The sequence below is a fragment of the Cricetulus griseus genome, chromosome 2, assembly GCF_003668045.3.
Source record: "Cricetulus griseus strain 17A/GY chromosome 2, alternate assembly CriGri-PICRH-1.0, whole genome shotgun sequence".
Taxonomy (NCBI): Eukaryota; Metazoa; Chordata; class Mammalia; order Rodentia; family Cricetidae; genus Cricetulus; species Cricetulus griseus.
In genome coordinates, this window is record NC_048595.1 from 12,532,804 (window position 1) to 12,603,800 (window position 70,997).

Consider the following 70,997-nt stretch of genomic DNA (forward strand, 5'->3'; position numbering starts at 1 on the left):
GCAAAAACATCTTAAGATAAACATCTAAGTGAGCATAGTGGCAAACACGTTTACTCCCAGCACCTGCAAAGTAGAGACAGGTAGATCTGAGTTCAAGGCCAACCTAGTGTACACAGCAAATTTCAGGCCCAAGATGGCTATGTAGCAAGACCTTATAACCCACATTTAATACACCTGACCCCAGGAACATCAACGGCTAGCCACCTTCACGCTCAGCATGAGTCCCTTAACCAAGGCCTGGGCAAGATTTACTTGAGGGCTGACACCTCACATATGCTGGGAACCCAAAAGGTGGAAGGAGGCGGCCAGCCTGAGCTATATGAGACCTTACCCCATGCACAAAACAGCTCTTGACCTGGGACCACATGTGTTCTGGAGCTCCTCTGTGGCCCCTTGGCCATCATCCCTTAGGGCCAGGCAGGGCACTCTGCACCTCTCTAGCCCAGGATGGCCCAGAAGCTCCCTAAAGGATACTTTTATCCTCTTCGGACACTTTATAAAGACTTATTATGTTGAGTGTTCTGCCTACATGTAACCCTGAAGGCCACAAGAGGGCACTATATCTCATTACAGATGGTTGGTGAGTGACCATGTGGTTACGGGGAATTAAACTCTAGAAGAGCAACCAGTGCTCTAACCATCTCTCCAGCCCTCTTTGGACACACTTATGGCGCACTTGCACAGGGCTGAGGACACAGTCCATGCTACTTAAGAGGAAACACGAGAGCCAAGGCAGAGTAAACAATGATGCCATTTATTTAAAATGTTTACTCCAAGAAATATATATATAAAAAAAAAATAAGACAATTAACAGCACTAAACCAGGCACCTTCAACCAAATCACATCCTCGCTGTTCCCTTCATGCTACCCTCTTGTTGATGAACGGAAGACTTCAGGAGCCCACGGGCATCCCGAGTAGTTCCCACCCAGGGCTACCCACCACCCCCATTCTAAAGGCGTTTCGGAGTGGAAAAGCTCAGTGGACATTTTAGCCTAAGGAAGGGGTTGTGGCCGAGCCCAAGGATCTCTCCCCAGAAAATACTTTCTGCGTACCCCCCCACCACATCCTCCATCCAGGGGGGCTGACTGCTGGCTTTAATTTGCTCCCTGGAAGATGAGCCCAGCTCAGCTCAGGGCTATTGCGTCCTTGGCCCTCTTGGTGACCACACAACTTCAGGAGACCTCCAGGACAGCAGAAGCAGACACTGTGCAGCACTAGCCAGAGAGAGACCAGGAAGGCTCAGGCGGCAAGTGGAAGCGAGAGGTGGTGTCTGGGGGAAACCGGACAAAGCAGGTTAGTTTTGCAGAAGCTTGTCCCGACGGACTATAGTCGGACACATGATGGGAGACAGTGGGAACCCAGATCTGTTCCTGCCAGGTCATGGCACTGGCTGAGACAAACACCTCACAAAGCCAGAAGCTGCTGTGGAGTGCTGGAGCAGGAGGAAAGCGACAACTAGATCATTTTTGGCATTTTAACATAGAGACAGCAACAAGCGCTACGACAGCAAAAATGAAACCAGAGATGTGAAGACCAAAACTAATTTTCCCATCCACCCAGCCTCACACTTCAACCCTTCTCCCGGTCTCCTCCAGAGCACCACTGAACTAAATCTAGTTACAGCAGCCGAAACAGCCCAGACCCTCTGGAAACCAGGGGCCCCAGCCCGAGCTGCCACCACACTCGGGTCCAGTGAGGAGGGATCCAGGAAAGGCACCTCGGAACTCAGCTGCAAAGTCAATACCAGGACGGGCTTGGGCAGAGGGCACTTGTGGGGACGTGGGTGGCAGTCACAGCATCTGCACTGACACGCGGGGCAGGGGATTTCATCAGGAATCCCAACTATTTGGTACCAGAGCCAAGCAAATGCAAGCGGCCAAAGAGCATTGGGACCAGCAGAAGAATGGCTAAGTCTCAGTGAACAGGATAGCCATCCCAGGCAGAGAGACAGCAGGAGCGGACAGGAGAAGCACGCAGCCGACAACAGTGGGTCACAGAGGACTGAGAACACACTTGCTGGCTTATCTCTAACTGGTAAGCACAGCCTGGGCTCCACAGGGAGCCATAAAACCAGGCCCTTCAACAACACAAAGGTTCCCCACCTCGCCCACCCCCATATCCCATGGTCCCCAATTCTCATTTGGACTTGAGAGCTAAAGTAGATATAAATGGCTAAACACAGACTCCAGAGCCCCCACTAGGGGGTGGGGGGAATGGCTGGTACTACAAAAGCTTCAGCCAAAAGGCAGTGGGCCTTGCGAACAGCAAGTCAGCCAACAGCTATTGGGAAGATGTGAGGGGCAGGCGGGAGGGCCTGCAAGCAAGTAAGTCACCGGGTCTCCCAAAGCGGGCAAGCGGGATTCTGGGTGGAGACCGACCACCGGGGATTTCTTGGCCTAGAGGCTGCTGGTTCCTGGAAGGGCCGTTTCTGTCTGGGAAAGTGGCGATTCCTCTCCCACGTGGCACCCACTCGGATCACGATGCTAATTATGGCTGGAATGGGAGGGGCTGGACAAGGATACTCAGGAGGGGGTGAAGAGTACAACTTAAAAAAAAAAAAAAAACCTAAATTGCTCAGAGTTCCTGCCTGTCTCGTAGAAAGGCAAGCTGGCTATGAGCAAATGTTTAATCAAACATTGAGGGAAAAACACTTTGGAAAGCATACAGAAAAAGGTAGTTAACGTTGAATTGCTTGGAAACGGAACCGCGGGGAGGCTGACCCAATGCACCTTCGGTCAACTTTTGCTTCTTAAATTCCTTGTCTGACTTCTGGTCCCAGTGCACGTGAAAATGACAGCTGCCACGAGGGGAGTGCCACCCTGCCTCAGAGGGTGCGTGGGGTGTACTCGGGCAGCTTCTTGAGCTTCTCTTTCTCAGCCTCACTCTCATCTCGTGCTATCACCAAGGAGTGTGAATAGCCCATGGCCACCTGGAGGAACAAGTCAGTGTCAGCACTGCACAGGCATCCGGATCATAGATGGTGAACACTCAATGGGGGTCAGAAACTGGGTGGGGCCCTGGGAAATAAATGAAATCCTTCCCTCCTCCCTAAACACCTGGTGTCACAAGACTGGGACCATCCAAGCCCCATCCTTCCCAGGACTGCAGGCCCAGACGGAACTGTGGGCAGGGACTGGGGTACAACTCCACATTGCACCTGCACATACCACCACCCCCGCCCATCTCAGGTCAAAATGTATTATCTGCTCAGGGAACTAGTCCCTGACCCTGGCCTGTGCCAAGGATCCCAGTGTGACGGGATTAGGGGGGATGATGACCATAGAACCAGGAACTTGTCCCTCTCCTGCTGAGAGCCGCACCCTTCAAACACAAGGACAGGAAAGCCAGTCAAGAGATGTCACACAGCTCAGCAGGCTGTGAACAGCTATGACACCATAGGCCCCATGCTCACCTGTTCTGAGAAAATGCCATCCAGGGTCTTCACCTCTTGAGCTGCAGTGGAAGATTTGGGCTTGTGGTCCCCATACCCCTGGAAAGACAAAAACAAGACTATGGCAAGGTCTAACAAGAGGGAAATGTATGTTTCCAGGCATCTCTCACTGAGTAAGAGAGGATCCTGTGTTCCATAATCACTGCAAAGCACTGAGATGACAGTGGCTGACACAACCTACATACATAACCAACCACAACCTTTGACACACCTGCCAGCCGTGACACCTGACAAGGAGAAAGGGGCCGATTGTCAGTGGTAACGTCAGATACCAGCAGTTAAAAGAAGTGGCCAACGGCTGCTGGGAGCACTGGGCCAAGGCCAACCCGGTCTACCAAACAAGTTTCAGGGCAGCTAGGACTGTCACACAGAAAAATCTTGTCTCGAAAAACCAAAATAAGAAAACATCAATTTGCGTTTGGGTATTTTGCCTACATTCTCTGCAAGAGCAGGCAGTGCTCTTCTCCAATGAGCCGTCTCTCCAGCCCCAGAAGATCAAGGGTTTTTTTGACAGAGGGTCTTGATAATGTAGCTTATGAGGTCCTGTAAGTCACTAGGCTACTGACACTCTAATATGCAGTCCAGGCTGCCAAAGACTATATTTGATGGGCCCTAAAAGCTATCCAATAAACAGCCAGGTAAGGTATAGTGGCAAACACCTTTAATCCCAGCACTCGGGAGGCAGATCTATGAGTTGAGGCCAGCCTGGTCTATGTAGCAAATTCCAAGACAGCCAGAGCTACATGGTGAGTTGCTGGCTTAAAAAATCCAACAGAAGCTGGGCATTGGTGGCACACGCCTTTAATCCCAGCACTCAGGAGGCAATAGAGGCAGGCAGATCTCCGTTGAGTTCCAAACCAGCCTGGTCTATAGAGTTGAGTTCTGGAGGAGTCAGGACTACACAGAGACAAACCATCCCTCTCTGACACACAGAAATGGAGGAAGGTCCTCACTCTCTCTACTGCCTCAGGAGGGGCTCCCATGGGTATGAGAGCCCAGAAGAGCAGCTAGTTGAGTAACAAGGACAGCCCTGCCTCTGACTCCACCAATGAGGAAACTTCTACTCCTAAGAGCATGATGGAATAAGAAACCATAAAGACAAGACAGTCAAAGGCCAGCCCCAGGAGATATACAAACTCCCAGCCAGCCTTCGCCTCCTCACAAAGAGACGACTCACTGAGCTAGGACTTGAGATTCCTGTTCTGAGGATGGACAGAGTGAGGTGAGAGCCAAGGGCAGCTGCTTCTGACCTCACTCCAATTACTGGGGCTGAAAACCAACTGTAACTCAAGTTGGAGAAACGAAGAACAAAGCCATCTGTATGGCTGGCCCTACGACACTGATCCAGAGCACAGACCAACAGCCCCTGCTGCCTACTAAGCAGAGTGCCTGGAGGCCACAGGAGACGGATGACACTGCTTCCTGTGAATGTGGACAGTGGGTCGCAACAGCAGAAAAATGCCCCGATTCATTCTATAGCACAGACTGCAAGCAGGCTTACTACCAACCAATCAGGACAGTGTTAGAACTTAAAAACCAAATGTGACCCAATGTTACACAGAAGGATGTCCTTAATGGACAAGGACATACCACCCATCCTCCTCATGCCCATTTTCAGGCCTGTCTTGGCTAGTCCAGCTCTGCCCAGACCCCAGTGAGGACTCACCAGTTCTCCGAAGGTTGGTGATGGACCCCAGCTGATGGTACTCTCATCAGCCGCCACAATGATGCTGCTCTTCCTGCAAATAGGCACAAGTTGTCACCACCCACCCAAGGCCAGGACACCTTGCAGGGCCACCTGTGTCAAGGACACCCCTTAACACACCCACCTCCATACTGCAAAGTCAGTAAGGGGTGAGAGGCTCCCCCTGGCCAGAGATGGTCCACATTCATTTGAAGGTCAAACCAAAGCCAGGGCCTCACTGCCCATATCTCTGTCCTGGGGCTCTCAGGGACAGAGGGAGAGAGAGCCCTTTGGGAGAAACACTAAGGTGGGGAGGAGGAGGCCACTAAGGACAAAAGACAGTCCATCCTCAAGAGACCTGGGGCAGGGGTGGAGGATAGACACATACAGGGGACGAGGGAACAGCAGTTCAGAGCCAAGCTAACCCAGACACCCCCGCATTTGTCACCTGTAAGGACTGGGTAATCCAGCCAAGTGCCCTTCAATGGGGACACCAAATTAAAAGTCACCCCACATACTCCTGCTGTGTTGAGAAATTAAAACCCTATAGTTTCCAGAAAACTGCCAAACAAAAACTTTCAAAATTACTTTCCACGAAGGACAGAGCCACCTGTCCTAGCCAACCAGGCCCTTGCTCTCCCCTTTCCCAAACCCATTTTTGGGGTTTGGTGTCTCTGTTCAGCCAGGAAGACCCCAAGTCAGCAGGCACAGCAGCCTTCCCAAGGACATAGGCACACAGGGTACCTACCATTCCCAGGAAGGAACCAACACCACGAGCCCTGCCTGGGCACAGCCACTTACCCACAGGCAAGGCTCCGGATCCGCCAGCCACAGAGGTCCTGTACTGCTTTCGGGTACATGGTAGACTCACGCGATGTATTGGTAGCGCCCCAGAAAAACAGGCCACCTAGAAGGAAGCAAAGCACATTAGTGACACAAGCAAGCATCTCAGGACACCAGTGTGATGGACATCTGCTTAAAAGGACACTGCAGAGAGAGCCATGGACAGACATGGCATGGCTGTGGGACCCGTGAGAATAGCCATCCCCAGAGAGGGGAAACCTTGTACTTGGCTCCAGCCATGGGGACCCAGGAAGTTGGGCAGGGGAAATGGACACTGACCCACTTCACTGACAGCAAAGGAGCAGGTGTAGCCGGCGTAGATCTGGGTTGCGCCGCGCCCTGGGAAGTCAAACAGCTTCACCAGGCGAGGCACCATCTCATCCTTCTGCTCGGCATGGCCCAGCCGGCCATAGCCACCAAAGCCCCAGGAGAAGACTCGCTTCTGTGAGTCCAGGACCAGCTGCAGGGAGAGGAGACACAGGCTAGGACACATGGGTCACACATGGTTTCTGTCCAGGAGCTGGGACAACAGCAGATGGCAAAGGAGCAGCAGAGAAACTTCACAGCATTTAAGGCAGGAAGGAAGCTGGCCACATAAACAGCCAGCGGGGGCCAGCGTGCACTTCCGTTATGGGGGTGTGATTTTCCTTTTTCTCTCTTTAAATCTCCCCTTTTCTCGGCAGAAGCCAACACTTTCAAGTTCCTATTACAACACTGTCTAAACTGCAGAACCAGGAGGGAAAGGCTGCGACACCCCCTCTGCACTCGCCTGTCACAGGTGCACAGTCGAGGCAGGCACAGATGTGCCAGCTGTTTAAAACTGGCTTTGAGGTTCCACATCTACACCTCATGAAAAGTGCATCTCAGCCTGGAACAGAGGGTGTTAGTTCAGGCCCACAGCACCTGCCCACCATGGACAAAGCCTCAGGCTCCATACCCAGCAAAGCAAAGCATGTAACATGGGTTGCCCCAACCAAGATCGAAAACAGCATCCTGGTTTAAGGACTCACAGGTTCAAGAAACCTACACTCACTGAGTACCACCAAGCAGGCAGAGAGCGGCCCTGGGACTCAATTCCTGTCTGCTGCCAAAACAAGACCCAGACCAGATGCCCCCATTCTCAGCAAAGAGATCAGAAGGGCTAGTGACAGGTGCACACCTTTCATCCCAGCACTGAGGAGGCAGAGGCAGGTGCATCTCTGAATTTGAGACCAACCTGGTCACAGAGCCAGTTCCAGGCCAGTCAGGGCTACAGAGTCAAATCCTATCTTAAAAAGAGGGCCAGCAAGATGGCTCAGTAGGTGAGAGCACTTGCCATGAAAGGCTCATGACCAGAGTCAAACTCCGCACTCAGACTTCCACAAACTCCCATTAGTGCCTGTGGACTCACAAATACAAAGTCCTCAAGCAGAGCTCATAGAGATTGTCCTCCCATGGTTATTTTGCTAAGATGACTTTTAAGGAGACACCCTCAATAGTTAACCATTCGCACCCTAGCAAAAGGTAGCTATCATATCGACACCATGATGTGAGGGGGGAGCGCGCGCTGCAGACACACACAAATGTTCATGTTTGGATGTGTCCGAAGTGGTCTGGAGATCACAATGGGAAACCCACCCAGCCCAATGACATAGCCTGTGTAAGGCAGACGCCCACCCCAGAACCAGTCCATACCAGCGTGGCTCTCGGACAGTGAGGAAGGAAAAGGCTTACTGTGTGGTTAGCGCCACAGGCTACATCTCGAACCACCACATTCGGGACAGGTAAGATCTGCCCATCCTTGGTCTTCTCGATGAAGATGGCCACCCGCCGGGGTACCAGCTCACAGTCATATTCTATCCGCTGTGCTCGGGCGATGAACTTCCCATCTGAGTTGTGTCCTGCAGTGAGCAGAGCAGAAGGCACTGGGATGGAGGCACCACACTGCTGCACTGGTATTGCCACAGGCCCAGGGAACAGCCCACCCATTTGGTCATGAGCTTGTGGGTAACACAAGTCACTCTTCTAAATTTCACATAAAACAAGGGCATCCTATGCAAAAGGACTGTAACTTGGTAGAGACCCCACATAGACTCTGGGTGGCAAAGGGAAGTGTGTCTCTTCCTGTGGCTGAGGTCTCAACAGCCACCTCACAGCAGCTCTCATCCTTAAGACAATCTCTGAGGACCTCCAGAAGGGAAAGAGTAGACATGCTTGTTTAGCACAAAAGTCTCCATTTCTATCTACATTTAAACATGTTGCAAAGGACACAAGATCCTGGGATTCACAAACCACCTGCAAAAAGTCATGAGGGACTGACAGGGTGAGTGAGTACTAGCTTCATTGGTGAACTTCATTGGTGAGTACTGGACATTGGTTCACTGCCCGAGAACCACGCTGGTTCTTCATTGGCACCGAATTCAAGTGTCTGTGGCCCTAGGACCCCGCATTTTCTGGCTTCTTGCATTGGTGGTATATCCCAGCACTTAGGAGGCAGATACAGGAAGATCAAGAGGTAAAAGCCATCCTCAGCTATACAGGGAATTTCAAGCCACCCTGGGCTACACTGAGTCTGTCTCAAAAACAAACAAACAGGTGGCCCACATCTTTAATCCCAGCACTCAGAAGCAATTGGAACTGAGACTGATGCCAGTCTGGTATATTCTAGGCTAGCCAGAGACACAGTGAGACTGTCTCCCCCCCCCCCAAAATGTAAATAAATGAAATCACCAAACAAAATCAAGCCACAAGGGCCTGTCTGGACTCACTAGCCAAGATCCTGGTTGTTTATAACCCAGGATGTCCTTAGTTCCTGCCCACTCCCCCGAGGAAGCAGTGCTGTAACAGGGAGCAGTGTCACTGGGTCATGGCAGGACACTGGCTGGTCCCTGGTGGGCGCTGTTCTGCTCATCAGACCTTTGCAGGCACACCGGTTGCCAGCTTCTAGCAGGCGTGGCTTACACTGCCCCCTACAGGTGGTGCTGTGCCACAGAAACACTTGGACCACAGGCTAACTGAGCACGGCAGGAAGTGGGCTAAGCAGTTCAGATCGCACGCCACTGGGAGGTGCCAGGCAGCTGGAAAGCCTGAGGCCACCAGGGACCGCACCATCTTTCCAACCTTCTCTCTACTGACCAGGGTGCCAGTGTCTTTGTCCATGTGTTGACTACTGAACCACACTGTCCCCAGAGAGCAGCAGGCAGATTCTGCCATTTTTCCCTCTCCCACCTCCTTTAAAGGTGTTGCACTCAGCACCTGGCTTTGGTCACAGTGCAGGCAACACTCTCCCCAGGGAGGTGGGGGTGGGGGCAGCTACCTTCTCCCCTGAGAGGTATTTAGTACCCTTTACCCGCCAGCCAGTCACGGCAGCAGAAAATGAGGGAGTGTAGCCCAGGAGCCCCTCTTGAAATCATGTTTGAATTCTAAAAGCAACGTCTGCACCGAGACAAGAGCAGATCTGGCGTTAAGCTGGGTTTTGTTTTTGGAGACAGCTTTCACTGTGCAGCCTGGCTAGCCTGTAACCCATGTGAACTACGCCAACCTCAAACTTGCTACAATCCTCCTGTCTGCTTCTCAGTTGCTGGGATTGATCACAGATGCGTGCCAGCACAACTGTCAGAGTAGGAACGTGCCTCAGAGTGAACTGGAGTTCGGAATGAGAGGTGGGTTCTCTAGAAGCAGGTGGAGCCAGGTTCCTAACTGTCCCTCCAAAACCCGTTCCATGTAAAGATCAAGCTGCTGAAGGCAGACAGGATGGCTCCACCAAGATGCTTTACATCCATACAAATGGATGTCTAAAGGTGGCAGGGAAGCTGCACACGTAGCAGGAAGCACAGAAACACACTTCCTGTGCTGAGCCTGGGTATGGCAGCAGGCCCGCCCGTGGTCATGGAAACCATTTATCCAACAGCCCCAAGAACTCCCTGGCAACCAGCACGGATGTGCGTGAGGGGCTGGTCCTTCTTATTCACTTCTGACTCAAGGTATATTTAGTTTCACAGAGTCACTGTTCCCTACAGTCTAAGGCCAGAGCAACGCTCTGCTTCTATTTATATTCTCCCATCTGCGCACTTGTAATGACGCTGGGACCCAGCAACCCAGATCTTAGACTGCTGCAGGCTGTTGAGACACCAGCAGGGGGCGCCCACACCTTGCCTCCTGCTCAAGACTGGAGAAGGCACCAGTCAAAAGAGCCACCTCGGAGTCAGAGGGGAAAGGAAAATGGAGACCTTGCAAGCTTCACCGGCTCTGAGGACAGCTCGCTGACCTTCTCTCTCCTGCTCTGGGCCTGTGTGACGTCCACTGTGGTGAGGGATGAGCTGTAGATGTGCTAGCTGCTCATCCAACCAGGATACCAGAACCTCTTACGTAATTCTCTCACTTCTAATATACATGAAATTGGCTGAGAGTGGCTCAGCCTTTGTCCTTTCTGTCTGAGGCTCTCATACAAATGGATGTCCTGATGTTTTCACTGAGGTAAAGCATTGTGACCCTTGCAACCTGTGAGTTAACAGCGAGCCGTTCCATGGCGGGAGACGCACTTAGCAGGAAGCAGCTACTATCTGGATCAATTACCCACACTTGTAACATGTGTGCGCAGCCCCACACTGCCTTCTGGCTCTACATTTACAGTCAGATTACAGAGCTTTTAAGAAAGAGCCGTCCATACCCAGCTGGCCATATTCAGGGCACCCAAAGGAATAGAGGTTGCCTTTGCAGTCCATCAGCATGCTGAATTCAGCCCCGCAGGCCATCTTGGTAATTGGCTGCCCGTTGTACATGATCTGAAAAGAAAGACAGCCAACTTTCAGCTCCTTCAGTCTTTCCTCATTTCGCCTTAGTAAGAAACAACATCGAGCTCACCAGGGAGGGTGACTCCACAGTTCCAAAGGCAGCCACTTGAGCACACACATCATCACAAAGCTGACTACAAGGACACTTGACTGCTGGAGACTCCCACCCTCCCAGGACAGAGGAGGCTCAGAGCATTGGCTCTTGTTCTGGGGCTTTATACTCCGGAGTCCCCCAGCAGCACCTCCCCACCACCCCTCATCAGGCTCAAGCCCAGGGACCAGGGCTGGGGGCAGCAATGCCTTGCAGTGACCCCAAAAGCTCACTTCTAGAGTTAATACTGCCATCAGCTCTGACTTGGGAAATGACAAGCAGAGCTTCCGTGCTATCACTCAGCCTCAACAAGCTGTCCTGTTGCAGACCTCAGTGTGGCCTCAATGAAGATGTGAGCCAGACAAAAAACAGCTCAAACAGGGACTGGCAAAGACAGCAAGTGACAGGCTGGTGACAGCAAGTGACAGGGACAGAAACCAAGTGCAGGACCTGGCAAAGGCCCGGACAGAAGGAACGTTTTAATCCTTGATGGTGCAGGCAAACATGGCGCCCAGACTCATTCCATTCTTACTCAACTACCCAATTGCACTCCAGAACTCAAAGCTAACCAAAGCAGGAGCCTTTCATTATCCTTCAAAGCCTACAGGCATAACCAAAAGGTCCCCACATACCCCTAAGCCACTGGCTGGCAGTCAGCACCGTTTCCCAAGGAGGAAGCCCTCCTGAGAACCTCTTGCTCCATTCTGACCACCTTCGAGGACAACTTTACACAAGGTCAAAACTTAGTATCTGCCAGGTGGTAGCCGAGCACACCTTTGATCCAGCACTTGGGAGGCAGAGGCAGAGGCAGAGGCAGGGGCAGGGGCAGGGGCAGGGGCAGGGGCAGGGGCAGGGGCAGGGGCAGATCTCTGCGAGTCTAAGGCCAGCCTGGTCTAAGAGTGAGTTCCAGGACAGCTGGGTACAATACAGAGAAACCTTGTCGGGGGAGATTGGGGGCAGGGCACGTTTGCAAACAACAACAAAAAACAGTGCCTGCACCTGAGGAGCCCCTTGTATCCCATGGCAGGGCTGACCTAACACAGGTCCTTTCCACCACTTTCCCTTGCAAAGCATCACTGTTCTCAAACCAAAGCTGCCCCAAACCCACAACTTTGCTTGTACCTGAGCAGGGCTTGGGACAGCATCTGTCTGGTTCCCAAGGCCCAGCTGTCCCATCTTATTCTCTCCAAAGGCAAACACGGAGCCAGTATCTGGAAGGACAGAAGAACATGACAGAAGGGGATGTAAGGGTGAACGTTTTCAACTGGATTTGGATCAGGGTTATTCAAACAGCTCTTTCCACCAAGAGAGCATGAGAGTCAGAGTGTGTGTTTATGTGCGTGTGTCCGTTCATCTGTCCCAAGGAAAGCAAGCATGCAGAACAGAGATGAGCCCTGCCACACACAGAACCTGGTCTGGGCTCCCAGGGGCCACCACAGAGCTCTCACTGCCTTCATGAAGACACCCATCAAACCAGGACATCATCTTCCTTTGGACACCAGTCCAGAGTTGTAACCATCTTTGCTAGAAGGAAGAGAGCCCCCCTACCTGTTAACGCCAGGGTGTGGTTGCGCCCACATGCTGCCAGCACAATTGCCTCATGGCTGAGGGCCTCAATGAGTCTGGGGGCTTCAACCCTCTTGGTATCACCATGGCCCAGCTGCCCCTTCTCGTTCCGACCTGTGGGGAAATCAAGGCTGGCTAGGTAAGCAACGCAAGGATATGCTGGGGTAGCACCCATGCTCATCCCCCAAAACAAACCTTCAACAAATCCCTGAGAGGAGCATGAGCCCAGCTTCTCTCCCTAGTGAAAAGGGCCACCCTGAATATATCCTAACAGGAAGTGGCCAACTACAGGACCATCCCAAATGTAGCCCCAGTCTGTTACCCCAGGAAATGCTTGGTGTTCCCTGAATGCTCCACAGGCATCAAGCTCCAGGAACAGAATTCCTACTCCTCATGCAGCTAGGGGACACTGTCCCCTCCTCCTCAGAGAGGGTCTGATACATCTAATTATAACCTTTACTTCTTACCCGCACCCCCACCCTGTTATAAAAGCCCAGCCCTGGGGCTGGAGAGATGGCTCCGTGATGAAGAGCCCTGGCTACTCTTCCAAAGGCCAGGGTTCAATTCCCAGCATTCACATGGCAGTTTACAACTGTAACTTCAGTTCCAAAGGATCTGACCCTCACACAGACACATACACGCAAAGGCCCAATGTACACTAAACAGATAAATCTTTAAAAGACCCCCTGGCTCAATGTAACCTCACGACAAGGGACAGACCTACTCTGAACACACCCCCTGCCTACAAGGCCACCTCCTTCTGGACAGTTGTGGTGTTGTATGAAGGCAAGCAGGGGACCAACCCCTGTGGAAGCCTTAGCAATGTACAGCTCCTCTAGGGAACTCTAATTCAGCTTAAGACAGATAGGGAGCTCTAGGACAGCTGGAAGCCCTGAAATCCTACCAGGCAACACATACCCAAAACAACCCCCCTCCCCCCAGAGAACCCCAGAACTATCCATCTCTCACAGCTAAGTCAAGGGCACTGTAAGAAGCTGGAAAGTGAGAGCCACAGGCAGGGTGAGGTTCACATTAACCTTCCCCAGTGGTGAGCGTCCCTTCTAGTTAGTTCAGTCATGAGATGGCTGAGTAAGCTGAGCCATAGTAGCCTGCAGGAGGCAGGCAGAGCAGGTGACTAGCCTCCCTCCCAGAAGATGGGCAGCAATTAAAGGGCTAGCTTGAGGGCTAGCACTGGGCAGGTGCCAACTTCAAGAGAAGCCCGCCATGCCCAAGTTCAGTGAAAGGCAGGCTGGGTGCAGCTCAGAGTTGCCCGGGATGTCTCCCAGTGTCTCTCTGTCGAGTGTCTAACAGTGGTCCCTGACCTCCTGGCAGGTCTCCACAACTCTGCTGCTCTAGGGAGCCCCCTCTCTTGCTCTGGGATGTAGAACCTTTGTATCAGTGAAACTCGGCAAGGAGATCAGAGAGCAGCTACTGAGGTTGGGGACACTGACCTACAATGCCTTGGCCAGTGTTGAGGACGAAGCACCAGGAAATGGGGGAGGGGCCCTATACCAACCCAGAGAAAACAAAAATTGGGGCAGATGTTGGTGTATCACCCAGAGCCTGGGAGGATAAATTTGGGCCACACACACTTGTTACTTTTTTTCAACAGAATTATAAAATTAGCGAGGTGCAGAGAAGACGGCAGATGTTAATATATTTGGACTCTGGTACAGAAGCTCATGGAATCATCAAAAGAAAAAAAGGGGGACTCAAACAATCCAAAATAAAAACGTCATATGGACCAGAAGCCAGCCAAAGGCTAGAAACCAACTTCCCCAGCTGCACAAATTCCGAGGCTTGGATGCCGTGAGCCTTGGGCAATACCTCCTGCACTACCTGGAAAAAGCTGAGAGCTGGGGAGTCACAAGACAGCCTGGCAGGAGGGAGGCTGAGACACAGGAGGAAAGGAAGATGTGAGCAAAGGCCCTAAATCAGACCTGAGGCCAGGAGCCACAAGGGCTCAGCCACGGGGGCCTTCTAACAAGCAGTGTTAGCTATAAAAGTCAGGGAGTGGCATTCAGAGTGGTGGGAACACAGGGCTCATGCCACATGGTGCTACAAAGCAGGACACGGGCTAGGGAGAATGGACAACAGGCCAGGAACAGATGGCTGATTGGAGGGATGGCAGCATCAGAAAGATGACACAGGTCTCAAGTTCAGGACAATACTCTCCAAGGAGAATTCAAACAGGAACTAGTGAGATGGCTCAGCAGTAAAGGAACTTGCTGCACAAGCCTGGAGACTTGGGCGCAATCTCCAGAACCTACATAAACGTGCAAGGCAAGAATTGACCAACACATGCGTGCATAGCCATGGATCCGGACAGGGCCTCTTCCAGGTGGCTTTAAGTCACACTTGAGAGAGTGTATGCGTAACCCATGTCCAATACTTACCCCAGCTCCACAGCTTCCCTTCTGTGGTGATAAGGAGGCTGTGAGCAGCACATGAACCCGAAACCACAGTCCGCACCCGGACTCCTGACAGGCATCCATACCTATGGGGCCCCCACAAATTCTGACCAAGGTTCCGGTAAGCAGCTGCAAAGGGAAAAATAAAAATCAAACCCCTTCAGAGCACAGCTGGACAGGACACCCCAATGTATCACCCAGAAGTCACACAAAACCAAACCTGCCTGGTGTCACTGGCCACCTCTACAGTGATGGCACCAACCCCTCTACTTAGACCCACACAGCTTTGTGGCCCCAACCCTACTACAGGGCAGGACTGGCCTTTCAGCACCCTGTCTGGAACAACTTTGGTTCTCCTGTCTACCCTCCTCCCTGCACCCCAGGCCTCCCGACAGCCAAAAAGCAGATCTTACTCAGCAGTCTTCAGCGTCCCCATCGTCCTCAGACCCACTTGCTTCCTTAGAGAAGGGTCTGTGGTCATCCACCCAGCTTCACCCACACCTAGGAACCTCAGCCTGTCACCTGTCTTGCTCACCAAGTCACTTCCCCATGCATATCCTCTCATGACCCCTACTAGTCGTTCTGGGAAACCCACATCTAACTGTACCTTTTTTTTTTTTTAACCTGCACCCCACCCCAAGCATCCCATCGACTCTATTGTGACAGACAGCAGGGACCAGTCAACAGTCCTGTCCTTGCTAAGCCTCACACCTGGCACAACCTCACACATGGGGCACAACCCTGGAAGCTACCACTCCCACTTCCTCGAGGCAGGGGTGTGGCTATCTTGAGAAACAAGCCACAGTTCAGGTGGCTCAGGACACAGCCCTGCTGGCAAGTAATAGATAGAAAGGCTTCCCACTGATCACCTATGAACTGCAACAGTAACAGGCAGCAAAGGGGGCCAGGGTGCAGCCAAGAATGGCCTGGTTCTTGAACTAGCTGGCCCAGGCAGACCCTGGCACCCCTGCTAACACCTTTCCCTAAAGAGAGCACTACCATCAGCCACAAGAACATTGAGGTATCTCCCTGTCCCAGGAACTATCTCCCCCATTCAGTTCAGAGGAGCCAAGTTAGAGTCACAGCTGGCAGTGGTCCCAGCTCAGAGCCAGGCTGGTAGACTTTAATCCCACCATTTCCAGACGCCCAGGACCCGGTCCTCACCACAAGCTGCATAAACAAGGGCACATTAAGGATAAGGAACTGCAAAGATCCAAGAGACAGGGTGGGTAGGCAAATGCCCCCCTTTACCTGCAGGTTGGTGGGAGGGAAAGTTTGCCTAACAACTCTAGGCAAAGTTACAGACAGCCTAGACAAACTTAAATGTCTACAATCACGAAAGTGAAACTACACAAACCTGACTTTGGAGACAGAGGGTCAGAAGGCTCCCTGGGATGGATAGGTTGGCAATACTCTCAAACCTAGCTCGATCTGCTCTGGACTTGTGGCTCAGCTTCTGGGCCACAGAGGACATGGGAGGCAGAGGTGACAGTCAGGTCAAGGCAGCCCTGCTGCTGTATCTGCAGGGCAATGGACACACTGGAGAGCAGGAACCCTGTATGCCCCAGCGTCAGTGGCCACTCTGTTCACTCATGAGGACTGGTAGGTGCCCAGGGCTGTGCTGAAGGATGTGTATATTCCACAAGAAGCAGCAGCAGCCGGTCAGTTCCATCTGTACCAGGCAGGAATCCCTGACATCTTCCTGGGTAGGATAATGGCCAAGGCCCCTGGGTTTGGGCGCTAGGGTGTGACGGTGTTCAAATATTTGTTCACAGACAAAGCAATGCTGGGAAGCACTTTGGGTGTGTTTCCAAATGAAATCAAGAGCCAAAGTATGGCGCTGAGCCAGCCTTCTCCAAGAGGTCCCTCAGGAAAGGACCCATCTTCTACAGACAGCTGGACAGAGGGAACTGGTGGGACTGTGCCTACTCTCCACAGCTTACCAGTTCCACTGAGCTGTTCTAACAAGCCACCAAGCAGCCTATACATCTCCGACCATTACATGTGACAAGTGTCTGGGACCTTTCAGCACCTCAGAACAGTGTCAGCCTCTTCCTTGTAGTGAAAAGCAATCTCTGTCTGAGGACTACATTCCCCTGAGTAATCTGAGTGTTTTAAATACAGGACTGTGAAGGCACAACTTGCATGCGACCAGGTTCAACTCAAATGCACACCCTTGCCTGAGTGGCTTTTGTTTGGCCTCTCTGAGCATGCCCACAAACACAGAGGATACCTACCTGGTGGGCGGGGACTAGCCCTCTACTGGCCACCTGGTTTACAAGAAGCAGTCAATCATCTTTCAGTTTCTCATACCTTGCTGTTTAGGCACTTCCTTCCGTCCAATCAAGTCCCAGTTGGTTGCCCCAAAAATCAAAAGCTGCCCTTTGCACTTAGACCCTTCAAGTTTCTAAAGAGAGAAAGAAGGCCAAGAATTAGCTTGTTAAGGCTACTTGCTTGCTGCTGGCACTCCACAGCTGTCCTATGAACTAGAAAAGAGATGAGGTCTCTCTCTACAGCCTACACTAACCTTGAACTCACATCTTCTGGACTTGGCCATGCACACACCATTGCACCTGGCTTGAAAGTAATTCTTTGCTGGTGTCAGAGGTCCCATCCAATCACCCCCTCGTCTACATGCTCCAAGGTGGGCGACCCCAAGCCCGTCCCCAGAAACTGCCTTAAGTTTGAGCTCAACACTGATGCTAAGCCAAAGGAGAGCTCTGTTCACCCCCCTTCTGTGTGATGAAATATGCACAAGGTCAGCCCCCAAGGTGGGGGGACCCAGGAACCACACACTCGGAGGCCAGCTACACGTTCCCCACTCCCCACTACGACCATCACATCACGCTGTACTGGCAGCCTTCATACATCAAGTCCCGTATGACTTCTGCATGGTCACCATGACATCAGCCCTGTGTGCCGACCACAGTATTACAAAGAGACTTTTAACAGGGAGGCAGGATGGGGGGAAGCACAGCTAGGCACCTAACTTCATCCAGGGAGATGGGAAGGGGCAGCAGGGTCTGATGCCGAGGGCCTTCCATGGAGCATCTGATGCTGCCCACAGTGGGGACCTTGTCACTAGGCTCCCAGCGAAGAACATGACTCCCTGCCCCTCCATGTTTAGAGACAGGAGTTTGCTCTGTAGTTCTGATTGCCTCTCAACCTCAGTGGTCCTCCTGCCTTGGCCTCCTAGCACCAGGAGTACAGGTATGCACTGTATCTGTCCGGCCATCTTAAACACAAAAACCCACCAGGGCTACAGAGCCTCCTCTACGAATATGGAGCTAGCATTTTAAAAGGCCACTACACAGTCACGGGCTGCACCCATACAAAATCCCATCAGCATCCCCTCTGTACCTTCTTAAAAGTCAAAACACATTATTCTTTCCTTTCAAAATATACTTGTCGGCTGCTGAGCTGGTTCAGTGAGGTAAAAGGACTCACAGTGCAAGCCTGATGACCCGAGTTCAAATCCCCAGGATCCATGGCCTCTGCGTGCCCATACTCACACACATACCTCACATACACACGAACAATAAAATGCGTGTTTTTAACAAAAATGCACTTTTGCTTTGTTTGAGACAAAGCCTTACTATGGGGCCCAGGCTGGCCTCCATTTATAGAATTCTCCTGCATCAGTCTTCCAAATGCTGGGATTATACCCAGTTTCCAAATGCACTCTGTAGAAATAAAATAGCTCAGTGGTTGAGTGTTTACTGCTCTTGCAGAGGACCCGGGTTCAGTTCCTAGCACCCAGGTCAGGTAGTTAGTGGCTCCACAATTCTCTAATGTCACTTCCAGAGGATCTGACACCCTCTGGCCTCTGTGCACACAGGTTTTAAAGCAGGTACACACACAGAAAGAAATTAGTATAAAAAGCAATTAAATAAAGTTGGTTGTTAGGCTTAATCTATGTACCTACCCCTCCACCCCCACCCCCAACTAAGAAAGAGACCTTTTTTGGAGCTATTTGTGAAAGCCTGGAGCAAACCAGAACTGAGCAGCAGCTGCAGTTTCAATACCTCCAAGCCCATAGCGGCCCCAGGTCAGCTGTCCTGGACAACACACTCCACATTTTATTTTTTGGGGAATCTGATTTCCCAGGTGTCCCCAGTATTATATAACACCTACTTCCAACCAGGTCCAGGAGGCAGATGGCAGGAACCGATCTTCAAGACTGGCTCCGATGGCGATGGCCTAGGCCTCACAGGGATGAAGTAGCCTCCCTTCTCAATTATTCAGGAGTGTGGGGGCAGCCTTCCAAAGCCAGACTCAAGTTACCCGATGGGAGCCTGCTTTCCCTTTCTCTCTCCTTTGTTGAAAAGCAGGTGTGGCTGGAATAGCCTACAAGCTTCAGCCCACAGCACTGGGCACTCTGCAAGCCTGTCACTTACTTGTGTGTGCTCAACCACTCTTCAGGTCAGGACTGAAGGGGCCCCAGAAATAGAGGGGAGAGGCCTCAAAACCAGCATGACTCCAGACCACACAGCACTGCACTTCTGCATGGAGAAGTTCAAGGGCTCCCAAGCTCAGCACTCACGTACTGAGAGACAGACACAGCAAAGCCTCATGGGTGCTATGGCCACCCAGAGCCCTGAGCTCCACAGACTAAGGACGGGTGGCCAGTATCAGGCCACCCAGCAGGTATATGAAAGCCCCGCCCTTTTGAAAAAGCTGTCTGTGGGCAACCGTGGCTGGCTGCCCACGAAAAACACGACCTGCTAGCCTGGTTCCAGTTTCACATCATGGACCCTGTGTTCTCACAGAAGACAAAGGATTGCATCTACTGCCAATGCCTACACAACTGTTTACCAGTGACCCAACGCTCATTTCTCTACAGCCTGACACTCCCTTCCTTCTTATGGAATTAAAAAAAAAATATATTGTTTGAAATAAAAATTTTAATTAGTGCTATTCGCAATGCCCTTTCTTTCTTTTCTTTTTTTTTTTTTTTTCTGAGACAGGGTTTCTCTGTGGCTTTGGAGGCTGTCCTGGAACTAGCTCTTGTAGACCAGGCTAGTCTCGAACTCACAGAGATCTGCCTGCCTCTGCCTCCCGAGTGCTGGGATTAAAGGCGTGTGCCACCAACGCCCGGCTCACAATGCCCTTTCAATCAAAGCCCACTTCAAAAAACCTCAGCCACAGAACTGCAACAACCTATACCATAAGCCTGTTGGCCCTATCCAGGGGATCCCAGTGAGCAAATGGATTTGAGGGCTTGGGGGGGCTCAGTGGAAGAGCATGTGCTTAGCCCTGGGTTCAGTACCACCCAAGCATCAGAGGGAGGGAGGGAAGGGAGGGAGGGAGGGAAAGACAGGAAGGAAGAAAAAAACAACATGCCAGCAGTTTCCCTGATCTCCAAAGGCTAACCCAGACTACAAAGTGGCTGTACCGTGTCTAAAGGCCTGTATGCAGACAAAGCTCAACAGTCCAGGATGGGTGAACTCCATCTCACCTGACTACCTACCTACCCATGACTGGTCACAAACATGACCTGGGCTCAGATGAGTGGCCAAGGCAGAAAATGCACTCAGTATCTTCAATCAACAAAATGGGAGTTCCAGGCCAAAGCAGTTTCTGAATTATCACCCAAGTACACTTTGCAAGGCTGAGAGTCAATCTTTTCACATTTAGGAGACTGATGCTCTGGGATGAGGAGGACCACAAAGCAAGATGCTGGCAACAACAGTCCCTGAGGGCTACCAACCCTCCTTCAGTCTTGGCCTTCGATTATGTTCACGAAGAATGAACATGTCTCAGGGTTCAGGAGCCAGGCAGTGGTGGTGCACGTCTTTAATCCAAACATTTGGGAGGCAGAGGCAGGTGGATCTCAGGGTTCAAAGCCAGCCTGTTCTATAGATGGAGTTCCAGGACAGCCAAAGCTACTACACAGAGAAACCCTGCCTCAAAAAACCAATCAAAAAACCAACCAAACCAAAACCACACAGAGCTGGACACCTGTACCACTCGCAGGTTTTTGATGACACAGGCAAGACTATGGGGATGGTCAATCCGCCTCTCCCTTGAAAGACACAAATAGCCATCCTTCACAACTACCTGTGAGGCTCTGGTCCTAAACTAACAGAGGACAAGACTAACCTTTTCTACAAATTGGCTGTTAAGGACTCTTCTGTCTTCCCTAGAACACCTGCCCCTCAACAATGTGAGCATGTGGCTTATCTTCCCCAAGCCCAACAACACTGCAAATTCAAGATAAGGGAAGGTGGAGAGGCTTGGGTCTGCTCATTGAATTAACTTCTGAAAATCAAGACACTGGTAGCCTACTACAGCAAATGGCCCATAATCTGCCTAGCAGAGACCACAATGGCCCTTGGGCTGGAGATACTGGGTGGCCTACTGGCCTAGGCCTATGGGGATGAATGCATGCTCTTGACCTTGAGCCAAACTCACCAACCCTAAGGGAAACAGAAACCCAAGGTACACTCTCCAGGTGCAAGTGCATCACTTCTGAAACCCCACAGGCCCCTGGCTTCACCCATCCTATGGCCCCGTACTGAAATAGATGCCCCCCCTAACTTTAAGGTGGCAGACACACAGCTTTTTAAGTTCCTGTTTCTACACACAGACGGGAAGTTAGCTGTACACATGAAACGAGCACAAACTGCAGGGGACTGCTTAACTCAGAGATGGCATCTCCCGGTAGGGCACAAGGTGCCAATTCCAAAACAGGGCTGGTGGAGGCAGAGGCAGGCCTTCGGATCCCTCCTACACTCCTTTCTTCCACCCTCATGTGAATCCCTCAGGGAGTTTAAGAATCTCTTCCCAGACTACAGAACTCACTGTTCTTGCAGTGGACAAGAGCAGTACAGCTGCTAGCGCAGATACAGATAATCCAATTCCACGCGGCTTTCCCAAACTCAGAAAACGAAGGTTCAACAGAGATAGGACTCCAACACGCCTAACTTCTTAGCACCTTCCTAACCCTCCTCCGAGCAGGGAGGAGGGCAACTGGCGAGTTCCTCTTTTACCACGATGGCAGAGACCATCACCCTATCTGGAAAGCCTACCTCCCGCAAGGTTCCCTGCGGCCCAGTCAGCCCCTTCCTTCCACTTCAGGGCTGTCTGTGAAATATGTTCACGGGCATGATCTACTGTCCCTTCTCGTGTGCCTGGACGACTGTGAGGCGCCCAGGTCCCTTTACCCTTGCCACCTCTCCAGAGCATCCTTCGGAACAAGGCTGACACCCCAAGAATCAAACACCATCCCTTTCTAAGGGTTAACAGAGAATGTGGTCTCCTGCCTAGGCGGAGGGGAGAGATGTACCAAAGAAAACTTCCACAAAGTTCTAGTAAGGATGCTGCGGCCCCTGGGCCCTGCTCGCACCGGCTCTGCGGGGCTTCTTCTGCAAGGCTCAAGTTAGATGGCCGAGACCAGAGCTTACGGGAGGACCGACCCACACCGGCCCCACGCCGCGGCCACCCCAGGCAAACAAAGCCGAGCGCCGCTCTGCGGGGGGTCGCGGGTGGGAGGAGAGCCCCTGGGCGGGCGGGGAGGAGGAAGGGGGGGTGCTCCGAGGAGCATGCGCGCTCACACCCGCGCGGGCCCCCACCATGCCCCGCGCGCACCGGCCGGCCGGCCGCGCAGACTACACATGGAGCATGCGCGCAGCGCGCCAGGCCCCGCCCCCCCGGGGCGCCCGAGCCGCAGCGGCGGGAACCTCAAAGCCCCGGCGCGAGCCGGCAGCTCCCGGAGGGTTGCCCTCCCCCGGGGGAAGAGACGCGTGTGGGGGGGGAACGGGGGAGGGGACGCACCCGGGGGAGAGCGGCACCCCCCCCCTCCGCGCGGCCACGCACGCCCGGCTCCCCCGGCCCGGGACCAGCTCCTCCGGGTTCCCCCGCGCGGCGTGGGGGAGGGGCGGGGCGTGACCCCGCGGCGCCCCTCCCCCCAACCGCCAACCGCCCGCCCCCCCGCCCCACTCACGACGCGCTCCTTCGTGTGCTCGGGTTCCGTGATGATCGCGGCCGCGCCGCCCGCCTTGCCCGCCGCCGCCGGCCGGGCCGCGCGCTTGCCGCCGCCGGGGGCCCCGTCCAGCTCCGGGCCATCCTCGTCGCCGCTGCTGCCGCCGCCGCTGCTGCTGCTGCAGCGCTCGGGCCGCTCGCGCTTCCTGCCCGCGGGGCCGCCGCGCCTCCGAGGCCCCGCGCGCGCCGTGCCGTTGCCCGAACTCGGCTCCTCCCAGGCCGCCCCCTTCTTCCTGGGCATGGTCGCGGGCTGCGGACACGGGCGCACAATGCACGGGCGGGAGAGCGAGCGAGCGGGCGGGCGGGCGAGCGGGCGGGCGGGGAGGGGAGCGCCGCGCGGCGTGGGCCGCCCCACCTGCTGCTCCCTCGCCCCTCCCCACGCCGCGCGCCACGCGGGGACCCCCCCCTCACCCCGGCCCGGCCCCGGGCACCTGCGAGCACGCGCGGAAAGATCAACTTCGGTGGGCCCCCGGCCCGGCCCCCGCTGCCCCGCACTCGCCCCGTCTGCTTTTTTTTTTTTTTTTATTGATTTTGAACAATGGGATCTCTGTCTGTCTCCGATTAAACCACGTGGATCCGCCTTCCTTCCCCTTCTTATTCATTCCGTTCCCCAACCCCCTCTCCCCCAGCGTTGTTTCTTTTTTCTTTCCTAACCTTTCTCGTGGGGTGGGGGGGAAGAGGAGGAAAAAACAAAAAAGAGGAAAAAAAAACTTTCCCAGACCCTGCAAACTGGTCCCTGTGGGTTTTCAGCTCCTACCTGGTTGGAGTGTTGAGAAAAGGGGAAGGGGAGCGATTGAAAGACGGGTCGACGGCTTCTTCTCTCCCCGGCCGGGACGAGGGCTCCAGCCCACTCACCAGATACACTTAAAATGTAAATACGAGCTTCCAGAACAAATGCTACAACACAAAACAGAAACACATGTGCGGCCGGGCGGCAAGCGAGCGCGCGCGCGGCGGGCGGCGAGGGGCTCCGGGCGCGCGCGCCCCCTACCGGCCGGAGGACCCCGCGGCCCGGCCACCCACCCGAGCCTGCGTCCCGGGCACCCGGCGCCACGCCGCAAGCCCCGCTGGGCCTGCCGCTGTGCGCTCCGCACGCCCTTCCACGCAGCGTGGCCTGCGCGTCACCGGCGTCTTTGGGGCTCCGGAGAGTGTCAGATTCTCTTGTTTTTTCCTCTGAGCGTCTAGACAGGTCACCTGAGGACAGTCGCTGGAAAATAGTTCCTTTGCTCACGCAGCAGCCAACGAGGGACGTGCCCTAATTGAGTGATTGGAATGAAAGATGAATACAATTTGAATAACTTTCTCCTATGCAAACAGAGGCTAGATTTTATTCACCGTGGATGTGTCCCCGGGATGCAGCCGGGTGCTGTTGCGCGTTCAAGTTACATAAAGGTTTGATATACTAAGAACTTAGTAATTAGCGGGGGGGGGGGCATAAGTGGACGTGAAACTACTTGTGGCGGAAAGTTTTTCTTCCTTTTTTTTTTTGTATATTTACTGCGCCCCCAGTAAAAGCAAAACAAGATACAAGGGTACTAGATGCAGAAAACGCAGACGTAGAGACCAAGATATCTGCCCGATTGGAAAGAGGAATAAGGAGAAAGAAATAACTGAAAGTGTGGTACTTACCCCATTCCAGGATCAAGGAAGGCGTTTCCTGGACAAGCTGGGTTGAGCAATTTAAAGAATCCGACCTTCCAGAAAAGGGGGAGAAAGCATTTTCTCAGCCCTGTGGAGTAGTGCACGGATCCCGGAAGGGAAGTGGCCAGAGGTGCTGGGGTGAGATTAAAGAGCCAAGGCTGAGTGCGGAGTTGACAGGGGCCATCTCACAGAACCGGGCTAGCAATGTGCAGGGTTGCGGACTGGGGAAAGATCGACTTGGCTGGTACTAGGGGAAGGCTTGCATCTCAGTTTAACTTTCTCTTCTACCAATTGTTTCAACCCCACCACCACCACCACCCCTTTGGGGTTTTATTTTGTCTCTCGTATCCCAGGCTGGCCTGAAACTCACCATGTAGCCCAGGCTGGCATTACACTTGCTCCTCCTTCCTCCACCTCTCAAGTGCCCGAGTTGCTCGAGTTGAAAGTTTCTTTTTTTAGCAACTTGCTTGATTGGCTAAAGAGTTCTAGGGTCTTTGAAGTTCATTCTTTATTATATCGAGAAACAAGGGGGGGGGACGACACGCAAGTATCTGAAGGCAAACAGACTCCAAGCGAACCAAATCTAAGTTATTTGACAAAGTCACAAGTCTGTGTGTCCTGAGAGTTGGATGCACTTATGTAAAACAACTCCGAAAATGAGCCTCGACTGGTGCATTTCGGAGATATTCAGGTCAAGACCACATAGGAGCACCGTTTGAAAGCCTCTTAATAGGCCAGGCATTCGAAAAGATTGAAGAGATTAAACCTTGAGGCTTTGATATAAAACATTAGAACCAACCAGAAAAGAATTCTGCCTTAAGTGTGCCGTCAGGTCCCGGTTTCAGGAAACGGCATGCTGGAGCTTGTCCGGGGGAGGTGGCTGGTTGGGCGTTTATCTTCCCGACAACACCCTGTGTGGCCAATTAGAAACGCTGAGGGCGCCTTTAAAAGGCTTTCAAGCAACGAATGTCTCTTTCTTTCTCCGGCCCCATTATACTGCTTTCTGCCGGCGTAAAAGGCACATGCGTCAGAACCGCTGATGCAACCCGACGCTAATATCACGTTGCATCATCTGACCCTAGGTGTGGTGCTTCCAAAACTGGTTTTTCCTGAGGCCGTGCTGGAGAAGAGCACTCGGGGGGGGGATAACACCCACCAACTGGCCCTCTTCGGCGGGCGATAAAAGTGTTTTCTGCCACTACATGCCTCAGTGCCACACTATTTCAGACCCAGGGAAAGCCCGAGTGACTCCCCTGGCTGAGATGGGGGTGCAGACGCACACACTCATCCGCGAGGCATGTCGGCTGCTGCTCAGCTTACTTAACGAGTGTAACAGTGAGGCGCACCTACAGGGCAAGCCGGGAGGGCTCCCTCCAACCACTACTCAAGCCTGGGAATCTGACTTCATTTTAGTTGAGCAGCTGCTCGTGGAGAGAAGAAAGGTTTAGAGCAGGGGGTGAAGAGAAGGGAGAGCAGGGACTGAGACTTCTAGGCCCTTCTCTGTGGGCACAGGTGACTGGCCTCCGTCAGTACGTGGAAGTATGGGCGATCTTAGTATAAGCCTTTTCTGCTGCTCCTCACTCAAGGTTGGACTCAGGGACAGCCGGAGCCCCCTCCCAGAGGTGTGTTTCCATCCAGCTCGACCTCAGAAAGCTCCCCGGCTAGTCAAGTCTCCAGTCCCATTTACATAAAAACGAAGCCAGCCACTAGTGGCAGAAACGGTTTCGTTTTTAGACCAGGTCGAAAGTATTCCAGGCTGGCCGTGAACTCACAGTGTAATCAACGATGCCCTTCAGCATCTGATTCACCCGCCTCGCCTCTGGAGCGCTGACACTACAGATATGGACCATCATAGTCCATTTGTGTGGTGCTGGGCTTCATATACGATAGACAAACACTCTACACACCGATCCACACAGCCAGCTCCAGACAGAAAGGAATTCTGATGGTCTGGGCAGGTCCAGTTGGACCACAATAGGATGCTATGCAATCTGCCAGTATGGTTGAACCAGGAAGCTAAAAGCTACTGGACCCTTGAATATGGCAGGTCCATTCTGCAATGATGTTATAGCATAAACACACTGGATTTGTTTGTTTCATTTGGGGTTTTTGCTATTGCTTTTTCCTTTGTTCTCAAAGCAGGGTTTCACCGTGTAGCCCAGCCTGGCCTTGAACTGGTATGTATTGCCTCACCTCCAGAATGCTGGTATCATGGGCTTGTACCACCATACCCAGCTTACACTACACTTGAAGACTCAGAGCAAACAAAACAAAGCCCCACGACAGATGTCATTAACAGTTTTATTATGTTAATGTGAGCACAATGGTGTGTAGTTATGTAGTCCCAGTTACTTGGGAAACTGAGGCAAGGGGGATCAGAAGTTTGAAACTAGGTTGGGCAAAATAGAGAGACCTCATATAAAAAGACAATAGATTTGGGGATACAGCTCAGCGGTAGAACACTTGCCTGGCATGTGAGAGGCTCTGGGTTCAATCCCAGGCAGACCCAGAACTAAAGGATAAGCTTGGTATGGCCAGCCTGGTCTATAGAGTGAATCTCAGATCAACCTGATACATACATACACCAGAGCCTGTCTCAAAAGTAAAGTGAAGCAAAATAGGGGCTGGAGAGATGACTCAGTGGTTAAGAGCACTGCCTGCTCTTCCAAAGGTCCTGCGTTCAATTGGCTCACAACCATCTGTAATGAGATTTGGTGCCTAACACTGTACACATAATAAATAAATCTTTGAAAAGAAAATAAAGAGAATGAAGCTCTAAAAAAAAAAAAAAAAAAAAAAAAAAAAAAAGACTGCCTACTGCTCTCAAATGGGTCCAGAGTTTGGTTCCCAGCACCTCACTAAGTAGCTCATGACTGCCCCTGAAAGTCTATCTCCAGGCTTAAAAATTAAAAATAAATCTATAACACTAACAAGCAAGGAACAACGACAACAACAAAAATATCGCAGGCCAGATGGCTTAGCGGGTAAAGGCTCTTACAGCATGATGACCTCATGAGTCTTGGAACCCATGCACAACCCATTTACATCCTACGTGTACACACAATCATACATTTAAAACATGTAAAGCCAGATAATACTTAAAATAACTTTCATTCCACATTGAAATAACATCTATCTAGGATTAATATACTAAAATATTCTTTTTCTTTCTTTCTTATTTATTTATTTATTTTGAAAGACAGGGTTTCTCTGTGTAGCCCTGGCTGCGCTGGAACCTGCACTGTAGACCAGGCTGGCCTTAAACTCAGAGGGCTGCCTGCCTCTGCATCCTGAGTGCTGGGATTAACGGCACAGCCACTGACTTGCATTTTCTTTTCTTTTTTGGGAGGAGTGGGGGGGGGGGGGAGACACATGCCAACAGGTTCTTGTGGAGGTCAGAGAACAACTTGCAGGATGCAGGAGTTGGGTCTCTCCTACCATGTAGTTTCCAGGAACAGACTTTAGGTCTTCAGGCCTGAAGGCAAGTGCTGTAACCCACTGAGCCTTCTCACCTGCCTAGGAAGTTCACGCCCACTGAGCTGCACTGCCTTTGCAAGCACAGCTGAAAAGCCAGTAGATTAATGAAAAAATGAAATAAAAGGAGGATGTGGCTACTCCTGAAGTATGGAGAGTTTTTATTGTAGATGTAAAGCGAAAACAGGCAGAGGGAAGAACCCCGCTGAACATGGCCCGTAGACTGAAACCAACCGTGAGAGGGGAGAGGGTCAGGGAGACCAGACAGGAGACCAGACCAAGAGACAGTGGCCAAGAGGTAAAAGGGCCAAAAAAGCTGCCACGTAGCCAAAAATGGCTGAATTATATAGAGAAGAGTAATTTGGGGTACAGCAGGTGCAGCCCAGTCTCTGGGCTGAAGAAGTTTAGGGTAGGGGGTGGGGTGCCAGCCAAGAGGAGCCTGTAACAGATAGGAATTGGGGGATGGTGGGAGAATCTGGCCACTAGGCCTGCTTTGATGTGTTAATAGGCATCTCAGCGGTTTGTCCCGGGTTTGAGACCTACACAGCCTTTGCAAGCGCCAACAACTCCAGTTGGTTGATCTGGAGTCAAGACTTTCTGCTTCCTGTCTGGCTTCCCCTGTTAGTAAAATGACAACATTGATCTGGGGGGGGGGGTTCCTTCTGAATTTACTATTTCCTCATACCCAGATCTGTAGGTATCGAATCCCTGTCCTAAGGACCTGTCCTAAGGGCTGGAGAGACGGTTCAGCATTTAGGACCACTGACAGCTCTTCTAGAAGAGCTGGTTCAATTCCCACCACTCACAGTGTGGCTCACAATTGGCTGTAACTCCAGTTCCAGGTGATCCAACACCCTCTTCCAGTCTCCTTGGGCACCAGAAGTGCATACCACATGGTGCACAGGCGTGCATACAGGCAAAACACCACACACGTAAAAATCATTTAATTAAAAAAACAAACTCTTCTATTTCTGACAGTGAGTCATGGAATTTTAGAATTCAAAAGGTCTTTAAATGTTACAGCTGGACCTCTAAGTCCCCAGCCTGGCAGCTATCCTGGGCTCAGCCTGTGGTTTTTCCTGCCGTTATCTAGTGAACGCCCAGGGCAGCTGGCATGCAGGAAGCTGTCTACATTTTCCTGCTGACCTAAATAATACCCAGAAGAAAGAATTGAAGCTCAGAGAAGCTCTTAGGGCTGCACAGCTGGCTGGTACGACAGGCAGGAGGATGGGAGCTTCTCAGCCCAGGTCAGGAAGCTGTGGTGACCCCGGGACCAGCAGCGTCAGCATCCCTTGGGAGTTTCTTAAAAGCTACCTTACTAAAACAGAAACTGCAGGGGCGGGAGAGATGGCAGGCACTTAAAAGCATGCATTGCTCTTCCCAATACCCACGTGGTGGCTGCGGCATGCACGTGGTGCACTTTCATACAAGGAGGCAAAATACCCATGCTCGAAAACTAAAGGCAATTCATAAATATTTGAAATAAAGAAAACAAGCTTCTATTTTTTGTTTGCTTCATTTTTAAATTTATCTTTATTTATTTTGAGATAGGGTCTCACTATGAATCCTTGGCTGGCCTGGGACTCACTTTGTAGACCAGGTTGGCATTGAATTCACAGAGATCTGCCTGCCTCTGCCTCCTAAATGCTAGAATTAAAGGTGGGCGCCACCATACCTGGCTGTTCATCATGATCATAATTATGATTTTCAGGGCAGGAGAAATGGCTCAGAGGTTAAGAGTACTGCTTGCTCTAGCAGAGGTTCTGAGTTCAATTCCCAGCGACCACATGGTGGCTCACAACCATCTATAATGAGGCCTGGTGCTGTCTTCTGGCATGCAGGCAGAACACTGTATACATACTAAATAAAAATAAATCTTTAAAAAATAATAATTATCATTATGATTTTAGCTGGGTGTGGTGGCACACTCCTTTACTCCCAGCACTCAGGAGACAGAGACAGGCTAATCTCTTTGATTTCCAGGTCAACCCCTGGTCTACAAAATGAGTTTTGGTATAGCCAGAGCTGTTACACAGAGAAACCCAGTCTCAAAAAAAAAAAAAAAAAAAGTAAATTCATAAATAAAAAATATTATTTAAATTAAAATATTTATTATTTTAATTTTATGTATATGAGGGGTTTTCCTGTGTTTATGTGCATGTTTGCATTACTCATAGAGGCCAGAAGAGGGTATTAGATTCCCTAGAACTGGAACTATAGACTTGTGAGCCTCCATGTGAGGTACTAGGAATCAAATCTGGGTCCTCTGGAAGATCAGTGAACTCTCTTAACTGCTGAGCCATCTCTCCAGCTCCCTCATCCTCATTGTCTTTTAAATAAATATGTACCTGTAGGCTGGCCTCCAATTCACCATGGTGGCAAGGGTGACCTTGAACTCCTGACCTTCTTGACTTTGCCCCACAACTGCTGGCATGATGGGTGTGCATCAACGTGCTTAGCTGATTTAATTCTCATGTCTGCAGTGATGGGGGTCCTGCACAGGGACTGAGACATTTTTAGCTTTTGATGTTAGCTGGACACTTGGTTAGGGAAGGAAGGAGGATCAGGGGTTCAAGGTCATCCTTGGCTGCTACATCCTGAGCTAATGAGGTCCTGTCTCAAAAATAAGAACAACAAAGAAGAAAAAAGGAAAAAGTAGGCAATGAAACAAACAAAAGGATGTACCCTATCACTGACCTACACTTCAGTCAGGAAAATGCATCTTAAACAGATATCCCAGGAGACTTTTCTGCTTCCAAAAGTCTGAGGAGTGTCACCTGCTTGTCCACTTCCCTCAAGGAAGATCCCACTGTCTATTTTCACCCTTGGGATGTCTCCCCCCAGTTCATGGAGAGGAGCTTTCAGCTAAAGGACACAGGACCCACGAAGCTGGCACAGTGAGGGCTCCAGGTTAAGCCAATTCAATGAGCATTTGCTGGCACCCTCGAGTCTGAGCTACATCCTGTTTTGAAGGTAAAAAAAAAAAAAAGTCCCAAGGGTTGGAGAGGGCTCTTGCAGTCCTGCTACCTAGTCTTCCAGCATTAAGCAAGCACTTTGCAATTGTGCCCTGACAGGTTTTACCGTTTCCCTTTTAATAGAAGAGAGGCCAGGAGAAATGTGGAATGAGAAGGGGCTCTTCTGGGGAATCAAATGTAATTTCTCCAATCCGGGAAAACCTGGATCGAAATCAATTCAATCAACATCCGCGGTTAGTTTGCAGCCCTTCCTGACCCGAGTTTGGTTTCATGACGGAGCCACGATCTGCAGAATTGGTCTCTAATCAATAGCTCACCATCATTCTAGAAGACCATCCCCACGCAAGCTTTCAGGTAACAGACATGCTCTGTAGAGTCTATTTTCCCTGTCAGAGGACGGTACAGATACTTGGCTTTTTGTTTGTTTGTTTTTGTTTTTAAGACAGTAAGACAGGGTTTCTCTGTGTAGCCCTGGATGTCCTGGAACTCACTCTATAGACCAGGCTGGCCTTGAACTCATAGAGATCTGTCTGCCTCTGGGATTAAAGGTATGTGCCACCACTTTGAGACAAGATCTCATTTAGTCCAGGATGGCCTCTAGTGTACTATATAGCCAAGGATAGTCTTTTTTTTTTTTCTTTCTTTCTTTCTTTCTTTTTTTTTCAATTTGAGACAGGGTTTCTCTAGGTAGCTTTGGAGCCTGTCCCGGAAATCACTCTGTAGACCAGGCTAGCCTTGAACTCACAGAGATTCACCTGCCTCTGCATGTGAGTGCTGGGATTAAAGGCTCACACCATCACTGCCCAGCTAGTCTTTACCATGTGGTATTCCTGTCTCTACCTCCTAAATTCTGGGGTTATAGGCCAGAGCCACCACACCCTGCTGGTTTTACAGGTTTGAAACAAGAGAAAGACTGACTAGGCTCTAGTGGCTCAAGCCTGTGATCCCATCATTCTGGAAGCAGAGGAGGGGAGATCAGGAGTTCTAGGCTAGCCTAGGTTGCAAAGTGAATCTCAGGTCAATCCAAGCTATATTATCAAGACCTACTGAGATTGTGGAGTGAACAAGGCACAAAGGGATTGTGGGATGTCTTACAGACATCCACTCAACTTTGTGAAATGAACCAAGCCAAGTGAAGAGGTTGACAGCCACTGGAATTTGAATAGACAAGAAAAACAGGGCTTTATCCCAGCATGGTGTCATCTCACTCCCCTAAAGGTTATAAGCAAACAAGAAAAGATACAACTTGTTGAAGGCAGACTGGTGGTCCTGGTGACCGTGGTAGCCCTTCTATGTTATGTCATGCAAAACTATAATCCTTTCAAAGTAGAAAAAGAAAGTTGTTTCTACAGGAGGCCCTGGCTTCCATCTCTGTCACAATGTCAATCAGGAATGGTGACATATTCTTGTGATTCCAACACTCTGAAGTGGGAGGTGGAAGATAAAAAAAATCCAAAGTTACACTCCATCCCCAGCTACAATGCACATTTGAGGCCAACTTGTCTACAGTAAGAAAAGCAAGCCAAGGCGTGGCAGCACCCAATTTTCATCCCAGCATGCAAGAGGCAGAGACAGGTAATCTCTGTGAGTTCCAGGCCAGCCTCATCCACATAGCAAGTTCCTGGCTACCAGCCCTGGCTACATAGTGAAACCATGAAAAGAGAGAGAAAGACAGACAGAGACAGACAGAGAGAGAGAGAGAAAGAGAGAGGAGAGAGAGAGAGAGAGAGAGAGAGAGAGAGAGAGAGAGAGAGAGAGATACTGGGCAGTGGTGGCACAAGCCTTTAATCCCAGCACCCTGGAGGCAGAAGTAGTCAGATCTCTGAGAGTTCAAGGCCAGCCTAGTCTACAGATCAAGTTCCAGGACAGCCAGGGCTACACAGAGAAACTCTGCCTTGGAAAAGAAAAAAAAATAAATAAGAGGAACTGGAGGAAGAAAACCACATTATTAATCTCATGGGAAGTCTAAATATCCAGGCTAATTCTAAAATTCACCAAATAGCCCAGTGAAAGGAGGAAAGACTTTCTTACATTTGTTCCAAAAACACGGAACTTTTACTGTGTACAGACATGACAAGGCTTGTTTGGGTTGAGGGTGTGGCTCCGTGGTACAGTGCATGCCCTGGACTCCATCCCCAGCACTGTTAAGACAAAAAGAGATGTAAGAAGATGAAAGTTCATCTACACCCTGATATGGCTATGGTCCCACTATGAGGAATACTATGGTCCCACTATGAGGAATACAGCTCAGTACACAGCACATACTCAAACGCATGGGGCCCTGGGTTCCATCCCTAATGCAGCAAAGAAAAGATAGGAAAAGAAAAGATAAAAAAAAAAGGGGGCTGGAGAGATGGCTCAGCAGTGAAGAGGATGGGAGTTCAGTTATCCAACCCCCACTTGTGGCTATTTACAGCCACCTGTGACTCCAGCTCCAGGAGACTGACAGCCTCCTCTGAACTCTGATATTACACTCACAGGCACAACTCCCTGCCTCCACACACATACGATTCACGATAAAGTAAATATGTTTTAATATTTATTTTTCATTGTATGTGATGGATGTTTGCCTGTATCTGTGCACCATGCATATGAGTGCCCAAAAAATCAACACTTGGGAGGCAGAGACAGGCAGATCTCTGAGAGAATTCCAGGACAGCCAAGGCTATGTGGAGAAACCCTGCCTCGAAAAACAAAATAAAACAAAAATTAAAATAGTAATAATAAGGAGAGTTAGAGCCGGGTGGTGGCGGCACACACCTTTAATCCCAGCACTTGATCTCTGTAAATTCAAGGCCAGCCTGGTCTATACAGCCAGTTCTAGGACAGCATGGGCTACACAAAGAAAGACAGTTATAGCTCTTGTAACAATGTGGAAGATGGTTTGTACACAGCCCAGGCTCTAGGAAGGGGAATTGGATGCTGTCTGATGCCTCTCCCAGCCCTGATATATACTCTCCCAACACCTTATGACCCCTGACCTCTGTCTAGAAGCAGCTCCTGGCTGGTAAAGTGGCTCATGCAGATAAACCTGAGACCTACATTTGATCTCTGGAATTCACGTGATGAGGGGCAAACCGAGTCACACACACTCTCCTCTGATATCTGCCTGCTCAACTCACCTGGTATCATCGCGTGCACGTGGTAGTGCACACACATATAAATTAAAAATTTAAAAATAAATACAGAAGCCTCCTCTGGACTTCTCTGAGTGACGTGCCTTTAGTCCCAGCACCCGGGAGGCAGAGGCAGAGGCAGAGGCAGAGAGGCAGAGAGGCAGAGAGGCAGAGAGGCAGAGAGGCAGAGAGGCAGAGAGGCAGAGAGGCAGAGAGGCAGAGAGGCAGAGAGAGAGGCAGGAGGAGCTCTGTGAGTTTGAGGCCAGTCTAGTCTACAAAGCTACACAGAGAAACCCTGTCACAAAAACAAAAACAAAAACAAAAACAAAACAAAAACAAAAACAAAAACAAAACCAGAAGCATCCATCATGATGGGGAGATGGCAGGATACAAGAAAGTAGGCTGCTCTTCATACACTGACTCACACAGATCTGCACCCCATGCATAGAAAACCTGTTGGCGAGTTAGTGCACAGCCTGTCACACCCAGAAGCTCTGGGGCCTCAGGAGCCCCAGCAATGGGAATCTGACCTTGCCCTCTCTAGTGCACACAAGTGAAATAAGGCTGGTCATTTAGAGAAGTTATCTTTCTAGCTGAAATCTAACCCCTCCTCAGAGGGACAGAACCTCAGGGACCAGGGGAAGCCCCGCTGGCTCCAGTGAGCCCAGAGAAGGACAATGTGTCCACTCCCTGGAGCCCGCGGCTCAGTGCCCTCCACTCTGCCAGGAGCCACTTTGCCAGCTAAACCACTCATTATTTTTTTTTAATCTACTGGATACTTTAAATAACTGTTATTACACACACAGTGTTCAAAAGAGTTCATTTATTACCAAACCTCATTAAAACTGACTGCCTGTGGGGGAAGCCTGAGACTGCACAACACACGGAAGCGCCCCCTCCACAAATCACCACCCGGAACACTTGCCTGCTGCAGAGGGTCTCAGTGTCACTCAGCAGGGGTGAGCACGGGTGCAGCTGAGGTCAGAGCAGGGCTGGGAGGGTAGTAAGTGCAGGACAGTGAGCCTGAGACATGGAGGGAGGGCACAGACTCAAAGTGCCCTGGCTCACACCCCAGCTCTGCCACTGGCTATGTGTTCTTGATCAAGTTAAGCTGCTTCTCTGTGCCTTGCTTCCCTCTGCTGCCTGTGAAATGATCTACCAAGGTGCCTCTGAAAAACAGAATAATCTAGATGCTACACAAAGACAAACTGAAAGTAGCATAGCAAGAAAAAAAAAAAAAAAGGTTGTGTCAAGAGCCACATGGGATCAAAATGGGTGGGAACCGAATCTCTTCCCGAGTCCGACTTCACGTCTGACTTTTCGATATCAGTATAAATGTGGAAGGGAATATAGACCCTTGCTGTGCTGACTACCTTCCATTTAAAAAAAAAAAAGTGCTAGGGGGCTAGAGAGATGGTGCAGATTTTAAGAGCTGGCTGCAAGCAGTTGCTCTTTCGGAGGACACAGGTTCAATTCCCAGCACCCACTGACGGCTCCCAACCATCTGAAACTCTAGTTCCGGAGGATCTGACACCCTCTTCTGACCTCCATAGGTTCCAGGCATGCACAGACATTCAAGCAAAATATTCGCATGAAGAAAAAAAAAAGTCAGGCAAAATGGTACATGCCTTTATTTAATTCCAGCACCTGGGGAGCAGAGGGAGGTGGACTTTTTTTGTGTGTGTGTGATTTCAAGGCCAGACTGTGCTACACAGTGAGACACCCCCCCCATCTCAAAAACTAAATAAATAAAAAAAATTAAGCATTTTCTCATTTTCTCACAGTTTTGTTTGTTTATCTCTTCTTCTTTTTTAAAGACAGGGTTTCTCTGTGTAGCCCTGGCTGTCCTGGAACTCACTCTGTAGACCAGGCTGGCCTCCAACTCAGAGATCCACCTGACGGTGCCCAGGAGAACTGTTAGCTTGCTGCTTATAGGAGGGGGAGGGGTGGAAGTGCTGGGTGGAGTGGCCAAGAGAGAAGGCCTGCCAGCCATGGTAGGAGACTGCAAATTAGGGAGACTCAATAGTTATTCCACCCATAGGGGCTCTGGAAAACCTTGGCGATGGTGGTAGTTAGAGAACTTGCAGAGGTCATGAGCCCCTACCCACCAAAACTCTTCATGTCAGAGTGTGTATACTGATGAGGATCCCTCTCTCTCTAGCCTTTCTGACTTCTCTTCCCTTGGTAATTGGTGTTGTCAAGTTGACAGAATCTAATGATTGGGAGGCTGGCCTCTGGGCATTCCTAGGGAGGGGTTCTTTTAATTAGGTTAACTGAGGTGAGAAGCCCACCCACTATGACCAGCCCTATTCTTCAGGCTGTATGAATGGAGAGAGAAGGCTAGGCAGTAGGGCAGCAGCATCCTCTCTCTCCCTCTCTCTCTCTCTCTCTCTTTCTCTCTCTCTCTCTTTCTCTCTCTCTCTCTTTCTCTCTCATGTGTACATGCACTGGGCTTCCTGAATGCAGATGTGACTGGACCAGCTGCTTCAAGCTTCTGCTACCAGGACTTCCCACCATGGTGGACTGCAGCCTTGAACTGTGAGCCACAACAAACTCCTACAAGTTGCTTTTTGTCCAAGTATTTTTTTTTAATCATAGAAACAGGAAAAAGAAAGAAAGGAAGGAAGAGAGGAAGGAAGGAAAGAAGGAAGGAAGGAAGGAAGGAAGGAAGGAAGGAAGGAAGGAAGAAAAAGAAAGAAAACAAAAATCCCAAGCAAGCCTCTTTCTCTGCTGAGCCATACTGCTACATGCATTTGTTGTACAAGCTAAGGGCCCACATGGTATCTGGAATTTCCCCCTTGGCTCAGAAACTCTAAAATGCTTACTGTTTGTATCCTTAGAGAAGAAGCTTCTGGAGTTCTATTGCTAGCTTGAGCTTACTGCCAGTTTTAAGGAGAAAGGAGGGACTACAAGAGGCAATGAGAAGGGAGAGCCATGGGCAGGAAGACACTGGGGCGGGGTGGGGTGGGGCGTGGGGTGGGGTTTTGAACAGCTACCGGAGCCAGGCTTGGGTTGAGACTCCCACACCATACATCCCTGACACTGGGTAGCTAGTCAGTGTTTCAGGCTAGAAGGTCATTGAGGATGGATGAGCCCTTCTCTCCTAATCAGTAGTTTGTAAACCCAGGAAATGAAGCTTTGGGACTTGGATTATTGGAGGAAAGAATAAGGGTTGGGGACATAGCTCAGTTGGTAGAGTGTTTGTCTAACATGTTTAAGTCCCTGGTTTTGAGTCCCAGCACCCTAGAAAGAGTTAGGGGCCAAGCCATGTCTCTGGCCCTAAGTGACAATATGGCACTATCGTTGACCTGAAGATTTTAGGATTATTATCCAGGCCTCCAGAGTTAAATAGTGAGATTCTTGTCTTGTCCCCGTCCCCCCCCCCCCCCGCCCCCGCCCCAACTCCAAACAAGGATTTTAACCCTGGCTGTTGTAGTACTTGCTCTGTAGACCAGGCTGACCTTGAACTCAGAGATCCACCTGCCTCTGCCTCCCGAGTGCTGGGATTAAAGGTGTGCACCACCATGTCCAGCTGAGACCCTGTCTTAAAAAATAAATTAAAAGTCGGACAGTGGTGGTACATGCACACCTTTGATCCCAGCACTCGGGAGGCAGAGACAGGTGGATCTCTGTGAGTTTGAGTCCAGCCTGGTCTACAAAGCAAGCCGTGGTTGTTACACAGAGAAACACTGTCTCGAAAAACAAAAATTAATGAATTAATGAATTAAAACAACACATCTGTCCTGTTGACATTCCCTAGAGAAGAGGGCGTCAGAGATTTAGTAGGTTTCAGCTACCTTTCTTCCTGGGCCCCACTTTGATCTGCATGGAATCCTGCCCCAGTTGTATATGGTCCCAAGAGGTGCCTGCATAGACCATATAGAAAGCGGAAAGCTAATGGGGCAGGGGGCTCTGTTTCTACAGCTTTCAGGAGGCTATGCTGGGTGAGGCTTTGTGGTATTGCAACTGCTTTTTGTGGGGGTCACCCACCAGGCTGGTTCATTTTTGTCAACTTGACAAGCCAGAGTCATCTTAACTGAGAACTCACCTCTATTAGATGGTCCCTTGGGCAAGTCTGCGGGTCATTTTCTTGATTAATGACTGATGTGAGGGAACCCAGCCCACCCGACATCCCTGGTCAGATTGTCCCGGGCTATAGAAGAAAGCGGGCTGAGCCAGCCATGAGTGACAAGCTAGGAAGCAGCACCCCCCACGGCTTCTGCCTCTGCCTCTAGGTTGCTGCTCTGACTTCTGTCCTGAGTTCCTCATTGACAGCTTGTGACCTGTAAGATGAAGCAAACCCTTCTCTCCCCTAAATTACTTTGGGAAGTGTTTTATCACAACAGCAGGCCACCCACACCTCTCAGTGCTCCCATGAGCAAGGGCAGTGAATTTGTTGGTTCACCAAGCAGAACTTGGAAATGGTGGAATCTGTTGTTGGTGCTTCATCTGGGATGAGTAGACATTTGCTCATATCTCCTGGGGGATGTTAATCCATCGAGAGGTGGCTTGCCATCTTTTTCTTTCTTTCTTTCTTTCTTTCTTTCTTTCTTTCTTTCTTTCTTTCTTTCTTTCTTTCTTTCTTCCTTCCTTCCTTCCTTCCTTCCTTCCTTCCTTCCTTCCTTCCTTCCTTCCTTTCTTTGAGACAGGGTTTCTCTGTATAGCCTTGGCTGTCTTGGAACTCACTCTGTAGCAGAGGATGGCTCAAACTCACGGAGCCCTGCCTGCCTCATGCCTCCCAAGTGCGGGGACAAAGGCGGGCAGGCGTGCACCACCACCACTGGCTACTGTCTTTCTCTTTGTTGTTTATTGCTGCTAAGAATGGGGCACCAAGTTATAAGAAGTCACAAGACATCAGGTAAAAGACCCACCCCAGGCTTGGGGACCCTCCAGAGCCTACATTCTCTTTAGGCTGTGTGGTATTTTTCCTGGAACCCTCTGACTTTTCTCTGGTGTCTTCCTCTGTCTGGGTCAAGGGTTCTTCCTCCTGACCAGCATCATGCAAGGTGTACTGGTTCCTGGCACCTACGGTTGTGCAGGTAATGGCTGGGGGAGGGAGAGGGGCCTTTGAAGAGTGGGCAAGCTCCAACCTGCCCTGCCTGGCCTGAGCTTCAGCTGGTAGCCTCTCCTGCTATCCCCTGGGTGTGTTAAAGAGAATCAGGAAAAACCCTACCACGTGTGAGAAGTTGGCTGTCTAGAGTGCCTCCAGGTGGCTGGTAACATGCACCCAGGGGTAGGCTGCTGGTCTTCCTGATATTCACCTGTAATCCAAGCACTTGGGAAGTTGAGGCAGGGGGATTTCCAAGAGTTCAAGGGTTGCCTGTGGTGAAGAATGTTCCCTTGCCTCAAAACTAAATAGTAGTGTCACATACTTATAATCCCAGAATGTGGGAGGCAGAGGCAGGAGGACCAGAAATTCAAGGTTATCCTTGGATACATAGGGACTTTAAGGCTAGCCTGAGCTACAAGACACTGTCTCATAAAACAAAACAAAACAGAAAAAACAGGTGTGGTGGGTGACACATACCTTTAATCCCAGCACTCAGCAGACAACGGCAGCCAGCTCTGTGTTTAAGGTCAGTTTGGCCTACATAGCCAAAAGCTTTGGCTCCAGGCCAAAAGCAATGAAGGCAACTATAAAACCAAGAGGTGAGGACCTTGGAGACCTGATCAGATGAGGCTGGACAGCCTCCTGGCCCCACGTGTCGCTCCCAAACACACTGAAACACAGATCTGGTCCAGTGTGGCCACAAAGCTTCACAATGCCTGGCATTAGATAATGGTGCCATTCCAAATTGTTTCACGGGCACACTACAAATGGCTGAATAAAGGGCTCAGGAATATATATATATATATATATATATATATATATATTTCTAAGCTAGATTCCCAGAAGTTAAAATGTCTAGAACAAAGAATGGGCTTTCATTTTGTGACAGACTTACCATGTGGCCTGGCTGCCTCTGAGGCTGGGCTCCACTTCCTTGACCTCCCAAGTGCTGGGACTATGTGTGTGCCCAACACATACTGCTCAAAGATTGGATTGTTTTTCGTTTTTTCCTATTTATTTATTTATTGCACATTGCACTCAGAAAGCCCTGTGTTTAAATACAGCGCAAAATAAACCAGACATGGAGACACACACGCCTACAGTTTTAGGAGGCAGGCATAGGAGAAGCAAAAGTCCAAGGTTGCCCTCACCTAAAAAGGGAATTCAAACCTAGCCCGGGCTATAGGAATCTCTGCCTCAAAAATAGCAAACTAGAAAATCCCCAACAAAAAAGATGCTGCATACCTGGTCTTGGAGTTAGCACTGACTAAAGGAGTGTGCCAGGAACTCTTCTCCACAAAGGCTTTGAAGATAGCATCTCCTGTACCACAGGAGATATTATCTCATTTAATACTTTGAAGGTGGAAGTTTATGATCCTCTTCCTAAAGATAAGGGAAGTGAAACATAACTCCTCTGAAATTTACATGGTTAATTTGCTGTGTTTGACTTGTTCCCACCTGTGTTCGAATTACAGGGCCAGGACACCTCTGTCCCCCTCCCCCATCCGTTAGTCTAATTCTCAGGGTCCCAGTCCCCGAGTAAGTAAGGCACAGACAGGCCTGACACGCTGTTTTCCTCTTCCTCTTGCCAGGGTTCCACGCTCTAGGGGTACCCACCCCTTCCTAGCTGGTGCATTTCCACTCTGGCTGCACCTGGGCAAGCCTTTCACCTATATGCACATCTCCTGGTCTATTTAACGGGACAGAGCTCAGGTGATAGGGTGTTTGCCCATGCACAAAACCCTGGATTCTGTTACCAGCACCACCTAAAACCCTGCATGGTGGTGCAAGCCTGTAATCTTAGTGCTCTGGAGTGGAGGCAGGAGGATCAGAAGTTCTAGGTCATTCTTGTTGATGCAGTGAGTGTTAGGTCAGCTTAGTATATACATGTTTCAAAAGTAGGAGAAGGGCTGGGTGGGGCGTGGCAGCAGGGCTGCCTCTCGAGTTCCTTTGCATCCATTCCTTTGGGTCCAGCCTTAGGAAGTGTCGGACTTCTTGGTTCTTTGTTTTGCCTCCAGGGCCCCAGTCACTTGGCCAGGTGACTCTGTAGAGTGTGGGCATCCTGTTGTGATGGGTGAGTGGTTCTGGCACAGTCAAGGGTGGCATTGCCCACGCACATCCCTTGGCAAGTCCTCACAAGCCTGGCTAAGGTCTGTAAGGAGGTAGAAACAGCAGTTCTGTACATGAACTTACGCCGGTGTGCTTGCTCACCACGAGGAGTTGCTACTGAGGGTTCTCCTCCTGCCTCCACCTCCGAAGTGCTGGGATTTCAGGCCTGCACCAACATGCCCTGTTTCAGGCAGCCCTGGGCCTGAAGCCCAGGGCTCACACATGCCAGGCAAGCACTTTACTTTTTTGTTTTGTTTTGTTTTGTTTTGTTTTTTACTTTACTTTGAAAAGGAGTTTTGCTTTGTAACCTAAGCTAGCCTCCAAGTCACAATCCTTCTGCCTCTGCCTCCCCAGTGGTAAAATCACAAGTATTCCATATCAATTTTTTTCTACTCTTCATCTTATGTTCTCTGGCTGGGGCCCTGTAGATTGGACTGTTAAAAAAAAAAAAAAAAAAAAAAAAAGGTAGGAGTTGGAGAGATGGCTCAGCAGTTAAGAGCACTTGTTGCTCTTGCAGAGAACCCAGGTTCAATTCCTAGTATTCACGTGGTAGTTCACAACCATCCCAATTCTAGCTGGAGGGGACCAGAAACTCTTACCTCTGCAGGGTATCAGGCACACATGTTAAGAACATGCAGGCAAAAGACTCCTACACATAAATAAATCTTTAAAAAAATAATAGTATTTCAGGTAGGGGTGTCATGCACACCTTTAATCCCATCACCTGGGAGGCAGAGGCAGGCTGATTTTTGTGAGTTTGAGGCCAGCTTGGTCTACAGATGGAGTTCCAGGATATACAGAGAAACAGTCTTGAGAAATAAAAAAAAAAAAGAAAGAAAGAAAGAAAGAAAGAAAGGTATAGGAAGAAAACAACAGAAGAATACCCTATATGCTAATATTTTTATATTTATTTTATCTTATGCATACAAGTATTTTGCCAGTATGTATGTAAGTGCCTAGTGCCCATGGGATCTGCACCGTTTCCTTTGCAAGAACAGCAAGCACTTTTAATTGCTGAGTCATCTCTCAGCAGTTGTATGCATTTTACCACAACATGGGGGCACCAAGAATGAATACCTCAAAGGTTTAGTTAGTATTTGGGCCTTGGTAGCCAAAGAATAATGTAATTGTTTTTCAGTAAGATATGCCAAGGCTGGAGAGATGGCTCAGTGGCTAAGAGTCCTTGCTACTCTTCTAGAAAACAGGGGTTTAATTCCCAGCACCCACATGGCAGCTCACTACTATCTGTAACTCTATTGCAATACTACTGCTAGGCAGTTGGAGGTAAGAAAATTGAAGTGAGTTTGAGGTCAGCCTGGTCTACAGAGGGAGATCTTGTGTCAAAACCCCAAATAACATATTTTTAGCACTGGCCTGACACTTGAGGGGCCTGAACTTAGTCTTTAATACTGATGAGAAAAAAAAAATATATATACATGGCTTAAAACACACCTTTAACCCCAGTGCTCAGAAGGCAGAAGCCGGCAGGTCTTTGTGAGTCTGAGGCCAGCCTGGTCCACATAGTGAGCTCTAGGACAGCCAGAGCTACATAGTGAGACCTGTCTCAAAAACATACAAACAAAACAAAGCCACCATCAACAAAATTATTTGTTCTCTCTCTCTCTCTCTCTCTCTCTCTCTCTCTCTCTCTCTCTCTCTGTGTGTGTGTGTGTGTGTGTGTGTGTAAATATGTGTGTGTAAATATGGACACCTGTAGGTGAACACGTGCCATGGCATTTGTGTAGAGGTCATAGGACAACTTTGCAGGGTTGGTTCTAGGGAGCCTACCACCATGTAGGTTCTTTGGATCAAGCTCAAGTCAACGGGATTGGTGGCAAGTATATTCACCTGCTGAGCTGTCTTGATGGTCCTTCATAATTTTTTTTTTTTTAATTGTGACAGGGTATCTTGTATCCCAGTTAGGTTTTGAGCTAAGTAGCTGAGGGTGACCTTGAATTTCTAATCCTTGTGCCCTTGTCTCTTGAGTGCTGGATTGCAAAGTATAAGCCACCTTGAGAAGTTTATGTGTCAGGGCTGAAGAGATAGTTCCGTGGTTAAGAACACCTATTGCTCTTCTGGAAGACAAGGATTCGATTTTCATCACCCACAAGGCAGTTCACTACTGTCTATAACTCTATTGCAATGTTTCTGCTCGGAGGTGGGGGATTGGCATGAGTTTGAGGTCATTGAGAAATGGAGTCTGTATCTCCATTTCTGTGGGATCTAACACCCTGTATCTCTACTGACATCCATGGTCAACAGACACATATGGCAAAACACCTGTATGCATTAAAGAGTGAAAGTTGATGGGTGGGGTCCTGAGGCACAAACCTGGGGCCTCATTCATGCCAAGCAAACCCTCTGCCAACCGGGCCACATCTGTAGCCCTGACACCTGTACCCAGCTGTGAATTGGCGAACTAACAATATGAAGGAAGAGAAAATGAGCGTTTTGTTCTTGGCCAAGAACAGAAATGGGAGACCCAAGGCTTACTTTTCACTCCTTGGGTGGGGGTTGTTCCAGAAGCTGGATAAAAGAAAAGAGGGGGCTGGAGAAGCTTTGAAAGGGGAAGGCTGTGGTTGTGTTTTCTGCTAAAGGTATTTTTTGGGTGTGGCCCTTTTCCCTGCTTTTCTGATTCTGTCCAGTCATCACCATGGCAATTCAGGGCAACTGTCAACTGTCCTGGCATTTGGGGAAGGGTGTCACTGAGCATGTAGGTAGGATTTTTTTTTTCCTGATTCAGGGTTTCTGTATGTAGCCCTGGCTGTCCTGGAATTTGCTATGTAGACCAGGTTGGCCTCAAACTCACAGAGATCTGCCTGCCCCTGCCTCCCGAGCTCTGGGATTAAATGTGTGAGTTTTTTTCAAGACAGGTTTTTACTATGTAGCTCTGGCTAGCCTAGAATTCTTGAATTCTTGATTCTTTCATTCTTTCTTTCTTTCTTTCTTTCTTTCTTTCTCTCTCTCTCTTCCTTTCTCTCTCTCTTTCTTTCCCTCTCTCTTTCTTTCTTTCTTTCTTTCTTTCTTTCTTTCTTTCTTTCTTTCTTTCTTTCTTCATTTTTTTGAGACAGGGTTTCTTTGTGTAATAGTCCTGGCTGTTCTAGAACTCACTTCGTAGACCAGGCTGGCCTTGAACTCACAGAGATCCGACTGCCTCTGCCTCCCGAGTGTTGGGATTAAAGGTATGCTCCATCCACCATTGCCCACCATAGCATGGAATTTTCTATTTGGACCAGGCTAGTTTTGTCTTTGCAGTGATCCTCTTGCCTCAGTGCTGGGATTACAGGTGTGTGCCGTCTACCACACTGGCCTTCCAGGTATCACCGATATCACGCCACCCTGAGTAGTGCCTGGGAAACCCATTTTATATCTAGCTCTTCCCTAATCCATAGGATATCTGTGGCCAGAAGTCTTCCTTTAGGTCAACCAGTCCAACCATTAGATCTAAGATGGATCCAGGGGCTCTTGAGATGGCTCAGCGGTTGAGAGCACTGGCTGCTCTTCCAGAGGTGCTGGGTTCAATTCCCGGCAACCACATGGTGGCTCACAACCATTTGTAATGAGATCTGGTGCCCTCTTCTGGCCTGCAGATATACATGCAGACAGAACACTGTATATATAATAAATAAATCTAAAAAAAGATGGATCAAGAATGATGATGACCATGCAACTTCCAATCAGCTCATTACAATGCCAGCTGCATGCTAAGTGACACGCCAGGGGCACAACAGTTGACAATTGTCATAGGGAGGAAAGAACTATAAAAAGGGTAATGGCTGCATGGCTCCAGAATTCCCAGGAGAGCTGTGAATATCCCAATATCCCTCTCCTTCAGCAGCTCATCCTGATCTTCATTTCTTGTGCACCGTGTCTTAGTTCCATCCCCAGGATCCTAATGATGGAAAGAGAACAAGCTGTCCTCTGAGCCCCCAGATATACACAGACACAGACACAGACATGCACACGCAGAGACACATGCAAACACGCACATAGACACATAGACACACCATACCCGTGTGCACACACATGCACAGACATACACACAGACCACACCCATGCACAGAGACACGAACATACACACATGTACACACACATACACATGTGTACACACAGATACACACATGCACACACACACAGGTACATGTCCATACATAGACACAGGTACACATACATACACAGACACACAGACAGAAACACAGACAGACAGACAGACAGACAGACAGACACACACACACACACACACACACAGACACACAGACACACACGTCATTCTCTGTGGTGAGACCACCCTCTGCACTGTGTAAATGGAACTGAAGTTCTCTGAGGAAGCTGGATTTGTCTTCAAGAGCGTGCAGCCCTCTTGACCCTGGCTGAGTAGAACACGGCACTTCGAGAGAGATGACGGGAGTAGGTCAAGAGAGCAATTATCCCAGCTGTCTTCAGTGCCATGTAATAACCATTTACTACCCACCTCTCCTATGACCTGACATCCTCTTGACTTTTAGAAGATGTTCTTGACACACAAGGGTATAGCTTGCATCAACCCTCTAGCTAAGAATCCGATTGAATAGGTTTCTCGGTTCTGGGGGCTGTGCTTGTCTCTGGCATGTACAAAGTCAGGTATTTCATTCCTAGCACTTCACAATGCGGCAATCGGCTCACACCCACAACCTCAGTGCTTGGAAGGTGGAGGCAGCAGGGTCAGAAGTTCAGGTCATCTTTGCTCACATAGAAAGTTCGAGGCTAGTCTGGACTATTTGAAGTCTTGTCTCTAAAAGAGGAGGCAGCCGTGGTTGCTTAGGACTTTAATTCGGCACTCTGGCGGCAGAGGCAGGTGGACCTCTGAGTTCAGCCCAGCATTTCCTCGTCTGCTGTAGTTCATCTACCTGGAGGCTCCACCAGTACGTACTGGTTTTGCTTTGAGACAGGGTTTCGTGTGTCCCAGTCTGGCTTAGAACTCAATATACAGCTGAGGGTGACCTGGAACTCCTGATCCTCTGCTTCTTAAGTACTGGGGTTAAAGGCATGCTCCCACCTGGTTTATGCATGCTGGGGATCGAACCTTCAGCTTTGTGTGCTAGGTGAGCAACTGAGCCACATCCCCAGCCACTCCGTCTATAATTTGCAGTGACTCATGACTTCTCTTTTGTCCTGTGACTATGCAGGTTAATGTCACTTTTCCCAAGTGCCATTTCGACGTGTCATCCCAGCTCCCTTGAACTTGAACCTACTCCTGGTCAAGAGGATGGAATCTGTGGCCTGGGTGGAGACCAAACGTTCCAGCTGGGCGGTTCATTCACTTTGTGTAAGGGCCATCCCTAGGACAGTGGGCTCACCATATGCCGTGGGAGGAGATGGACAGAATAATTAGCCTTTTAATGAGGTACTATAGTCTCCTTCTAGAATCCCTGCTCTTAGTGCAGAGGCCTATTTGTCACAACCACATAAGTTGGTGGGTTTATTTGGCAAACGTCATTTTACCCTTTTGTCGTCTTCTTCTTCTTCTTCTTCTTCTTCTTCTTCTTCTTCTTCTTCTTCTTCTTCTTCTTCTTCTTCTTCTTCTTCTTCTTCCTTCCTCCTCCTTCTCCTCCTCCTCTCCTCCTCTCTCTCTCTCTCTCTCTCTCTCTCTCTCTCTCTCTCTCTCTTGAGACAGGGTTTCTCTGTGTCTTTGGAGGCTGTCCTGGAACTAGCTCTTGTAGACCAGGCTGGTCTCGAACTCACAGAGATCCACCTGTCTCTGCCTCCCGAGTGCTGGGATTAAAGGAGTGTGCCACCACCGCCCAGCCTTCTTTCTCTTTTCTAAACATACTTTTATCAACATTTTGGGGTTTCCCCAACTTTTTGGGCTTTCTTACACTTTCTCTAAAGCCTCCCTTGGCACCATGTGGCTGCTTGTCAGACATGTTTGACCTCCCTGCAAGCTTAGATGGCACCGCCCTTTTTTTTCCTTGCCTCTGTTCTCCCCTTCTGCTGACTTTTACAGCTTGCCTGCCCTGGATTTTCTTTTAAACTCTAATAAAATTTTTCGTGTGTCTCCAATTGAGTTCATTCTTCAATCTTTTTATTAATGAGGCTAAGAACCTCGAGAGGGGACCCCAGTTTTCCCATAGCACTTTCTGTGGAGCTGGTGTTTGCCATCAGCAATTGCAAGTGGTTCAGCACAACCCCCAATCCCCACTGACTGAATGTCAGCAGCTCCCCCTTTCTTCCAGCTATGAAACCCCAAAACATCTCCTGACATTGACAGATGTTCTGCAGGGGTGATCACAGTCCCCTTCCTGATGGAGAACCATGGAATTTCTGGAAAGAATTACCTTCCCATGTGGTCCAGGAGCTCGAGCTCTGGCTGGGGCCCCTGGCACAGGGGGCGGGGGTGGATGTCAGAACCAGATGCCTCACTTTGATCTCAACCACCTAACAGACTGACTGCATGGCCATGTGTTTCCTATCTGCTGGGGGCTCAGAGACCTCATTGTCCCAGGGTGGGGCCCTGTGTCTGTGGGAATTACCAGGCTCCCTCAGGGACAGGAGAAAGGGATAACATGTCAATGATGTCTTTGTTAATAAAGAAGCATGTCATTCTTCGAAGGGAACGACAAGAGAAGTTGGTGTTAGGGGTACATGTCTGTGCTCTCTGCACTTGGGAGGTAGAGGCAGGGGGTTTTCAAGTTCAAGACTAGCCTGGGCTAGTCATATCAAGACCTTGACTCAAATAAGTAAATCAAAGAGGTGCTGGAGAGATCAGTCAAGAACACGCACTGCTGTCCTAGAGGCTGTGGAGTAGCTCGCAACCAGCAGTAAAGCCAGCTCCAGGGATCTGACGTCTCTGGCTTCTGTGGGCACATGCACTCATATGCACATACCCCACACATTTACACATGATTTTGAAAAGTCTTAAAAACAATGAACAAAATATATAAAGAAATGATGGGTCAGTCCGTAAAGTAACTGCCATGCGAGCCTGAAGAACTGAGTTCAGATCCTAAGTGCACACGGAAGAGCCTGCTGTGTCTTTAATCCTAGCACCAGGGAGATGGAGACCGGAGCTTCCGTGGGGTTCCCTGGACTGCTACCCTTGCAGAACTGGTGAATTCTGTGTTCATTGAGAGATCCAGCCTCAAGAAATGAGGTGGAGACTTTGGGGAGGTGACAGTGCTTGCAGAAAAAGCATGAGGACCAGAGTATGGATCTCCAAACCACAAGCTCTTGGGAGGCACAGAGATCCCCAAGACAAGCCATCTATCCCATGGCTCTTAAGTGCTTGCAACTCCAGGCCCAAGGAAAAGGATCCCCTCTTGTGTTCTCTGTGGTCACCTGAACATACAGACATACCTACACATAGGTGTACTCACTATTAAAATAAAATAAGTGGTCGGTGTGTGAGGCACCTGCCTTTAATCCCAGATCTCTGTAAATTCAAGGTCAATCTGGTCTTCACAGTGAGTTCCAGGTCAGCCAGGGATACAAACAAAGTGAGAGCCTGTCTCAAACAAATAAATTATGTACACACACACACACACACACACACACACACACACACACTGTATTAAAAACAGAAAAACAGGGTTTCTCTGTGTAGCCTTGGCTGTCCTGGGACTCACTATGTAGACCATACTGGCCTGAACTCAGTGATCCATTTGCCTCTGCCTTCTGGGTGCTGGGATTAAAGGTGTGGGCCACCATGCCTGGCTTATAAAACAAATGTTTAAAAAAGACTAGGGAGATGAAAGAAACATCCATGGAGGTGATGAAAGAAGGCTTAAGGGACATTAAGTAAAAACTACAACGCTTGAAGAGACGGCACTGTGGTTAAAAGCACTTGTTCTTCCAGAGGACCCTGGTTCAATCCCCAGCACCAACAGAGCTGCTCCAAACCGTTTATAACTTCAGTACCAGGGGATCTGATACCCTCTTCTGGCTTCCTTGGATACCAGACAGATGCAGTGCACAGACATACATGTAGGCAAAGCACCTATACACATAAAACAAAAGTAAATGAATGAATAAATAACTAAATGCAGGAATCCATTGTTTTGGACTAGTCCTCAAATGGCCCTAAGCAGCCAGGCTAGAAAACAAGACAGACTGGATTCCACACCTCTCAAATGAGCTGTTAGTCTGGCCTAGAGAATGAAGGTGAGACAATATTTCCCAGCTAAATTTCTCAGACAGGCCATTTAATTGACAGCTGAAGACGTTCCCTCCTTCATTATCATGTAAAAGTTCCCTAGTGTTCCAAGACATTTTGTCCTCAGCCTGTTGTTTGGTTCCCTTCATAGACTGAACTCCTACAGTTCAGTGCACCAGGTACCCCAGTGTGTTTCTTGGCATTCTAGAATAATTCTATAAAATAACTGTCTAACAACTAAAAGCCTTTAATAAAGACCAAGCCCGGGCTGGGGTGTGGCTCAGAGGTGGCTTGGTTTGTTCAGCTTGCTGGGGAAGGACCTGGGCTCCTCAGCATTACAACAGGGCAGGAAGCAGGGCTGGGATGTGGTTTAGCTGGCACCCTGCCATCCCAGCATTTGGGATGTGGAGGCAGGAGGATCAGAAGTTCAAGGTCATTGTTGTGGGATATTTGTGTGAAAATGTATTGCTGTGATTGGTGTAGTAACAAGCTGAAGGACCAATAGCTAGGCAGGAGAGATAGGTGGGACTTTTGGGCAGAGAACTCTGGGAGGAAGAAGGCATGAGCAGTACAGAGAGATGAGGTAGCAAGCCACAGGACAGAATGTAGATTAAGATAAACAGAGGTGCAAGATGGAAAAAAGGGAAAAAGCCAAGAGACAAAAAATAGATGAAAATAAACTGGTTAATTTAAGTTATAATAGCTAGCGAGAAAAGCCTAAGCTTTTCTATAGGCTGAGCTTTCATAATTAATAAGTCTCTGTGCATTATTTGTGAGCTGAAAATGAAAATGAATGAAAATGAAAATCTGACTACAGGTCATTTTCAGCTACATAGGCACTTTGAGGCTAGCTGGGGCTACTTAAGACCCTACCTAAAAGAAAAACAGTACAAATTGCAATTTTGTTTCGCTTAACTTTTTTAGATTTATTTATTTTTCCTGTGCATATGAATGTGTTGCCTGAGTGCATATTTATGCACCACATGTATGCCTGTTGGACCCCCTGGGACTGGGTTTATAGGTGGTTTTGAGACACCATATGGGGCTGGGAACCAAACTCAGGTCACCTTAACCTCTGAGACATCTTTCCAGCCCCCTGAAATTTTGTTCTTTGACCTTCCTGGGTTCCGTACTTTCCTTTATTTTATTTATTTTTTTTTGAGACAGGGTTTCTCTATGCAGTCCTGACTGTCCTGGAACTCCCTCTGTAGACCAGGCTGGCTTTGAACTCAGAGATCCACCTGCCTCTACCTTCAAGAGCTGGAATTAAATGTGTGCACCACTAGCCTGGCTGGGTTTGTATTTTTCATTCTCAGGTCCAGCCCCAAGATGATAGGTGCGTTGCCAAAATTATCAGAAAAGGAAAAAGGGGAAGAAAAAAAAAAGGTAGATTCTTTTTGTTGTAGCCTCTAGCACACCAGGAGCTAGTGCTCTGAGGCAGGGTCTCTGTGACATGTGAGACTTGTCACACACACAGTGACGCCCACTTCATCCTGTCTTCCTCCCTGACTCTCTCTCAATTCCCTGGCACACTGTCTCCCTCTGCTGCCCAGACATGAAGTGTCCTCAACACCATTGACTCTGTCACCACAAACTCAGAAGAGAAGGGAAATCGTGGCTGCTCAACTTTTACCAATGGGATGTTTCTTTCTCTTTTCCTGTGGTCTCACTCTGTAGCTCAGGTTGGCCTTGAACTCCTGACCCTCCTGGCTCCATCTTTCTTTCCTGTGCTGAGATTTGTGTATGTGCCACCACACAGCCTGCTTTCTCTCTCCCTCTCTCCCTCTCTTTGGACCCTCCTCCCCCCTCCCCAAGATGGGGTTTCTCTGTGTAGCTTTGGAGGCTGTCCTGGAACTTGCTCTGGAGACCAGGCTGGGACCCAGAGAACTGAGCCCCTGAGTCAGGCTATCTGTCATTGAATGAAGACCACCTCCTCCAGATGGCAGAGTGGGTCAGCTGAGCTTCCTTGGCTCTGTGCTGGGGGCCTTTTCAGAAATGGTGGATTTCCTCTGAAGAGAGCACGAGCCTTTCAAAGCTGGAATGCTGCTGTAATTAGTTTAGACTTCTGGGTAGACCCTGAAAGCACAGAGGTGGACGAAACAAGTACAGTCCTCTTGGTGTTGTCTTCACTACCACCAGCAGGGGGCGATGGAACCCCACACTTCTGCACAGATGGGTCCTGTTGGCGGGGAAGGGGACACAGGTGAGGGCTCTCTCCTTCCTTCAGAATCAGGTCACTGTGAAGAACCTGGGGATTTGGGCCCAGAACATCCAACCTGGGGCTTTGCGTCTTCCCTTCTGACCCTTGTAGTTAATAAAGCAAGGACGAGCCAGGCAGAGCTCTGAGCCTGGCCAGGTGTAGCGCCTCGTGTAGTTCAGGCTGGCCTTGAATGTGCTATGTGCTATGATCTTCCCTCTTCCCAGTGCTGGGATGACAGGATTGTACTATCTCACCTGGGCCCTGAAGTTGGCCACGTCCCTGAGAAGGTCTCACCCGAAGGCTGGAAGGAGAGAGGGGTAAACACCTGGGACCTGGCTTCCTATTCATATTCTGAGGACAATAACTCCCATGTCAATTTTTGTGTTTTGTTCTTTTATTGAGATGGGGGTCTCATGTAGCCCAGGATGGCCTTGAACTTTATGTAGACAACTGCCTGAAGCTCAGCTGTCTACAGTGTCTCTGGATGCTGACGGTAGGAGACACCAGCAGGTACTGAGCCGCTCGCTGATCCTCCTGCCTCCATCTTCAAAGTGCTGGGGTGACAGGTGTGCCCTCCACAGCTGCCCACATCTCTCTTCTGGGGGCTAGTTGGGTTTGTTCCATCCAGTAGACCCCTTTTCTCCCTCCCTCCCTTCTTTCCTTGCTCCACCGTCTCCTCTTCCTCTTTCTTCTGATTTGCTATGTAGACCAGGCTGGCCTCAAACTCATAGAGATCACCTGGCTCTGCCTCCTGCGTGCTGGCTTAAATTAAAAAAGTGTGCACCGCTGTGGTCCCACCCCTCCTTTTTATATACTGGGGACTGGACTAAGGGCCTCACACAGGCTAGATAGACACTGTGCACCTGAGTTTCATCAATCGCCTCGTTTTATTATTAATTGGGCTTTTTATTTGAAAATTATTTTTAGATACAGGGTATCATGGCACACACCTTTAATCCCAATACTGGGGAGGCAGGTTGTAGCAAACTCCAGGTCAGCCAGGGCTATATAGTGAGACCTTGGTTTCAGTTTTTTAGGGTCTGGAGAGATGGCTCAGAGGTTACGAACACTTCCTGGTTTTCAGAGGATCCAGGTTCTGTCCCTAGCGTTCACAGGACAGCTCACACACCTCTGTACTCCAATCCCAGGGGATACAACATCCTCTTTTGGCCTCCGAGGGCAGCAGGCACCTACTCGGTGTATATATGTATTTGCAGATAAGACACACAGAAACATAAAATAAAAATAAATAAGTCTTTAAAAAGAAGCAAAATTGAAATTTTATGTTATAATTGAGACATGGCCTCACTATGTAGCTCTGACTCTTCTGGGACTTGCTATGTAGAACAAGTTGGCCCTGAACTTTTCAAGACCCTTCTGCTTCTGTGTGTTGACCTGTTTTATGCCAACTTGACACAAGCTGGAGTTACCTGGTAGGAGGGGTCTCAATTGAGAAGATGCCTTCAGCAGATCTGGCTGTAGGTAAGCCGGTGGGGCATCTTGTTTCCTTGCTTTTTCTTTCTTTCTTTTTTCCTTCTTTCTTCCTTTATTATTTTTTATTGAGCTTTACATTTTTCTCCACTCTCCTCCCCTCCTCCATTCCACCTCCACCCTGTCCCCCATGTTTCCAATTTACTCAGGACATCTTGTCTTTTCCCCCTGCCTAGGTAGATCCATGTATGTCTCTCTCAGGGTCCTCTTTGTTGCCCAGGTTCTCTGGGATTGTGCCCTGTAGGCTGGTTTTCATTTGCTTTATGTCTGGTATCCACTTATGAGTGAGTAAATACGATATTTGTCTTTCAGAGTCTGAGTCACCTCACTCAGGATGGCTTTTTCTAGTTCCATCCATTTGCCTGCAAATTTCAAGATGTCATTGTTTCTTACCGCTGAGTAGAACTCCATTGTGTAAATGTGCCACATTTTCCTTATCCATTCTTCGGTTGAGGGGCATCTAGGTTGTTTCCAGCTTCTGGCTATAATGAATACTACTTCGTGCATTTTCTTAGTTAGTGATTGATGGAGGTGGGCCCAGCCCACTGTGGGTGGTGCCATCCCTGGGCTGGTGGTCCTGGGTTGCATAAGAAAGAAGGCTGAGCAAGTCAGTAAGCAGCTCCCCTCCATGGCCTCTGCACCAGCCCCTGCCTCCAGGTTCTTGCCTTGTTTGAATTCCTGCTCAGACTTTCCTCAATGTTAAACAGTAATTTGGAAGTGTAAGCCAAATAAACACTTTTCTCTTCAACTTGCTCTTGGTCATGGTGTTTTATTGTAGCAATAGAGACCCTAACTAGGACCCTCTGTCTCCTAAATCCTGGTGGTATAGGATCTGTGTCACAGCACTTGGGACTATTATTAAATTTGAAACAGGGTCTCACAAGCTTCTCAGGCTGGCCTTGAACAACTTATCCAGCTTCAGCCTCCCCAGTAGCTGGAATAACAGATTTGTTTATCAGCTGTGAAATCTTCCAGTAGAATTCTCTGCAGAGGAAAAGCCCACATTCTGTGTGCAGCCAGCCCATTTGGCATTGACTCTCATTCCTGTGACAGTCTGTGTGACACTGAGCAGGTGACCTCTTCACTGGAGCTCAGTGTCTGCAGTCTCTGGATGCTGTATGTGGCAGATATTGTGTGGGTACCCTGTGCACATGTGCCTTACCCTTGTTGTAGTTATTAACGTTGGAAGCTAGGTCATCTTTAGTGATACAAGAAGGACTTGAGGAAGAAGGGTCAGGAGTTATTCTCAGCTATGTAGTAAGTTCAAGGTTGACCTGGGCTTCATGAAATCCTGTTCCAAAAAGACAAAACAGAGTTTGGGAGATGGCTCAACATGTAAGGTATTTGCTGTACAAACAGGAGGACCTGAGCTCAGATCCACAGCATATATAAAAAAATTTAGGCATGGTGGCATGTGTCTCTAACTCCAGCATGGAGAGTGGAGGTGGGTGGGGCTCATTGATGTTTCCTGGCTATCCATTTAGTCACAGTGGAGAACTGATGGGGATGTCTTCTGTAAATATGCTTCTCTTATTGGTGGATGAATAAAACACTGTGGCCAATGAGGCAGGAAGTATAGGCAGGGCTAGGAGACAAAGAGCATTCTGGGAAGTGTAGGCAGACAGGAGTCATCATATAGAGACCGGGAAGAGAGGATGTGCAAGGCGTTCTCCAGTAAGCCAAGACCACATGGGAATACATAGACTAATAGAAATGGGTTAAGAATTAAGACAGAGCCAGGCAATAAGAAGGCCTAGCCACTGGCCAACAGTTTTATAATTGATATAAGTCTTGTGTGTTTATTTGGGACTCAAGGGCGGCAGAATCTGCCCGGCCAAGAATCTCCTATAACAGAGAACTCCATGTTTAGCGAGAGACCTTGTCTCAAAACATAAGTGTGGTGGCGCACACCTCTAGTTTCAGTGTTCAGGAGGCAGAGGCAAGTAGATCGCTGTGAGTTTGAGACCAGCCTGGGTTACAGAGTAAGTACCAGGACAGCCAGGGCTACATAGCCCTTTCTAAAAAACAAACCAACTAAAAAAATAAGGTGGATTGTAACATAAAAAATAAATGACCCATAGACTGATATTGGGGTTCAAACTTCAAGCTGAATATCAGAAAAGCAAAGCAGCCGGCCACTAACTTCTTACCTCTACCTCAGGCTGAATGGGCTGATCCCACGAGCTCTCACCAATTCTCAGAGTGGAACCTCTCCTCAGTGTGGCTGGAGAATGAATGCCTTCTGGATACTTGCTCCTGTCTGTTATTCCCTTCTAGTACTGGGATTAAAGGTGTGAGCTATAATCCTCTTTTAGACTGATTTGATCTGTAGATCTGGGTGGCCTTGGACTCACAGAGATCCGTCTACCTCTGAATCCTGAGTCCTAGGATTAAAGGTGTAAACCACCACCTCCTAGCTTCTGGCTGCTGGGATTAGAGGTGAGTATCACCATTGCTTGATCTCTATAGTTTGAGGCTCACTTTGCTTTTCTGCATCCTCAGTCAAGCTTTAACAAATCATAAATAATACCACTACGGTGGGGAGCAATAGAGAATGTGAATGAAAACTGAATGAGTTTGAAAGAGAATGGCCCCCATAAGTTCATATATTTGAATGCATGGTCCCTAGTTTGTGGAACTCTTTGGGAGAGATTAGGGAGTGTGGCCATGTTGGAGGAGGTATCACTGGGGACAGGCTTGGAGGTTTCAAAAGCCCATGCTATTCTCAACTCTCTCTCTCTCTCTCTCTCTCTCTCTCTCTCTCTCTCTCTCTCTCTCTCTCTCTCTCCTCCTCCTCCTCCTCCTCTCTCTCTCTCCCTCGCTCTCTCCCTGCTTCATGCTTGTGGATCAGGATGTGAGCCCTCAGCACCATCCCTGGCTGCTTGCCTGCTGCCACGCTACCTATTGTGTTGGTCATGGACTCCAATCCTCTGGAACTGTGAGCCCCCAGATTAAATGCTTATTTGTTTGTATTGCTTTGGTCATGGTGTTTTGTCATAGCAATAGAAAGTAACTAAGACAGAGCAAGACACCCAGCACCAACCTCTGGCCTCCACATTCTCATGGATAAGGGAACACAGCTGCACACGAATGTCACACACACACACACACACACACACACACACACACACACACACACCCCACATGTCCAAACCAGTGCCACAAGACAAACCTCAGGTTGGCCCCCAGGCTTCAGATCCCTTGTTGGCCATGCTCCTGTGTTACAATAAGTCTTTCTGCCAAATCTGCCCAAGTCCTGCAGCCATGTGGGCGCTTTCTGCCAGGCCATCTAAGTTCCACCCGCCACCACGTTAAGGTCCCAAGTAACACACAGAGACTTATATTAGGTACAAATGCTGCTTGGCCAATGACTAGGATTTCTCATCTGCTAGCTCAGTCTTAATTATCATAAATCTATATATTTTGTAAGACTTATCTTATGGACGCCAGCGAAGCATCCTGTCTTCCCAGGTTCACATGGTGACTCAGGAGGAAGAGAGAAAGGGGTGACTTCCTTCCTTGCTTTTCCTTATATATGAGTCTTCCTGCTATGTCACTTCCTGCCTGGATCACCACTTCTTTACTACATTTCCTAGAATCCTTCTTGACTCCTAGTCCTGCCTAACTTGCTGCCTCATTGGCCAAACAGTACTTTATTTATCATCCAATAAGACAAACACATACACAGAAGCAGTTCCCCCATCGCTCCTGTCTCTGAATGGAGAGAAGTGGTGGAGGTACTGTTCCAGGGCTACCCTAAGACTCCAGTCACTTTATGGACTCCTCAGAGGGATGGGGACGGCATTATCCCAATATTCAGATAGGGAAACTGAAGCTCTAGGAACTGGATTGGCTCCTTCAAGAGCCATACCCAAAAGGCCAGTGGACCAGGGGCTGGGTTGATCTTGGATAAGGCTTGAGGTTGCTCTCACTGTACTCACTGTGGTGTAACCTGACTGCACCACTCTGTGCAAACTCCTGGGGGCGCCATGTACCAGCAGGAACCTCTTGTGAACCCAGCTCCTGGGATTGTCCCTCCTGGGCCTGTGCTGCAGTTTCAGCCAGCTTCGGGTGATGAGGGAGAAACTCGGTGTCTGGTATTGGCTGGTGTCCCTGATGAACGCCAACTCACATTCTGCTCATGTAATGCACTGTGTGTATCCACCTGTCTACGCTGTGAATACCATTCCCAGGTGGGCCTGTGATTGACAGAGCGTAGATGCAGCAGGAGTCTACTAAATACACAAGTGCTAGGCAAAGGAGTGTGAGCAGCCATGGTGAGAGCCTCTCAGCGGATCACTCATTCTTGAGAAAATGCTTAAAGATTGGCACTGGAGAGGGACGAGAACTCCCCGCCCAATACGGTGTTGTTGGACCCATGAGCTGGGACCCAGACAGGATGGCTTCTCAGTGAAGGGGTGGTTCTGGGTTCTAATTCTGCCCTAAGCCTGCACAAGTGAAGAAATGACTGCCACATATCAGCATTCCCATTGTGGTGGAGTATCTGTTTCCCTGTTTCTTGCTTTAAAAATATTTATTCATACAGCGTATGTAGATGGATTTTCTTTGGGCCACCATTACACACACACACACACACACACACACACACACACACACACACACACAGAGGACACAGAGACTTGTTATTGATTATGAAAGCTTGGCCTTAGCTTAGGCTAGCCTTTCTAGCTCTTATAACTTAAATCAACCCATTTATACTAATCTAGGCTTTGCCTCGTCTTTTTACATCTTGCACCTCCTGTTTCCTCTCTGTGTCCTAGATTCATCTCTGTCTCTTTGTCTGCCCAGAAGTCCTGACTAACCTCTACCTGCTCAGTCATTGGCCATTCAGCTCTTTTATTAAACCAATCAAAAGGAGCCTTGGCAAAGACACATCTTCACAGTGTACAAAAAGTTTATTTCACAACAAATTTATTTTTTGTGTATGGGTAGTTTTTTTTTTCATCCTTTTTAAAAATGTGCATTAGTGTTTTGGTCTTTGTGTGTCTGTGTGAGGGCACGGAATCCCTTGGAACTATAGTTTCAGACAGTTATGAGCTGCCATGTGGGTGCTGGGAATTGAACCAGGGTCCTCTGGAAGAGCAGTCAGTACTCTTAACTGCTGAGCAGTCTCTCCAGCCCCATGTATGGGTGTTTTGTCTGCATGTATAACTATGTGTGCCCAGTGTTGGTGGAGGCCAGAAGAGGGCATATAGGATCCTGGACCTGGAGTTAAGGATGGAAGTGAGTGCTGAGGTTTGAACCCCGGATCCTCGGGAACAGCAGTCAGTTCTCTTAGCTGTTGACCCATCTCTGCAGCCCTATTCTTTGCTTTTTTGAAATACTGTCTAACTGGGCCGTGGTGGTGCACGCCTTTAATCCCAGCACTCTGGAGGTAGAGGCAGGCAGATCTCTGTGAGTTTGAGGCCAGCCTGGTCTACAGAGCAAGTTCTAGGGCAGCCAGGGCTACATAGAGAAACCCCATCTCAAAAAAAAAAAAATTAAAAAAGAAAAAGAAATAGGGTCTCATATAGCCCAGGTTGGCCTCAAACTTCCTGTGTAGCTAGGATGACCTTGAACCCCCGATGTGCCCAGGGCTCCACACATTTGAGGTAAGCCCTCTACCGACTGCATTTCATCTTCAGCCCCGTTTACTTATTGTGTGATGAGTCACCCCAAACTTCATGGTGTAGGACAAAGAACAGTGGGGACAACTTGCTTCTCCTCTGTAGTGCCTGGGGCCTCAGTGGGGATCATTTAAAGGCTGGGAACTCACTCAGTAGCTGGTACTGGAACCCTCTGGAGGCGTCCTCACTCATGTGTCCCACAGTTGATGCCAGCTGGGTGGGGACTCAGTTGGGTGGCTGACCAGAGTGCCTGCAAAGGGCTTGCTTAGCTGAAGGGGTTTCTCTCACTGTGGTGGCCAGGCGTGGTCAAGATTTCAACCTTAGCTGCACTAGAGAGTTCCGATGAACATGGTGAGCCACCCACAGCCTACTCTAAGCCAGCTTCCTGAACCACACAGTATCTCTTCTGCTGCCTCCATGTGTTACAAGCTGTCTGCAGTCTGCCTCGCTGTAGACTTAGAGTTTCCCTCCATGAGCATCCCAGGGCCATGAAAGCTGGGGTGAAGCATGTGAGACCCTAGGGCAGTTCAAAGGTCTCCATCAGCCTTCTTGTCTGTCTCCATGCCCCCCCCCATTGTTTTCTGTTTTCAGTCATGTTTGTAGCTGGCAGCTCCCTGCCTTTGAATTGGAGACTGTGCTCCTGGTGACCAGCAGGGGGCGGCAGATACACTGGGGAGGTATCTTTGTAACATGGAGGAGCCTACAGGGCATCCCACCAGCACTTGGACCCTCTTCTCACAAATGCACAAGCTAATGATGGCTTCCTGCTTTTCCACAGCTGTGCTGGTGAGATCCCAGGGGAAGCCCAGGGCTGGCTTTGCAAGTTGGCAGATTGTGTCTTGGATTTATCCTTTCCATAGTCTGACCTTTGCCCTTTGGATCTCCTTGAAACACATAGAGTAAGGAATGAAGGGCACAGGTCTCTAGATATTCCTACCTCAGTTTTCCAAAGTAGTGGGCTGACGGGCCCAGCTCAGACATATCTCATTCTGAAGGTCACTACTCCGCTCTGGGCCTCGTTGTCTCCACCTGGATGGCACAGACCAGAGGACCGTGTTAGGGATAGTGTGACTTATGTACACACCCAGCAGGCACTGGCAAGTAGTCAACGACAGGTTCCTGCTTGGTGGCTCCCTCCATAAAGCCTGGGGAGGCAGGCTCTCAGTACTCCCAAGAGCCTGCAGAGTCAGGCTCTTCACTGTTCCCATGAGTCCATGGAGGATCCCATGAAACCATGGATGCAGGCTCAGGAGTCACTGGTCTCCTGGGAGGTGTGAGGAGCTCTGCCCTGAGCCTCTCTGATGGTGCAGTGGCTCCATGGTGGATGACAGGAGGCCTTGGGGAGGCACTGTGAGCCAGGGAAGAGGCTGGAGACTCAGATCAGTCACCCATCCTGGGAAGGGAATGAGAACCTCTATCCCGACTCCCTCCAGACCCAGGGAATGAGAAGCTCTACCCCCACTCCCTCCAGACCCAGGGAATGAGAAGCTCTACCCCCACTCCCTCCAGACCCAGGGAATGAGAAGCTCTACCCCCACTCCCTCCAGACCCAGGGAATGAGAAGCTCTACCCCCACTCCCTCCAGCCATGAGACTCTCCCCATGACCTTTTCTCCATTCCCCTCACTGCTCAGCCCCCGTGAGCACCAGGCTGGGCTCATGGAGCCTGCTCATGCCGTTCCTCCTTGTCATCCAGTGCTGAGCACATGGCTGCCCTGTGACAAGTCTTTCTCTGTCCCACCAGCCAACTCCCATACAAAGACACGGAGACTTATTATTAATTATGAAAGCTTGGCCTTAGATTAGGCTTGTTTCTAACTAGCTCTCAGAACTTAATTAACCCATTTCTATTAATCTCCATCTGTCATGTACCACCATCCTGCTTCTTCTGTGTCTCCTGGAGTCTCAATTATCTCCTCCTACTTCCTCTCTCTGCCTGGAAGTCCCACCTACACCTCCTGCCTAGCTATTGGCCATTCAGCTTTTTATTACACCAATCACAGCAATGCATCTTAACTCAATGTACAAATACCCCCCAACACTGCCCCATCTTGTTCACCCCATGTGCCTTCCTGGTCCTCCATGGACCACGCCAGCTCTGGGGAAGCAACAGTTTCTGTGGATGTCCTTGGCTGGTGACATTTGTCTGCAGAGTTGAGGCTGTCTCAATGGCTATATTGAAATTAACTAATCCTGTTGATGGGACTGGAGAGAGGGCTCAGTGATTAAGAACACCAGCTGCTCTTCCAGAGGACATGAGTTTGATTCCCAGGACCCACATGGTGGCTCACAATTGTCTGTAACTCCAGTTCTGCGTATCTGACTTCTTACAGCTTCTACAGACTGTTGCACACATGTGTTACACACACACACACTCAAGTGCTCCAACACACACACACACACACACACACACACACACACACACACACACACACACAGCTGATCATGGTAGGGCAGACCTGTGAATCCAGTATCCAGGAGGCTGAAGCAGATGGGTTATTTGCTATGAATTTGAGGCCAGGCTGGGACACATAGTGAGATCATGCCTCAAAAACATAAATAGAGGCTGGGTTTGGTGATACACACCTTTAATCCCAACACTCCTGAGGCAGAGGCAGGCAGATGTCTGAGTTCAAGGTTTACATAGCAAGACCCTGTCTCAAAAACAAAAGCAAACAAACAAAATCCACATAAATAGACAAATGGGTTATTGATGTGCCTTGGTTGTTACAATGCTTGCCTAGCTGGCATGAAGCCCTAGATTCGATCCCCAGCACCAAATAAAAGGGGGTGTGATCACGGAGGTCTGTAATCCTAGCACTCAGGAGTTGGGTGCAGGAACTTTGGGCATTCAAGATCATTCTTAGCTCTGTAGAGACTTTGAGGCTAGTCTGGACTACATGTGACCCTGTTTCAAACAACTACACCCCAGAGGCTTCAAATCCAATTGCCTCCTTCTGTGGCAACATTCATGGACAACATTCAACTCTCTGAACCGCATATTCTCCTGTTTTTAGAGTGAGGACAATAATGACAATAATAAAAACATCTGGGGGTAAATCTTGGCGGCAAAATGATAGGGACAGAGCAGGCACCCTGGAAATGCCTCTGTCTTTGGAGCACTAAGGAGTAAGGGTCCCTCCCTCTGTCCCAGCTAGTCCCTTAGTACCTTGCTTCCAAACTCAGGAAGGTCCACTGTAGATGAGACATTTGGGGTCCCAGAGCTTCATCTTTCTTACAGTGTTTTTCTGTGGAACAGAGCATTGAATTTAGCATTGATTTACTCTACCATTGAGCCTCACGGGCAGCCCAGGCTAGCCTTAAATTCCTGTCCCTCCTGCCCCTAACCCCCACTGTAGGCCTAGTTTCTCTGTGTCTCAGAAGCTGCTTTCAAATAACCCCAGAGAGGCTTAATGTTAATTGTTAATGCTCAGCTGATAGTTCAGGCTGTCTCCAGTCAGCTCATACAACTCAAATTAACCCACATTTGTTATCTAAATTCTACCACGTGCTCATCGCTCGTTACTTCATTTTCTACAGTCCTGCTTCCTCTGCATCTGGCTTGAGACTCCTCTGACTCCTCCCTCCTTCTTCCCAGCATTCTCTCTGCCCCCCCAAATCCTGCCTAGCTATCAGCCAATCAGCTTTTTAATAACAATAAGCAATACATACTTACAGTATACAAAGATTGCTCCACAGCACCCTACCTCGCAAGTGCTGGGGTTACAGGCATGTGCCACCATACCCAGAATTTTTTTTAAGACATTATCTCTCTAGTTATCCTAGGCTAGCCTAAAACTCACCATCTTCCTGCCTCAGCCTCCTGAGTGGGATTAGAGGTGTTCTAGCACACCCTACCCAGGGTTTTTCTCGTTTGGTAGAATAAAAGAACAAAAGCCACTCCCGTTGACCCCACATAACTATCCTTGGCACCTGTGTGCTTTTTATGGATGAGCTCATTCACTTTGCACAATGGCCTTCACAGTTGAACAGCTTCAACCCCATTTTACAGCCTTGAATATAGAGGTCAATGGGTCAAGTGGCTTCTCTGGGGTTAAATGGCTTGCAAAGAAGCTGAACTCAAACTGGGGTTTGTTTGATCCCACCCTGTGATAATTACAGGCTTGTCCTGGGGTTCTGGTTGCAGGTCTGGTTGTGTCTCCATCCAGGGCTAGGATCTTTTTAAGTCAAGCCTTGACACTGCGGGCCAGGAGGGCGGGCTTAGAGGAATGATGAGTGGCAGTGCCCTCCCTGGGCGAAGCTCCCATCTGAGCATGGGGCTGGGGTCAGCTGGAGACCCCAGCTTGTCTCACAGCTGATGGATGGTAGCATATGGTGTCTGTCTCCAAGGCACCTGGGCAGGCTGCCTCAGAAGGGCCTCTGGCCTCGGCCTCCTTTGCAAATGCTGAGGAGGGTGATAGGGTGGAGGCGGGAGCCCCACTCTGCAACCATGGAGACCACCACCCAGTGTGTTCCACGACCATGGCTCTTTACCCCTTGAAGGCTGTGGGCAGATGGCTTAGGAGGCTGGGGACAATGGGCAGACCCCTGCTCCCCAAGCAGCCTGCCCTAGGGGCCTCAATACTCTCTTCCACATGAGGACTTAGAGTCAAATAGCAGCTCTCTCTCTTGCTAGCTCTGTAACTTCTCTAAGGCTTGATTTTCCCCACATCCCAGAATGATGTGACATCTGCCACTCACTCAGGCTGTTTAGGGACCTGCTGGAGGTGACTGATGGAGGGCTCTGCCTGGTTCTTGGATGGGCACACAGGCTGTTGCAGGCAGTCACATTCCTGCAGAAGCCTGGAGTGGGGCAGGCTCTCCCAGAGTGCCCAGGCTACACAGCAGGGTGGGCCCATAAACCTTCCTCTGCCTTTGTCCTAACTGCCTAAGCTTGTTGTAGAAGGATGTCCTTCTGGTGGGAACCCTAATGCTTCCTGAGCTCCACCTTGGGAGACTCTCCAGTTGAAGCTGGGTGGAGAATCTTGGGGCCTCCAGACTGTTGACTTTGGTTTGAACAGGGATGAGGAGGAACATGGAGGTGAAATACAGGGATGGGCCAGCAAAACAGCTTAGCAACGGAAGGTGCTTACTGCCAAGCCTGGTGACCTGGATTCAATCCCTGGGACCCCACATGGTGGAAAGAGAGAACCAACTCCCAAAAGTTGTCCTCTGACCTACACACACACACACACACACACACACACACACACACACACACACACAAATGTAAAAAAATAAGGATAAGACTGGGTGTGGTGGTGCACACTTGTACACTCAGAACTTGTACACCTAGGTGGACGCATTAAGCTCAGGAGTTCCGGCCAGCCCCAGCTGCATTATCAATCCAAAGCCAGGCTAGACCCTTGGATGCTTTGTCTAAAAAATCTTCCAAAACCCACCAGCACCACCAACACCAAAATTACCAACAAACAACAAATCCAGTAAAACAAAACAAAAATCCCCAACTAAAATGAACCAAACCAACAATAATAAAACCCCAAAAGGAAGTAGGCAGGAAGCAGGGGAAACTGCTGGCTGTGAGCTGTAGTCTCATCTGAGGGCAGCTTAGCCCCTCTGACAGCATTCACGACCACTGGATACAGCCGGAGTTGACCAAGAGAGGGTATTGCCGACAGGAGGCTGGGGGAGGGCAGAGGGCATAGGTGCTGATGACTTTCTTTTGCATCTAGGAGGTTCAAGACCAGGTTAGACCTTCTAGGCAGTGGGAAGGGCAGTGGCTCTAGGGGTAGGTGTGGCTGGAGACAAAAGAGCGAAGCCTTCCCACAAGCCAGTCTCCTCCCCAGGGTTGTGAGTTCAGGAACTGGTCCAGGTGGCAGCCTGGACCAGGGAACAGGGAGTCACCCTCCCACACTGGCTCCTGCAGGGCGAGTGACCACCTCCTGCCTTGAGCATACTCCAAGCCCCAGTGGCAATGACAAGGACACCAGAGCCTTGACGGGAGTCTGCCCACCTGGCACGTGCTGGGCTCTCTGTGCACACCTTCTTACTCACTTCTGTGGCCCTCCTCTTGTTCCACTTGAGAGATTAAATCCAGACAAAGTGACTCATCTGAGATTCTCAGCCTCCCGGGAGGGAATCCAGAGAGGCAGGCTTAAGGTTCCTCTCCTGGGCTGGGGAACTTCGAAGCCCAGCCAGGACTTGCCTGCTGGGGTAACTGGTGGAGCGAGAGGCTTTGGACTCACTCAGCCAAATCCAAGTTTTCTTGTTGTTTTTAGACCAGGGGTCATGTAGCCAAGGCTGGCCTCAAACTTGCTATGTAGCTGAGGATGACCCAGAATTGCTGATGTCCCTGGGGTTACAGAACTATGCCACCAGACCTGGTTCAAATGTACTTATTTGGTGTGATTAATTTTTTGAGACAGGGTTTGCTGTGTAGCTCGAATTAGCTTGAACCTGCTTTGATCTTCTTGCCTCTGCTTACTCTAGTGCTTGGAGTAAAGGTGTGCACTGCTATGCCCACCTCCACATAGTTTTTTTTTTTTTTTTAATTCAAAATATCCATGCACTGTGAGACTGTGGATTAGTTACTTTCTCAGAAGCCACAGTTTCCCTCATTGCATAAAAAGGAGAACCTGTGTTGTAAGGTGTGAATGGAATTACGCTTGGAGAAGTTTTCTGTGTATGAGAAATCACGGAGCCCGTAACCCAACCACCATCATCACCATCATCATCGTCGCCATCACTACAACCACCACTGTCACCATCATCACCACCATCACCACCATCATCACCATCACACTACCATCACCATCATCAAAATCACCACTGTCAGGCTTTCTTCCTAAAGGGTCAGTGTAACCCCTGACCCTTCTTGGGGCTGTAGTCTCTCTCTGTCAGGAGGAAGCTAGGCTGCTGTGTCTGCGAAACACCTGGAAAGAATGTAGGAGCAAACGCTTTTGGTTTGTTTGTTTTGCATTTTAGAGACAGTGTCTTCATATGTGGAACTCGCTGTGCATCCCAAGGCTGGCCTCTGACGCTCAGAATCCTCCAGCTTCTATGTCCCCAGTGCTGGGAATACAAGGGTGCCCCACAATGTTCAACTAAATACACACTTGACTTATGCAAGGAAGGACAGGCCAGATTCAGCCCTAGGGTTGCAGTTGTCCCCAGTCTAATACCTCAAGGCTTTGGAGTTTCGGTGGTGAGCACGGAACAGTTTTGGTGTGAAATTTGAGCACAGCTATGCGCACTGCCACTGATCTGTGTGGATTTGGTGAGCGGGGGTGGGGGTGGAGGGTGGAGCTACCTTTGTGTCTCCATCTAGGCTTTTCTGAGGCTCATGGAATAGGCAGAGTACCTGTGATTAAATAACCGTTCTGACGTCCAGACACCTGTGTTCTTGACCAGCTCGGTGTCAAATCTGTGATAATTAACCCTGGCAACAAGAAAGATGACGACGGCAAGGCCAGCTACCTATCCTGCAGTACCAAGGAAGTGTCCTGAGATCTGAGCCACTGTCACTGACTGTCCCTCGAAGCCAGAAGTCTGTGGTGGTGACCCTGTTTGTCACTAGGCCTCAGCTCATCCTCCAGACAGCCCTATCACGCAGAGGCTGTTATAATTACACTTGCAGTTTAACAGGCAGATAGCTGAGGCTCACAGAGACCGGACCGCTTGTCTGCAGTCACCCAGCTGCCCTGGAGAGGATCTTTGCAGGTCAATGTATGTCTGCCTTCCCATCTTTCCTGGTTAAAGGGTCTGGATCATGAAGATCTCCACCCACCCTAGGGACTTATCTTGAGCCCTGTGCTCAGCACATCTTGAAGCCTCTTCTTGACTTATTCTGTTCCTCTCTCCTACCATGGCTAACCTCCTGAGCCCCTCCCAGGCTGGGCCTGACACAGCCTAACTCTTCCTTGTTGTAGTGGCCAGGGCCCCCTCCTGCAGTCCAGTTTCCCGCCCTCTGGCCGCCTTCGCCTTAGTGTCCTATGCACTGGCCCAGCAGGTCTGGCTGGTAAGTGACTCACACACCTGGGCTGCCTGCAAGCCTAGCCAGGCCTGACTCAGGAGTCTGTGTGTATCAGAACCGAGCCTCCTGCCTGCTCCAGCAGCAGCTTCCCCACCAGACACTTCTCCAGCCGTGACACCTGCCCCAGCCACTTGACCTTCTCCTCTGAGGACCCCGGTCTAACTCAGAGCAATCCAGGTCAGTCATTCTCTACAGTTAAGCCTGCTCCATGTTTGCAGACTTGGAGGGGGATCCTTGGATGTGATGGAGGTGCTGAGGGTCTCTGTGTGTCAACACCCTTGGGGTCTGGGGTGCCCAGCTCTCTTCCAGATGGCAGAGAGGCTTGGAAGTAGCTGGCAATCTCAGATAGGACCTTGTTGACAGTTCTGTGGTGGTGACCCTGACTCCTGGCTAGCAGTTCAGGGCATTGTGGGAGGAATGTGGGGGGAGCCAGGAGCACACGTGTGTGTGTGTGTGTGTGTGTGTGTGTGTGTGTTGGGAATTCCCCTACCCCATTCTTAGGGTTAATGAGGTTGAGAAGGGTGGCCGTGGCTTCAGAACACCTGTTTAACCTCATCTCTCTATAACTGGAAAATTGAGGCTCTGAGTCCCCAGAGAAAGCCAAGGTTGCCCAGTGGATGGGTGGCACAGTAGCTGGACACTAGCAGGTTCATTCGTGGTCAAGCATAACTTCCTTGCCACTCCATACCTGTTTGTTTCTGCTCATGTCCTCACCCTGGTGGCCAGCCCTGTCCCATTCCATCCCTGTGATTTTGAATCTGGAGGGGAGGATGGCAGCTTATACAATTCCTTGGCAGGGATTTTTCCGGCTTGCGGTTGGATGGCATTTTAAAGGTCACCAGGCAGTCTTGCCCTGAGTCCCTTGACAGGTGGCTGTTTAGCCACAGCTTGAATACCTCTGGTGACAGATAACTCACTGATTTCTTTTTCTTTTTCATTGTTTAGTCAGTGTCTGGCCAATGATAACATAATAAACTCTTATTTGGCCGACACAGTGTGGTGCTTGTGTGATGCATTTAATCCTCCAGTATCACCACAAAGTACGTGTTACTCTGACCATAGTCCCAGAGAGGTGAAGGAACTTCCTGAAGATCTCATAGGTCAGGAAAAGGGGAGCTGGGGTTTCAGGAGGAGGAAGGGTGGCTGTGGGCAGAGGAGAAGAGGGGCCTAGGTCCCAGCTTCTTCTTCTTTTTTTTTTTCTTCTATTTTCCATTATTGCTATCTCCCAGCTTATCTTGCTTTCCTGTGAAGGGACTCTCCGTGATCAAGAAGGCAGTGTCTCACCCAAGGCACGTCACAGTCACAAAGCCAGCCCATGTTGCTGGTCCCCCAGGGCACTCATTGGTTAACTGGACAGGGTGAGAACAACCACCCCCATGATGACTGACACTCATGATGACTGTCCCTAGAGAGTGGCCTAGAGAGGTCAGATAATCCTGCCTGAGGCCACATAGCTTTGAGACAGCACAGATTCAGGGTCTCTTCCTTCCCTGGATGTCTCCTCCTCTCTGTAGGTTTTGGTCTGGAGGACCCTGGGGTGCCTGGATGAAGTGTCAGAGATGGGGTTGCCTTTCCCACTGAGGCCCAGCTTTTGGGCTACCACCTGCCTGCTTTCTGTCCCCCAGTAGCTGAAGACTTTGGGAGTTTTAGAGGGTGACCCTTTCATAACCCTGTCATGAAGAAGAGAGAAGTCCCCACTGTCAGTCTGCAGGGCAGTTGTGGGAAGGGAAGCACATGAGGAATCTACTTTCCTGCCCTCTTAGTGACAATGCTTTAATGGTGACAATGGCATCCAGTGTTTCCACACTGCCATGGCCACCAATCTACTCTCTGGGCACCACCATGTGTAGAGCACAAGCTACACAGAGCTCTCTGATTGCCCCATTTCACCAAGGGCTCTAACTAATCATGACAGGGATTATTTTAAAATGCTAGGATGTGGTGGCTTACACTTGTAATCCCAGCATGCAGGAGGCTAAGGCAGGAGGATTGCCATGAGTATGAGGGCATCCCGAACCTGCCTCCAAAACACCCAGCTCCCTTCTCCTTCAAGACAACAACCCAACCCAACAAAGCCCAAACCTCTACATAGGCAGCTGCTCAACCAAGGTCTGCAGGCCCTTTGGTGACTGTGAGGGCCTTGACCTCTAACCCTGGCATCTAAGGTACTTTATTATTTATATTTTTAGAGTGACCTTGAACCCCTCAAGCACTCCTCTGTACATTTCTTTTTACTTTGTGTGCACACATGTGTGTGTGTTCGAATGTGCGTGGATGTGCATGAGTGTGTGCATAGGTGTGCTTCTTTTTACTTTGTGAGTGTGTGTGTGTGTGTGTGTGTGTGTGTAGTGGGGATGACAAATATGTGCTATGGCATGTGTGTGGAGGGAAGCTCCCTCATCCACGGAGCCATCTAACTAGCTGGACTGTGTAATTCTTGACGTCTCTTCTTTGTGATACTGGAACATAGGCTGTGCCCATGCTGGGGAAGCTGAGACTGAACTCAGTCAAGGTTACAGGGTAGTCAGGTGGGGGACAGGTCTTCATGTCCCCGGAAGTAGGTGCCACTCCTGGAATGGAAGTTCCCTGGGGAGGTCTCCCAGGGCGCTCAGGAGGGTTTTGGGGGGTTTGCATGGTAGGTAAAATAAAGGTACTTGACACTAAACCAGACAAAAATTAAAAAAAAAAAAAAAAGAAAACCACACACACACACACACACAAAAACCCAATAGGTGCAGATTAGAGATTCTCGGGTTCCTGAAAGCTGGACTCCAGGGAACAAGTCCCAGGAGCTGTGAGGATGGATGTGAGCAGGCGCAGTGGCTGCCTTGTGCCTCCCAGCTAGCGGGCACCGGGCTCGCTCCCAGTTTCCTCAGTGTGTGGGACACCAGGAACTGTGTGTGGAGGGAGAGACGCCCCCACCAGCCCAGTGTCAGTCATGAGATGGCCAGCTGAGCGAGGGAACCAGGGTTCAGACAGACAAGCTTCCCTCCTCCACCCGGCCTTTCCACCTGAGCAAACTGCAATCGAATCTGATAAGTATTCCTTCAATCTGATAAGAGGCTGCAGTGGGCTTGTTTTTCAGAGCTACAGTGGGGGTGGAAACCAGGCCTGGAGCCGGCAGGGTGCCTTTATTCCCTAGAATCTTCATCTTGTGACCTCGAGGAAATCCTTGTCCTCCCGGGCCTCAGTTTCCCCTTCCGGGAAAGGAGGGGCTTGGTTTCCATCATTCTAAGAGCCCGTTGGCTCTGAGGGTCTGAGGTCTCCAGGGAACCAGTGGCTTCCAGCCACCCTGCCTCTGTCTTGGGCCCACAGCCACAGTGCCCAGGAAGTAGGGATCTGTAACTTCCGGTGGGGGGAGTGAGTGAGACAGGAGTGAGGGTCACACAGGCCTTCGGAATAAACTGTGGACACCGAGAGCCCATTTGGGGAGAAGAGGCCTCATGGTGAAGGCTTTCTATCGGCGGAGAAAGGACAGGCTCAGGGGTCAGGGGTCAGGCTGGGGTTATGAGTCGGCCTATAGCCTGTACCTTCCATGGGTGAGTCATTTGCCCAGCCCTGGGCTTCCAGAACTGCGGACGGGGTGAGTTTTTCCCAGTCATAGCTCTAAACTTGATACATAGTAAGTGTCCCCAACACCCCAACTCCCCCTCTCTCTCTGTCTCTCTCTGTTTCTGTCTCTCTCTCTGTCTCTCTCTCTCTGTCTCTCTCTGTGTGTGTCTCTCTCTGTGTCTCTCTCTGTCTCTCTCTCTCTGTCTCTCTCTCTCTCTGTCTCTCTGTGTCTCTCTCTCTCTCTCTCTCTGTCTCTCTCTCTCTCTTTCCTGATGGAAGCTCCGCCCCAGCCCCTGACATCCATATACCCAAAGAGTCTGGGATGTTCTGGTGGAAGTTCCAAAATCACCCTCCCTCATCTCCCTTTCCCTAAATCCTGCCTCATCTCTGAAAGCCCTCAAAACATGGCTCCTCCCCCAGAGATGCTCAAGACCACTCCCACAGGGTATTAAACTGCCCCTCAGAAAACAGACACGTGGTTTTTTGGTCTGTCTTCCCCATCTCTACTCTGGGGGTCCAGAAAATCGTCCAGGAGCGTTGTATCCATTAAACCTGGGCCTTTTCTAATTCAGTTTGATTTGGTCTGATTTGGTTTGCTACGTAGGCAGAGAGGCTTATCGGGGTGCAGAAACTTTTTACTTTCAAAAGGAACAATGACATATTTCATTTATGTCACTGGATGGGTGTCTTTAATGGGCTGGGGAAGACACATATGTCCAGTCTCTCTATCTTCCTCCCTGTCTCTCCTTCCCTCTCTCTCCTGTAGGTCTCATGTAGCCTCAACTCATGGTTTATCAAAAGATGACCTTGAACTTCTGATGCTCCTGCTCTACCTCCCA

The 70,997-nt window shown here is 49.7% G+C and overlaps 1 protein-coding gene across 6 annotated transcripts; it reads right to left on the minus strand.

The window, feature by feature from the left end:
• Positions 1–733: 733 nt before the first annotated feature.
• Rcc2 (regulator of chromosome condensation 2) lies at positions 734–25,439 on the minus strand. Of its 6 annotated transcripts, none has more exons than XM_035439450.1 (16): positions 24,815–25,439; positions 24,433–24,497; positions 23,998–24,058; positions 23,561–23,700; positions 22,766–23,053; positions 17,134–17,227; positions 14,806–14,949; positions 12,392–12,523; positions 11,966–12,054; positions 10,629–10,743; positions 7,694–7,860; positions 6,260–6,440; positions 5,939–6,044; positions 5,120–5,192; positions 3,415–3,492; positions 734–2,931 (listed from the first exon to the last, which is right to left on the minus strand). In XM_035439450.1, the coding sequence occupies exons 5-16, from the start codon at positions 23,042–23,044 to the stop codon at positions 2,827–2,829; spliced, it is 1,563 nt and encodes a 520-aa protein (XP_035295341.1). In that variant the 5' UTR covers positions 23,045–23,053; positions 23,561–23,700; positions 23,998–24,058; positions 24,433–24,497; positions 24,815–25,439; the 3' UTR covers positions 734–2,826. The 6 variants fall into 6 exon arrangements, with proteins under 6 accessions (XP_035295341.1, XP_027255680.1, XP_027255681.1 ...); XM_027399879.2 differs by having other exon boundaries at positions 23,827–24,058; XM_027399880.2 differs by having other exon boundaries at positions 24,433–24,577.
• Positions 25,440–70,997: the final 45,558 nt, after the last annotated feature.

Excerpts from the sequence above, each read along its gene's own strand:
- Rcc2 (XM_035439450.1), bottom strand. The coding sequence starts at position 23,044 with ATGCCCAGGAAGAAGGGGGCGGCCTGGGAGGAGCCGAGTTCGGGCAAC. Across the intron at positions 6,045-6,259 it reads CTTTGCTGTCAGTGAAGTGG|GTGGCCTGTTTTTCTGGGGC; the intron begins GTCAGTGTCCAT and ends GCTTCCTTCTAG. Across the intron at positions 5,193-5,938 it reads ATCCGGAGCCTTGCCTGTGG|GAAGAGCAGCATCATTGTGG; the intron begins GTAAGTGGCTGT and ends GCCTATTTGCAG.